Here is a 72,089-nt window from a genome sequence, read left to right as displayed (position 1 = left end):
ATGAAAAGAAGTGAAGGCTCTGTACCTATTCATCATGTTGACACTCCACCTCTGCCTGCTTTGAAATACTTTCTGCCTTGTTTTAGAGGCTATTCAGGCAGCAGAAAGGTCATGGGGCAGCAAGTAATGAGATATGAGCACCCTCAAATTGCTGTGTGATCTTACAAAAGTCACCTACCCTCTCTGAGCCTGCAGAAGTAAAATAAGATGTTGGACAACACTAGGTAATCTCCAGATAACCCCTTCAGTGCATACCTTCTCTGATTTTGGCTTCATTTGTCAATTCTACCCAACTCAACCTGGAAACTCTTGACTCAGGCCTATTAACTCTCTTCTATTTAATAGGCTGTTCACGGTTCTATAATACTCGGTGCTTGCTTCTTGGACTTCAGGTCATCCAATTTTCTATGGAATCAAGAAAAACCCTTCAAAGACAGAAGGATTCATTCTCAGGAGCATAATTCTAGGAGCCAGAAGCAAAGTAAAGCTAACAAAGTCAAAAGGCAGGCAAAATTAACAGATGCTCCCAGTAATGAACAAGGTGTAGAAAGGTTTTTCGTAATGACTGCCTCCGTAGAGCATAAATAGGAATGCATCCATTCCCTCCCGTCTCCCCTCACACCATCTGTTTTTTGTGTCAGGCAGTTGGTAATTGCTCTGTGTGACCCTTGTTGCTGGTAACAGAGACCACACTGTACATTGCAGCTTTCTTTCCTTTCTCCCATCTCCTGGCAGCTGTGGCTATAAGGTTTCTGTCTATCCTGAGATGGTAGATCAGGGTTTCCCTGGCTCTTGTAACTAAATATAAACAAATCACTCACCCTCCCTATTGGGAGATAAGTTATAAATAACAAGTGGGAGCAATCTTTCATCAGAGAAGCTGTGGTTACTAGGAAACGGGCACTGCAGTCAGGCTGTCTATTGTCATTATGTATCCATATGGCATTGAGTATAAGCTCTAGTTCTCTGTCCTTGGTCTTTCAAATGGTTCTTGAGTGCACTCTTCTTGCATATTATTCTACTCTTTGGTAACTTGGGGGTTCTAATTTGGCCTCTGTCATCAAACTTGCTGTGTGACTTCAGGTGAATTAATTCACATCTCTGGTCCTCAGTTTAATTCTCAGTTAAAAGAAATGAGGTTCCAACAAATCTGGTTTGCCATATGTTTATGTGTGGCCAGCAAACTAAGGATGGTTTTTACATTTTAAAATCGTTGAAAATGAATTAAAAGAATAATATTTCATGACAGAAAATATTTTACTATTTAATAGTGTAATTTAATAGTTCAGTTCAGTCGCTCAATCGTGTCCGACTCTTTGCGACCCCATGAATCACAGCATGCCAGGCCTCCCTGTCCATCACCAACTCCCGGAGTTCACTCAAACTCATGTCCATCGAGTCTGTGATACCATCCAGCCATCTCATTCTCTGTCATCCCCGTCTCCTCCCGCCCCCAATCCTTCCCAGCATCAGAGTCTTTTCCAGTGAGTCAACTCGTCGCATGAGGTGGCCAAAGGACTGGAGTTTCAGCTTTAGCATCAGTCCTTCCAATGAACACCCAGGATTGATCTCCTTTAGAATGGACTGGTTGGATCTCCTTGCAGTCCAAGGGACTCTCAAGAGTCGTGTCCAGCACCACAGTTCAAAAGCATCAATTCTCCAGCGATCAGCTTTCTTCACAGTCCAACTCTCACATCCATACATGACCACTGGAAAAACCATAGCCTTGACTAGACGGACCTTGGTTGGCAAATTAATGTCTCTGCTTTTTAATATGCTATCTAGGTTTGTCATAACTTTCCTTCTAAGGAGTAAGCGTCTTTTAATTTCATGGCTGCAATCAGCATCTGCAGTGATTTTGGAGCCCCCAAAAATAAAGTCTGACACTGTTTCCACTGTTTCCCCATCTATTTCCCATGAAGTGATGGGACCATATGCCATGATCTTTGTTTTCTGAATGTTGAGCTTCAAGCCAACCTTTTCACTCTCCTCTTTCACTTTCCTCAAGAGGCTTTTGAGTTCCTCTTCGCTTTCTGCCATAAGGGTGGTGTTATCTGCATATCTGAGGTTATTGATATTTCTCCCAGCAATCTTGATTCCAGCTTGTGCTTCTTCCAGCCTAGCGTGGCTCATGATGTACTCTGCATATAAGTTAAATAAGCAGGGTGACAATATACAACCTTGATGTACATAATTATAATATGTAATATATACAGTCATATTTTGAAAATTATATGAAATTCCAGTTTGTGTCCAGAAATAAAGTTTAATTGGAACACGGACACACTTATTTGTTTATTTGCTGTCTACGGCTGCTTTCAGATTCAACAGCAGAGTTGAATAGTTGTGACAGAGATCATATGGACTTCCAAGCTTAAAATAATTACTATTTGGCCCTTCACAGAAAAAGTTCACTGACCCCTGACCTAGATGGTCTTTTACCAGGGGTCCCGAACCTCTGGGATCTAATGCCTGATGATCTGAGTTTATGTAATAATAACAGAAATTAAGTGCACAATAAATGTAATGCTCTTGAATCATCCTGAAACCTTCCCCACCACCATCCCCCTGGCCATGGAAAAACTGTCTTCCACAAAACTGGTCCCTGGTGCTGAATAGGTTGGGGACTGCTGTGTCTTAGTCACTATACAAATTGACTAAGTCTCAGCATAGAACTTTCTTAACCTGGGAAAGAATTTCAGGCTTTAGGTGAAACAGACTTGGGTTGTCTAGTGCTTCCAACAAGTCCTAATTACTGCCCTGGCTGATGAATGGCCTGATAAGGACTAGAAATATCTCAACCCAAGACAGGATTGGGTGCTGGACTCTGGTCCTGGCCTTGTCTGGGTTGGCCCAGGCCTGGGGACCAGGGTAATGAGCCACATGCCTGCTCTGGGAGCCATGACCTGCAGTGATTCTGGGCTAAAGCCCCTGGAAGTCTAAAGGAGAGATGAAGGTGTTAGGATGTTCTTGCCTTGATAGAGAGACTCCAAGTATGTGGCTTAAACAAGCCAGAAGATCGTTGGTCTTTCCCATAAAACTCCAGGTAACCTATATACTAAAAGAGATATATCAACTGATTGTAATATAAGAAATTTATTTGGATCCTACAAAAAAGTTTATGGAGGAAATTAAATACTATATGTTTTAAAAAGTAAATAAATACTGTATGTTTGATCATAATAACATAGAGTGATATGATCCTGTTTTTTAAGATGAGTCCTTATCCTAAGATATATACTAAAATATTTATGGGTGAAACAATGTGATGTCTGGGATATGCCTCAAAATAACCCACTTGAGGAGGATCTGAAGTGGATGAGTCCATATAGATGAAAGAAATTTGGTCCAGAGTTAGCAGCTGAAGACATGTAATAGGTAAACAAGGCTTCATTATATTACTTTCTTTAATCATGTGTATATTTGAAATTTTCCATAATAAAAAGTTAAAAATATCTGTGTTCATAACCAGTAATTTAAAATTTGTATCTTTAAAGGAATTTAGTCCAAAAAACCTTACGCAAGAGCCAAAAGTATATAATTATAGTTATTGTGTCTTTGATAGAAATTTCTGGTAAAAAGTTTCCCTGTGAGAAAAAAAAATTGAAGAGGAATAACTGTATTAAAACCTGTAAGCATTAAAAAATTTCAATTGCTGAAATATAGTTTATTAATAATTTTGTTATTGATATATAATTATTTAAAATCTTACAGTAAGTAGAAAAAGAAAACATAGAACTTACTACTAATTCCCTAGCCAAATGTACCAGCTTTTATTAAGCTTGCATATTAATCTTATAAATATTTAGCATTTACCAGTGCCTCCTGGATGATGGATGGTCTTATATTATTTTTTCCAATATAACTGTAATAAAATTATTTCTTGGGCTTGAAAACAAGTCTGGGTTGGCAGTGATTGGTATAGTGGCTTCTTAATCATCAGGAACCCAGGCTTTATCCATTTGTATCTCTGTCATCCTCACACTTGGCTTGCACCTCATGGTCCAATATGGCTACTTCACCTACTGCCATTAACTCTGTATTCCAGAGTGTAGAAAGGGGAAGGAAGAAAGGACAGGCCCTTTAAGAGCATGACGTGGGATTTGCACATGTCACTCTTGCTCATGTCCTAAAGGCTAGAATCATCAGGCCACTCCTAGGAAAGGAGATTGGAAATGAAACCCCTAGCTGGGCAACCGTTCATTCTACTAAGAATGTTTTTGCTATATTGTAAGGGGAGAGAGGCCACTGCGGGGGACGGTGAATAGCCTCTTCCATTGATCAGTTCAGTTCAGTTCAGTTCAGTCGCTCAGTCGTGTCCGACTCTCCGCGACCCCATGAATCACAGCACGCCAGGCCTCCCTGTCCATCACCAACTCCCGGAGTTCACTCAAACTCATGTCCACAGAGTCGGTGATGCCATCCAGCCATCTCATTCTCCGTCGTCCCCTTCTCCTCCCGCCCCCAACCTTTCCCAGCATCAGAGTCTTTTCCAGTGAGTCAACTCGTCGCATGAGGTGGCCAAAGTATTGCAGTTTCAGCTTTAGCATCAGTCCCTCCAATGAACATCCAGGATTGATCTCCTTTAGAATGGACTGGTTGGATCTCCTTGCAGTATAAGGGACTCTCAAGAGTCTTCCTGATACCTTGTATTAAAAGATAGATATGTTTATGTGCAGATTCCAGAAGTCTCCCTCTTGATCTGACTCTATTTCTTGCTTTTCTCTTTCCTCCATCTGTCTTCAGGTCCCTCCTCCCCTTTTCCTTGGCATCTTGTAAATGGCTTAGTTTGAGAGTGCAAGCGGCTGCATTCCTTCAGTTCTGGGGCTTCCCATCCAGACACCCCCTCACCTATACTCATGCATTTCTACCCATGTAGTGATTTGTCTCCCCCACACTCACACACGAAGTTTGGTTTCGCAGCTCGAGAAACATAGATTTAGGTCATACTTCCTCTCCTAGTCTGTCTGTGATCTTGGGTTAAGTCCACTAAGCTTTGTAAGCCTTGTTTTCCTCACCTGGAAGAAGGCATCATTGCATCTGAAAGAGTCCCTGCTTAGCCTGCTTATGTGATAACTGTGAGGATGAGAATAGTCGTGGGGAAGTGCTTGGACTTTACAAAGGGTAAAGAGCCACATGGCTGGGAAGTAATGCACGGAGGGAGCCCAGGTATGCTGTACCTTCCCGAAATCCGATCGTCCTGCTCTTCTCATGGAGTGAGCTGCTGGGAGCCATGTGTCTGCACGTGACCTTATCCCAATCATAGGTGGTTCAGCATAGAATCTTGTCCCCAACAGGCTTGACTGTTTATTTGGGGAATATGCATTTGGACTGAAGAGTCATATGATGGTTAGAGAATCCTGTTAGTGGTTGAGGTCTGTAGGAACCAATCACAAACCCTGGGATCCTTGGAATTCAGCAAGTCTTTGTATTCTGTGAGATGCCTTATTCCTTCAACATATTCCATTTCTGTTCTTTGATTTGTTAGAGTGGTTTCTTTTCCTTACAAGAACCTCAACTAAGAAACTCTATTATTGGCAAATTTGGCAGAATGTAACATTTGGTGCTCTCATCTTATAAATCTGTGCCTTTTCACCCTTTCAAAGTGAAAGGTAAATGGTGGTTTTTGTGTTTCCATGACCTTTCCCAATCAAAACTGGGCATTAGAAGAGATTCTGACAACAATTATTAATGCTGTTAAAAATGTGAATTTATGTGTGTGTGTATGTATGTACATATTCTTGCCTGGAAAATTCCATGGACAGAGGAGCCTGGCAGGCTACAGTCCACGGGGTCACAAAGAGTCAGATACGATTGAGCACAACACACACACACACACACACATATACACATACTACTCCTAGGGTGATCAAATGAGCCTTAATTCCACTTATATAATAAAAGAATTTTCTGTGTTAAAACAGAAATGAGAAGGTGGACTTTCTGAAGAAAAAGAAGAGCTTTCAGCCTCTCCACCTCCATTTAACACTAAAGCACTATGCAGAGATGACAGGGTGTGATCCTTCCACCACACCCTCACCCTGTCACAGACTCCGTGCATTCTAGAACCCTAGGGTTACAGAGCATCCCTGGGGAGCACTTCTTTTGCCTTGGGAAAGCAGTCTTCTTACAGAAGCCTCAGAGTCAGGTCGGCTGTGAGCTGCCATGGTGTGAGCTGAGGCAGCAGACTTGATTCTGAGGGAACAGGAGGACTTAGAGACTTTCAGAATGAAGTAAAAGGGACTGTTTCAAACCCTGAAAGATGATGCTGTGAAAGTGCTGCACTCAATACGCCAGCAAATTTGGAAAACTCAGCAGTGGCCACAGGACTGGAGAAGGTCAGTTTTCATTCCAGTCCCAAAGAAAGGCAATGCCAAAGAATGCTCAAACTACCGCACAGTTGCATTCATCTCACACACTAGCAAAGTAATGCTCAAAATTCCCCAAGCCAGGCTTCAACAGGACGTGACCCATGAACTTCCAGATGTTCAAGCTGGATTTAGAAAAGGCAGAGGAACCAGAGATCAAATTGCTAACATCCATTTGATCATCGAAAAAGCAAGAGGCTTCCAGAGAAACATCTACTTCTGCTTTATTAACTATGCCAAAGCCTTTGACTGTGTGGATCACAACAAACTGTGGAAAAGTCTTAAAGAGATGGGAATGCCAGACCACCTGACCTGCCTCCTGAGAAATCTGTATGCAGGTCAAGAAGCAACAGTTAGAACTGGACATGGAACAACAGACTAGTTCCAAATAGGGAAAGGAGTACATCAAAGCTGTATATTGTCACCCTGCTTATTTAACTTATAGGCAAAGTACATCATGCAAAATGCCAGGCTGGATGAAGTACAAGCTGGTATCAAGATTGCCAGGAGAAATATCAATAACCTTAAGATATGCAGATGACACCACCGTTATGGCAGAAAGCGAAGAACTAAAAAGCTTCTTAATGAAAGTGAAAGAGGAGAGTGAAAAAGTTGCCTTAAAAGTCAGCATTCAAAAAACTATGATCATGGCATCCAGTCCCATCACTTCATGGCAAATAGATGGGGAAACAATGGAAACAGAGGTTTTATTTTTGGGGGCTCTAAAATCACTGCAGATGGTGACTGCAGCCATGAAATTAAAAGATAGTTGCTCCTTGGAAGAAAAGCTTTGACCAACCTAGACAGCATATTGAAAAGCAGAGACATTCATTTGTCAACAAAGGTCCATCTAGTCAAAGCTATGGTTTTTCTAGTAGTCATGTATGGATGTGAGAGTTGGACTATAAAGAAAGCTGGGCACCATAGAACTGATGCTTTTGAACTGTGGTGTTGGAAAAGACTCTTGAGAGTCCCTTGGACAGCAAGGGGCCAATGCCTTTTACATCTTGCCTGTAGAGTGTGTTTTTGAAGCTTAATCAATCTCATGAGTCATTTTATTCACTAGAACAGCATCAACATCCTCTCTTTAATGTTGTAGGAAGTTCACTGGCAAAGAATTGGGAAGATGTAGCTAAACAATAGACCTTATATCTAACATTGTCACCCCCTCCAAAATGAAGAAGTGAAAGCCCTGGTAGCTTCATGGTTAGATAGAAACCAAGGGGAAGGGTACATGCAAGATTGTAGGAAGGAGACTGAGTTTAGGGACTTCAGTAAATGTTAGAAGTAGTCAGGTCTCTGGAACAGAAAGAAGAGTTGAAAATTGACCGTCATCATTCAACAGAGATTTATCAAGTGCTTAGCACATATCGGGTATTGTTCTAGGGACCAGGGATTCTGGGGACAACTGCTGAGTGGACAAAACAGAGTTGATTTACAATGAAAGCATTTCAAGGACTGGGTTATATTTTATTTACATCTCTCTTTATGCTCTTGTCATCCACAGATGATGGAAAGACTTGGATTTGTAAAATTTATATCCTCCTTGTTCAAAAAAACTTAAAGCAACTTCTAAAGTAGTATGCAATTAATGATGAGATTATAAAATAGAAGTAGAAGCATTAGGTAAATATATTTCAAAAATTTAAAAATCATTGGAATCTGGACCCAGCCCAGAGTAAGGCTTGTTACTAAGATACATGTATCCTTGAAATGCTAGACACCACAGGTGAGCCACAGATGGGGCTTTAGGCTTTTCAGTGACTAAACAATGGTGGGGGTGGGGGACGATGATACCACCACTGAAACAACCAACCAACCACGGTCTTTGGAAGAATAACAAATCCTAATACCAAGAGGAGGAGAAAATTTAAGAATCCTCCAAAAAAGCAGGTCACTCTGTGAATATGCTAAAGGACTATATCAGAAACCAAACACTACTTGGGTGAGGCTGGGAGAGCTCTCACCTTGAATCCAGTGGCCAGGTCTCTGTGGGTTCACATGGCATCTCCTCCAACAACAGAGGGGAGACATGCTCCTAGTGAGTCAGTCCCTGCAGCTTTCTTTGGCAGACATTAACACACGGGAAAGCATGGCTATTGATCCTGCATGTGTTTCATGAGATAAAGAACTTTAATGTGATTCACAGACTCGCTAGAAGCAAGGCAAGAGGGAGATAAGAAGGCTTGAAGTGAGCTTCCTGCTGAGAAATGTGTGCTTGTAAACACAATCAGAAGCATCTCCACTCGGGCCCTTTCGCTCACCCAGCTTGTTCTGTACAAGTGGGTTTGGCCATAAGCGTGCTGTCAGGTGGGTGAGGAGGCCAGAGAAAGGCTGGAAACAGGCTGCCACGTTTTGTTAGAATAGAAAGCATAAAGCTGAAATGAAACTGCTTTGCCTGTTCCATAGGAATCATCTCGAGTGCCCTCCTGCCCTTTTAAAAAGGAAGTACCCACTGTTCAATCAGCCAGGATATCTGTGAATACGATACACAGAGGAAAGGTGAAGCTGCGTCTCTATGTCTTTCTCTCAATGTAACTGTGTGTCTTTTCTCTCTGATTTTGGATAACAATAGAACGGGTAAGAAATGGTGAAGGAAGTTTGGTCCATCATTAGAAGGCAAGATATGACACTAAAAGACAGTGAGTAGTAAAGATTAATGTGTAGGATACAGAATCATATAACCAACCTGATGGGTAGTTTTGGGGAACTTGCCAAACTGACATCCTCTTCTGGGATGAGCACACGGACAGATACACGCAAGCACGCACATGCACGCACATGCGCGCGCGCGCGCACACACACACACACACACACACACACACTCTGCCCCCAGCCCCTCCCTGTAGCTGTGACTCCTCTCTCTTTGCTTGGGTGGAACACCTGACCAAGGGCATCTGGTCCAGAGGTGCTTCGTTCTGATGTCCGTTCTCTCCCTCTCCCTCCCCCCTCCTTCCCCCACTCCCTCTCACTCATTCGTCCTGGGTCTTAGGGGATAATGTAGATCCTGTAGACAATGTAGAGATGGAGTTTCTCCTCTCATGCTTTGAAAAAACAAAGTGCACACAGCACCCTGGTGTACCAGTGAGATGACGATGCTTCGTGTCTTTCGAGTGAATCTCTCTCCCATGCGCTCTCTCTCACGCCTTTCTCACTTAAGATGTTTTAAGTGGGTCTTTGTTTCTAAACTAAATGTTTTCTGACCAAGATACTAAGTAAAATAGGACGTTTTCTTTCTTTTGAGGTAAGGAATAGAGAATTAATGGATATGGCATAAATATATTTTGTTTTTATATATTTATGAATTTTAAAAAAGGAAACAGCATATTTGTGCAGGTGGAAGGGCGGCTGTGAAATTTGCTAAAAACTGAGAAAAAGGTGAAGCAGGTTCCCAGTGTCATGTTTCTTTTTAATTGATGTATAGTTGATTCACAGTGTTGTATTGGTTTCAGGTGTACAGCACAGTGATTCAGTTGTACATTTTATATATATATATATATATAGTCCCTTGGACTGCAAGGAGATCCAACCAGTCCATTCTAAAGGAGATCAGTCCTGGGTGTTCACTGGAAGGACTGATGCTAAAGCTGAAACTCCAATACTTGGGCCACCTCATGTGAAGTGTTGACTCATTGGAAAAGACCCTGATGCTGGGAGGGATTGGGGGCAGGAGGAGAAGGGGCCAATGGAGGATGAGATGGCTGCATGGCATCACCGACTCGATGGACATGAGTTTGGGTAAACTCCGGGAGTTGGTGATAGACAGGGAGGCCTGGTGTGCTGCGATTCATGGGGTCTCAAAGAGTCGGACACGACTGAGTCTGAACTGAACTGAACAGAGTGACTGAACTGAACTGAACTGATATGTGTATTTTTATGTATATGTATATATATACATACTCTTTTACAGATTCTTTTCCCTTGTAGGTTATTACGAAATACTGTGTATAGTTTCCGGTGCTATATAGTATGTCCTTGTTGGCAGTTTTATGTTAATGTGTGTTTGTAGGGTGGGGGCAATATTTCACTGGTTCTATTTGCTTTTCTGCTCCTCCATGCCTGTTTCACTCCTACACCTGTACTCCAAACACCTCTGCCCAGTCCAGGTAGCTACATATATAATTTGGACAGAAGCTGGTGACTGTGGTGAATGTAAAAAGTGATATTAAATTCAATGGTCACTAATTTTGGAGTGAAACAGAGTCAGATACATTCTTGCAGACGAAGGTTGCTTTTTTTCTCCAGAAAGTGATAGTGTTATTCACTCAGTCATGTCTGCCTCTTTGTGATCCCATGAACTGTAGCCCACCAGGCTCCTCTGTCCATGGGATTCTCCAGGCAAGAATACTGGAGTGGGTTACAATGCAATTCTCCAGAGGAGTCTCCCAACCCAGGGATCGAGCCCAGGTCTCCTGTATTGCAGGCAGATTCTTTACCATCTGAGCCACTGGGGAAGCCCCCTTTTCTCCAAACTAGAAAATCCCTAGGGCCAGGAGGGGCAGGAAAAGGAGAGGAGGTACACTAGATTATACCTAAACTCTCTGCTGGAGTGAGGGTCATCTTTTTCCAGTACCAGAGAACACTGGGGAAACTGAGGCAGTGTCCAGGTGTCATCCTCATTGCAGTCCAGGTGAAGCCCTAGTTGACAGCAGAGAATGAGTGTCCTGTCAGCGGCCTTGCAGGAAGGACACCACTCAAGGCCCCAAGACTTGGCTTAGAACTTGTCTGACCCAGAACTGTGGAAAATTCCTCCTCTAAATGCCATGACCCCTCAGAAGTGGGGAGTGAGGGCAAGTGGGGCTCTGGCAGTGACAGTGGCTGCCTGAGGCACGACCCAGCTGACACCACAAACCTGGGTGGTTATGGAAGGCTCCCCCACCTCTCTCCTGACTCTTTCAGATACATTAAAAAAAAAAACAAAAAACCCTTCACTTTGTCTTATAGAGTTCTTAAAACATCTTGTGAAAATTGGAAATCTAGGATAATTATTGATTGGGGGGGGTGCAGAATTTATGTAGTGAAGGAGTCTCAACTGCTTAGTTGGAGTTTTTACTGCAAATAAGCTCTATTTTTAATAATAAATTGAAACTTTAAAAAGAAATAAGGTATTGAAAGGACTTCCCTGGTGGCTCAGATGGTAAGGAATCTGCCTGTAGGAGACCTGGGTTTGACCCCTGGGTCAGTAAGATCCCCTGGAGAAGGGAATGGCAACACTCTCCAGTATTCTTGCCTGGAGAATTCCATGCACAGAGGAGCCTGGCAGGCTACAGTCCACGGGGTTGCAAAGAGTTAAGACACTACTGAGCGACTAACACTTTCACTTTTTTTCAAGGCAATTGAAAGATATTTCTCTTGGCTCTCAACCAAAGATCAAGAAAAAATGTTTATTAAAAAATGAAAAAACATTTTCCTGACTGTATATTTCCTCCCCCATCTTCAATGCCTCCTTGCACACAGCTAGATCCACTGTAGATGAGAGATTTGAATGAATGAAAAGGGATTTACTAACCAGCATTTGGAAAGCATGCTGAAGGATACCAGCATAAGTTATAGTATTCATTTACTCTTGAGATATTTATGCAGAAAATTCACTCTCTGGTCTTCATTTTGGGGATAAGGGGATGAGTAATGTGGTGCTGGAGAAGACTCTTGAGAGTCCCTTGGACTGCAAGGAGATCCAACCAGTCCATTCTAAAGGAGATCAGTCCTGGGTGTTCATTGGAAGGACTGATGCTAAAGCTGAAACTCCAATACTTTGGCCACTCATGTGACGAGCTGACTCACTGTAAAAGACTCTGATGCTGGGAAGGATTGGGGGCGGGAGGAGAAGGGGACAAAAGAGAATGAGATGGCTGGATGGCATTACCGACTTGATGGACATGAGTCTGAGTGAACTCCGGGAGTTGGTGATGGACAGGGAGGCCTGGCGTGCTGTGATTCATGAGGTCTCAAAGAGTTGGACATGACTGAGAGACTGAACTGAACTGAATGTGGCTAGAGGGCCGGGGCTTCAAGAAAGGCAGTGGTACAGACAGTCACTCAGTGGTTGTGGGGGAAGGTGCCCCTGGCCTGAGGCTGTATCTCAAGGGGCTTAGAGAGTGTCTCGTTGGCGTGAAGCAGAGCTTTCCTGGAGAGCAAGGCTTTGTTGGCGAGGCCTGGGTACTGAAAAATAACCACCCCAACTCAGCGGCTTTACAGAAAGTTTATTTACCACCCTTGTCCCACTCCAAGGCAGGTCACACCTCTGTTTCGTTACCTCACCTCCTGGACCCCATGACTTTCCAGGCTGTACTGCCAGGGAACAGAGGTCGAGGATCGCAAGGGAGGGTCTTCAGGGCCAAGCCCAAGAGTAGCTCAGGTCACTTCAGCCTGCATCCCATCGACACAGACTCATTCCCATGAACCCAGCTGCAAAGGAGCTGGGAACTGTGGCTTAGCTGTGTGCCTGAGAGGACCCTGATGGGGAATGCAAAACATTATCCACTACAGAGGGCCAGTAGGGGAGAGGGGACAACAAATGAGCAGGGCGAAGGGGGCAGTGAAATGTGTGGCAGCCAGTGTGAATCTATGCAGCTTCTGGTGGGCAAGGGTGCGCGTCAGACACTGCCCTTCCTTGTTGCAGGCACTGTCTTCATTTTGCACCGGCCTTGAGGGCACGTAAAGGGATGTGAGAGCAGCGGCTCTGAAGGAGCCAAGGGGACCTCCAGAGCAAAAGACCTTTATAACCGGCACAGCCTGCACGGAGGGAAGGCGCCCTCCGCCGCCGCCTCCTTTCCCGCCGCGTATGCATGTGTTCGGTTCTGCAGCCTCCACCTGCTTCAGGGAGCTTATTGTGTACGTCCACCTGGCTTTCTTTCCCACAGCGTAATAAGCATGGATGCTGATGGTGTGTGTGGACACCGGGAAAGGGGCGCCCTGCTGCGCTCCTGTTTGCTGCCCCGGAGCCAGCAGGGGGCCCCGTGTCCTCGTGAGAATGTGAGACCGAGGCTGCCACCTGGGGCGGGAGGTCAGACACAGAGTGATGACTGTCATCCCTGGGCTGTGATCCTCCCAGAGGGACCCTCCGAGATCGACCCAGCCACATCCTCCTTGGAAAGCTTTACTTGCAGGCCACATGGCACAGAGATTTCTTCTGAGAGAAGAGAGGGAGCCAGCTTACGTGCTGTCCTCTGAGGGCATGGGTGGGATCTTGTATTTTGGGGCGCGACCCACTTTGCAGGAACCGGCAGCTCTGCCTCCACTCCTCAGGGAGTGATCATTCTCATCAGGGAAGATCATTTGTTTGCCTGTTAGGCTGTCACTGGATTTTCAGCTGCTGCTCTGAGTTTTCTCTGTTTATGGAACAGAGAACAACCTGGGAGGTATTTTCTAAAGAAGAAAGCTTGGTGTTAGAAGTGTTTCAAAACTGAGGACAGAGAAAGGAGTCAGACGGGACTGTGGGGCCTCTCGGGATCTCAGGCCAGTTGCCCTGGTCTGTGGAGTTCCTTGTGCTGTCCTGTCCACTCCTAGAGCAGCTGCTCTGAAGCAGCAGGTGGGACCACGAAATGCTTCTGTGTGTAACTGTTTCATGAAGACTTCCAGAACTGGGTGCCCCCAGCCCATTACTGAAATAAGCAGCCTCTTTATCACTAGATGGACTCATGGTCTTCTAGAAATTCTCCAGGTTATCTTTCCTGAATGAAGGTAGAGGGACTAACATCTGGAAACGAAGTGAGTGTTCTGATGTTAGCCTGTGGGCTTCAGATCACCGTCAGAGCAAGTATATAGTCAGGTACACAGTCAGTCATTTGCTTCTTGTAAATTGTTCCCCCCCAAAAAAAGGATTTTTTAAAATGAGCCCTTTCAGAACCTCTTGTGTGGGGACTGAGTACTGGGCAGCTGTGGCAAAGGGCCTGGTGGTCTGCTGTCCGTCATTCCCTGCTTCTTCCTGAGTGCTTTCTCCAGGCAGCCATTGGAAGATAGATGAATGGTCAGTTCTAGGTTCAGCTGTGGCCTCTGGTCAGCAACAGACCAACTTCATGGGTAACTGAGGAAAACAGTCAACTTGGGTCATGCTTTGTGACAGACCACAACCCAAGATGACAGTGGTACCATCATAATTCCAAAACGTAATATGATTCTCGTAAGTGGGACTTAGTGCTTGAAGACACTAAAAAGTTTGAAGCAACAGCTCCAATGAGTCGTTTTGCAACAAATTTACTAGGAAGAATCATTTTAATGATTCCTCAGTGGTCCCAGCAATTATGTCTGTTGAAAGTACTGCGTTTCTTCTTTTTCCCTGTTAGAGGTTTATACACTTTGACTAACAGGCATGGAAATAAGACAGTGCTTTGAATGACTTTTTAAAAAGTACCCGATATACTTAGCATTGCTCAATTAATGCAGTATCATTTTAGGAAAGCGATTCCAGTTCTGTCTTCTGGTATCTGTGGCAACAAATGTGTGAATATTATCAGAAATAGTATTTGTTTGTTTTAAAATGTATTCCTCATACCTCTTGATTTCTTCCTGACAGAGCAGACATTTTGCACTCTAGTGTGGATGTGGAGTAATGGTTTTTTCATTCTAGTCAACTGTCTCAACTAGCCAGCTAAAGCAATTTCCCACCAGGTTAAACAACCTTCTGAAGACTTTCTTCTGCTCCCCTTCATTTCTGGCCTGTGTCCTTAGAACCCAGTTTGTACATAATGTCACACAGGGTATGGTGCTTTAATCTGTGCATCTAAAAGGTTGAGCAAAATTAACCACAGCCAAGTGACCAGAGCTAGTCTGTTCTTTCATTGTGAGACTGACAGACATGTTTGCCTTTCAGTACATTAGGTCTGCAGCTACATTAGTTGTTTCTGTGTCTTTAGATTTCGCAAAAGGGAACTGAAATCCAGCAAGTCGTATTAGAAGCCCATTCAGAAAATGAACAAAAAAGCAAATGAAAACCACCCAGAAGGAGGTGGTATATTTTTCACTTTGTGTTTTGTAGGCGTAAGTCCCTTCCTTATAATTTGCAATTTTTTCTGAGAGGTGGTGGATTTTCACTTCAGAGGCAAACAATATCATGACAAGACAGCCACAGGAGCCTGAAAGAGAAAAAACAAACAACGTGCTGGGGCAAATGTTTCCTGATTGTAAGGGACAAGGAAGAGGGTTTACATGCAAACTAAAGAAAGCCTTTCCCACCATCTCATTTGCATTCTTCTGCATAAACATACTTCAAATTTGTAATCATGAGCCTGATACTCCAACGACGGGTGGTAGAGCCTGGGCTATGGGTCTGAGGGAGAAGACTTGTTGCCAGGTAGAATCGAGCCAGTCTTACAAAGACTAGGAGATGGTCCACTTTGCATGAAGAGAGGCTGAATTGCTGGGCAACTTAAAAGCACAGTGGTGGAATCAGTCTACACAGCAACCAGTGCTATGGTGTGACTTCAAGAGAACGCATTTCTCTGTACTTCACAGGCCATATACGAGAAATGGTTGTCATCAGTCCCCTTGTGAAAGGGCCAAAAGCTTTCTCCTTCCCCTCCTCCAGCTCCCACCTGGCCACAGCTGCCCAGAGATGTCCCTGTGCAAAGGCAGCCAAGTCTCACATGTTGAGGTGGAGAGTATCTATTCTCCTTGTTTGTAACAGAACTCAGGATTTCTACCTAGGTACATGGCTGCCTTGAACAAAGACTACACTGGTTGAGGGAGGTTGGGATGTGGGGCTAGATAAGTTTCCTTGAAGTGTGCAGCATTAGGGGCCTGCACTTTCTTTCCCTGTTGTCCTTCCTGTAGCTGAAATATGTATGCAATGGCTGGAGCACCATTTTGGGCAATGTGGCCTTAGAAATGGAAGCCATGTGTTATGGAAAAATAGGAGAGGAGGAACCTTGAATATCAGATACCAGGAGTCACCAGACCAGCCCAACGTCTAGGTTTTCACATGAGAGAATAATAAGTATTTATTTTGTTTAATCCATTATTATTATTTTCCTCTCATTTATTACTCATTGGTAGCCTAATCTACTTTTTAATGGTGTGACTATGGCCTGGAGCTCTCTGCAGGACAGGGGCACAACATATTGAGTGGTGCCTGAAAACTCAAGCCCTCTCCCCTGAGGATGGAGGAAGGCAGCCCCCCGGAGGGGTAGGTGGCACAGGGGGGCAGAAGCACATGGCAAGGGGGGCAGAGTCAGGGACACCATGGAGAGCCAGGGCTCTGAGGGCTCCCACAGATGCATCCCAGGTCATCATAACAGGTTGCTAGTTAAAAGCAGACTTGCTGAAATGGTTTTCTGACTTTGATTAAAACAATTTGGTTTCACACTCTGAATCTCCCTTTTGTTATGTGAAAGTAGACCATTTTAAATTTTATTTATTTGGTCACTCTGTGCCGTATGTGGGATCTTAGTTCCCTGACCAGGGACCAAACCTGCACCCCTGCGTGGAAGTTCAGAGTCTTAACCACTGGACCACCAGAGAAGTCCCAAAAGTCAGTTTTAACCTCCCAGTCTTCACTTCCTTGTCTATAATATGTGGATAAGAAAGATGATTCAAGATTAACATTTGGTATTAGAATTGTCGTAGAGAAATGCTTACTAATTGGTCACTATTCCTTTGGAGTTTATGCGTTCTTTTTGCCTTGCAAGCTTATCCATCATCCCTTACTGCACTCTACCACACGCCACAAAACCCCTGACTCCATCAGTTAGGCTACCCTGCCTTCTTCCTCCACACGCTCTCCCATTAGATTTGTGACTCTTGGAAGAGGAGTAAGTGCTTTTGCCTTCATGACAGTTAATTCAGATGTCCTGGGAGCAGCAACATAGTGGCTTAATTTCCCATTCATTAATTCACTCAACCCTTTATTCAGTGAGACTTATTGATGGGCCAAGTATGGGAATAGTGGTGGCGCTTTCAACATGAAAGCAAAGGCATATGGTGGTTTCTGCTCTAACAGAGAGTATAACTGGGCAGGGAACTCAGATAAAACAGTTATAAACCTATCACAGTGAGCGTCATAGTAGGGGAGGTGTGGGTGGCTATACCTGTGAGGGTGGGCAGCCTCCTAGAAGGTTCTTTGGGAGCAGCTGTAGGAAAAGTTAGCAAAGGGACGCTGGACTGTGTGGGGAGAACATTCCAGACATGAAGTGCTAACATGCAAATGTTGCGCCCATTCCTTTTCCAAAGGCTGGGTTTGGGTTGGTAGAGTGGGGATGGGGGCAGGAGTGAATAGGAAAAGTGAAATTCCATTTCTTCTATTAGAATTTCACTGAGGACTGGCCCCACCAGCTTCCTCCTCATCATCATACACCCCCAAATAATCAAATGATATAATTTTCTAGAAACTTCACTTCCCACCAGCCTCGGGGAATATTCCTTTGTAAAAATTGTCAGCCTATTTTTGTATTCTGAGCTTAAAACCAGAGCTCTCCCCTGGCAAAACAGTATTATTCCTTTATTGTTCAAGCTAACAAAGAGGCTTCGATGCTGTTTTCTCTTTATCTTTTATTTGAAAATTGTGGAGAAAATGCCATTGCTTTTACCATGAGAACCTTCTTTGTGTGAGGAGATGGTGAATTTCAGACAGAAGTGAAACACTGTATATTCTTGGTGCTTGAAAGAAAAATTCAAGCTCGGTTTCCTTTTTCAAGTTGTTAAATATTTTAAAGGTACTACTTTGTTAAGGAGACTGCATCATAGTGAGACCACATTTCAAATTCTTAAAGTCAAGGTTGCTGGGGTATCTTAAAACCAATAGCCCTTTGCTGGAGCTAATACTGGAAGCCTGAAAGCTCCCAAAACACGATGTAGTTGTTATGAGGGTGGTCTATGATTTCGCTCTGGATTTAGGAGTTATCCATGAAGTAGACTTGGTCACTTCAGAGTCAGAGCATGGAAACCCAGCCTGAGTCTCTGCCAACCCCCGAGTGATGCTAAGACACATGGAGGGAAACAACTCTGTGTGAACTTGGGGCATTTTTGCTTCTCTTTCCCTGGCTCTAAAAGAAATATGGGGCCACTGATACCTATTTATGGCTTATGAAACAAAAGATACCCAAGAAGTGTTTCTCTTTTTGGCGTGACTGCTGGGGACATGGAGAGAGGGGTGTAAGGGACAAGAATAGGTGTGAGTGATGATAAGAACAGGGTTCAGCATGTTTCCAGTTTGGCCCTTAGACTCCAACGAGGGGGTTCCTGCTATGGGCGCCATATTTAAAGGGTCCTGCTCTCTCTGTCCTGTTGATACCTCTCTCCCATAAGGTGCGGAATTCTTGATGTCAATGGAATGGGTCCACCTAGAGCCCTTGACTGCGTTCTCTTGCTGTTGTTCAATCACTAAGTCGTGTCCGACTCTGCGACACTATGGACTGCAGCATGCTAGGCTTTCCTGTCCTTCACTATTTCCCAGAGTTTGCTCAAACTCATGTCCGTTGAGTTGATGATGCCATCCAATCATCTCATCCTCTGTCAGCCCCTTTTCTTCCTGCCTCCAGTCTTTCCCAGCATCAGGGTCTTTTCTAATAAGCTGGCTCTTTGCATCAGGTGGCCCAAGTATTGGAGCTTCAGCATCAGTCCTTCCAATGAATATTCAAGGCTAATTTCCTTTAGGATTAACTGGTTTGATCTCCTTGCAGTCCAAGGGACTCTCAAGAATCGTCTCCAACACCACAGTTCAAAAGCATCAATTCTCCGGTGCTCAGCCTTCTTGATGGTCCAACTCTCATGTCCATACGTGACTGTGGAAAAAGCATAGCTTTTATATGTATCTTTATTGGCAAAGTGATATCTTTGCTTTTTAATATGCTGTCTAGGTTGGTCATAGCTTTCCTTCCAAGGAGCAAGCGTCTTTTCATTTCATGGCTGCAGTGTACCATCTGCAGTGATTTTGGAGCCCAAGAAAATAAAATCTGTCACTTTCCATTGTTTCCACATCTATTTGCCTTGAAGACTGTACTCTTGGGACTCAGGAATTTTCTCTGCACACAGCCCTGAGCACTCTTCCTGAACTGGCATGAGTATCTTTCCAGGGTCCTTCTCCCCAGAGGTGGATTTTGTGGCAGGTGCTGTACAGCCCCGAGGCTGTGAGTGGCCAAGGAAAAGAACAGCTGTTTGGCAGGCATGGTCAGAGGTTGGATACACAGCGGAGTGTTCATATGTGCTTGCTTGAGGCCCTTTACAGTGTGGATGGAACCAGGCATGGGAAGAGAAGCAAAGAGACAGGGGATGGTACTCCGCCCTTCACTACATTCAGATGCAGAATTTCCAGAGCTCGAGAATTCTAAATTTGGAACTTCTCTGGTGGTCCAGTGGCTAAGACTCCACACTCCCGATGCAGGGAGCCTGGGTTCAATCCCCGGTGAGGGAACTGGATCCCATATGCTGCAACTAAGACCTGGCACAGCCAAATAAATACATAAATATAAATATTTTTTTTAATTATAAGAGAATATTATTTTTTTAAGTATTCTAATTTGAATCTTGCTTCCAGGACCTTATTTGTCAAGGGAGAAGGATGGAATATGTTTCATTGAATAGTTTAGCTTATAGCTTTGAACTGTTTAGACATGTGGTATGTGGACTTTCATTCATGCTCTTGCCCACAGCCTCTCAGAGGTTAGGATCATGCCTGCATGCTTCCTTCCTTCTTTGCCCAGTTACTTGTGTGTCCCCCAGGAGCCCAAACTCAGCTGGGGCCATTTCAGTCCCCACCCCCCAGGTCTGTCTATCTGACCAACACTGCTCCAGCTCACAAGAAAGATTAGCGTACAACAGATGCAGGAAAACCTGACAAGCTTTGCTCAAGCTAGGATTTAGACTATAACCAGGCATATGACAGGTTTTTCTGCCGGTGTCTTACTCAAAGACGAGCCATTTTCCTTTCACATGTTTGATTTCCCCACCATCTGCCTGGTACCATAGTAGTTATTTTTTCCCCTTCTCTTTTTAATGACTTTGATTACTCAGTTAATTTCTGACTGAATAGGATAGCCAAGTTATAAGGCCGTCACACCACGAATTATCAATCAATTAATAACCGTGTCATGTACTAGGCACTGCACACTCAGGGCTCCCCTCTGGCAGCTGTCTGGGGCTGCAGGATTGGACATCTCTCTCTCCTCCAGTCCTTACAATATAGGGAATGAAGGTCACAGCCAACAAGAACACTGCTTCTTCATCCCTTGGTGACCCCTGAGGTTGACTGCTCTCAGGGGTGGGAACATCCTGCCAGGATCCATGGGAGTCTGGTGGAAATGTTCCCTCAAAGGTGAGAAAATAAAACAAAATCCCAACTCTGAAGCATTCTATTATCGCTAAGATTGCATTTGGGAAATAGTAAATTAGAATTTCAATTCATTTAAAACAATGGCCAAGATTTCCAAAAAGCTAACATGTCATCTTTAAAACTCTTTTAGAGATGATAATCGGGGTCAGGATTTGCCACTCTAAATTATCCCACTTCAACATATTGATTATTTTGAATTTAAGTTACATAAGAAACAGCTAGTACAAGAAGGACATTCTGACCCTCCTCTGTCTCCCTGAAATCAGGAAATAAATTGCCCACTTGAAGGGTACCGTCTCTGCACCTGGAGGGTGGAAGACATCCTTATCACCAGAGATAGAGAATTCAGGGCCAAGATGGCTGTCTAAACAAAACTTGTAAGTTCTTCACCAATTTACTACCCCAAGCCCCAGCCAGTTTTTCTTGTTAATTTTTCACAAACTTATTGTTTCTTTGTCTGAAAGGTGTAAAAGCTGCCTGCTTGGGTCAGTTCTTTGAGTCTCATATTTTATGAGCTTCAGTACAAAATTAAATTTTGCCTTCTCTTGTTAATCTGCCTTTATCAATTTAATTATGAGACCAGGCAAAGAACCTGGAAGGGAAGGGAGAAAAGTTTTCCGTCCCTGCAATGGCAACTCTTAGAGGCATTCCATTTCCTCTACAGCATGGTAAATTGAAAATTTCCTTCTTTAAGGAGACTTAAGTGATGATACCAGAGAAGGCAATGGCAAGCCACTCCAGTACTCTTGCCTGGAAAATCCCATGGACAGAGGAGCCTGGTGGGCTACAGTCCATGGGCTCACTACTAGTCGGAGAAGACTGAGCGACTTCACTTTCACTTTTCACTTTCACACATTGGAGAAGGAAATGGCAACCCACTTCAGTGTTCTTGCTTGGAGAATCCCAGGGATGGCGGAGCCTGGTGGGCTGCCATCTATGGGGTCGCACAGAGTCGGACACGACTGAAGCGACTTAGCAGCAGCAGCAACAGCAAGAGATGATACACAGTGGTAAGAAAATCACAACTTTTCAGGTGTAAGTGCTAATTTTCTGTGAAATTATGTAATTTCACCAGAAAATCAGTTTTATTGGTGAGATCTCTGGCCATGATTTCTTCCCCAAAAGGAAACTGCTCCAGTTCCAGACTAATTTAGAGACCAGCGGCTACCATCTAGACTAGTAAGGCATGCTAATCCCTAAGAATAGATTGAGGTTATCATGAGAGCCATTTGGTCATGTGTTTCTAAATATGATGTGGATGAAGTTATAATACCAGTTGCCATTGTTCTGTTGCTCAGTCTTGTCCGACTCTTTGTGACCCCATGGACTGAAGCCCACTAGGCTTCTCTGTCCTTCACTATCTCCCAAAGTTTGCTCAAACTCACATCCATTGAGTCAGTGATGCCATGCAACCATATCATCCTCTGTTACCCCCTTCTCCTCCTACCTTCAATCTTTCCCAGCATCAGGGTCTTTTCCAATGGCTCTTCACAATAGATGGCCAAAGTATTGGGGCTTCAGCCTCAGCATCAGTCCTTCCAATGAGTATTCAGAGTTGATTTCCTTTAGGATTGACTGGTTTGATCTCCTTACATTCCAAGAGACTCTCAAGAGTCTTCCCTAGCTCCACGGTTCACAAGCATCAGTTCTTCAGCACTCATAACACCAGTTAGGTTCAGCTTTCCCCCTTCTTCTGTAATGTATGTCTTCTGTCATAGAGAGTTGCAGAGCCCATATCTAACTTAAGTTTTATAAATGTCACGTGAGTGAGAATGATTCATGCAAAGAAAAAATGGTCTTAAAACACCATGTTTGTCTAATCTAAATCAATTTTCAGAAAAGGAGATGGTCATTTGTTACTAGAAAATGTTTAGAGCTGCTTCTGTTTTATTCATTTATTCACCAAATACTTACTGGATGCTTACTGAACTATTCTAGGTACTGGGGATACAGCACTGAAAAAGCAGATGAGGGACTTCCCTGATGGTCCAGTGGTTAAGACTCTGCACTTCCAATGCAGGGGACATGGGTTTGGTCCTTGGTCATAGAACGAAGATCCCACATGCCACGTGGCATGACCAAAAAATAAATAAGATACTGTCTTCTATATCATAGTATCCCGACTCCCGCAGAAGCAGATGAAAATTTGTATCTTGATGGGATACCTGTCTTAGTGGTGCTGAGAATGGAGAGAGAGGCAATAACAAAATAAGTCCATTCTATAGTTTATCAGAGTGTGATGTGTACTAAGGAGAATAAAATAAAGCAGGGAAGAGAGATGGCCAGGGGAGGTCTCAGAGAGAAGGTGACATTTCAGTGCCCCTTGATGAAGTCGGGGAGTGACAAGACAGGTATCTGAGGGAAGGAGCATTTCAAACAGAAGGAACAGTGAGTGTGCAAAGGAGCCGGGTGGTTTTAGAAGCGAAGCAGGCAAAGAGGAGTAAGACATGAGGCATTTGTGTGGTTTTTGTGGTGGGCAGAGCAAGTGCTGCTTTGAAAGTCGTAGAAAGGACTTAGGTTTTGACTCTAAATGAAAGAGAGGGTGGGACTTCCCTGGTGGTCCAGTGGTTAAGAATCTGCCTTCCAATGCAGTGGACGCGGGTTCGAGCTGTAATCAGGGAACTAAGATCTCACATGCCGTGGGACAACTAAGTCCATATGCCACAATAACCTCTGTACTGCAATGAAGAGCCCATACTGCAGTGAAGATCCAGTGCAGCCAAAATAAAAAAATAAATAAATGAAACAGAGGGAAGACATAAGTGACCATTCTGAACAGACAGGAGTCTTTTTGCAATTGTGTTAGGACAAGATTGAGGGTCTCCTTGCAGGAGATTACACACAGCCAGGCCCTGTGCTAAGTGATCCGAACAGTCCTTCTACTGCATCCTTACCATGAATGACCTAGAACGCAGTCCCCTCACTATGATTCTGGCCCTTCGGATGGTACCCTGCACATCTAAACAAAACTCCTTGTCCATTGCCATGACAGGCTGGCTATTATTACTTCTTTCCCTCCTGTGGTCTCCTTCCAAAGTTTATGCTGAGAAACTAGTAGAGTATTTTTGTTGCTGACTTTTCTTACAACCAATCCTACCCTCCTCAGCCTCTTTAGCTTTGATGCCTGGACATCCTTGATTTCTTTCTCAGAACCTGAACAACAGCTCCTCCATAAGGATTGATGTGGAAATAAGTTGCAGTTGGTTTTTCAGCTAACAGTTGCAGAATAATATGCCCTAGACTTATTACAGGGCTTCCCATGTGGCACCAGTGGTAAAGAAACCGCCTGCCAATGCAGGAGTTGCAGGAGATTTGAGTTCAATCCCTGAATCGGAAAGATCCCCCGGAGTGGGAAATGACAACCCACACCAGTATTCTTGCCTGGAAAATTCCATGAAAAGAGGAGCCTGACAGACTACAGTCCACAGGGTCACAAAGAGTCAGACACAACTGAGCGACTGAGCTGGCACACACACACACAAACACACACACATATGCACACACAGACTTGTTAGGCCAGGATATTATTAATCCTGAAACTGATCTATGACATAAGCATCTTTCTGTTTCTGTACTGTTCTTTATTTTCCTGTCTTCATATTTTATATATGACTGTGCTTATTAATGTTCCATGCCATGGTTACAATTATCCTAATTAATTACTCCCATATTAGAAACCTCCCCTTTTAAAAGAAAAGCAGTATTTTCATTGTTTACCTTGATTGATGTAACTCAAACATGATGCTGCATATAAGAGAAGATACAGTAAGTACAATTTGCAGTAAGTCCACATTTTGGTGGTTTTCATCACCTCTAAAAGGCATGAATCAATGCATTTTATAGTATCCTCAGAAAATGTTCACTGAACTGCCTAGGATATTCTACCATGGGTCCTTGGCAAGTCTTCCATGTAACCTGCTTTCTTACATGCACATGGGAGTTAGACTCTCTATCATCAATTGGAAAATTTCTTGAATGGAATGTAGAAAAGGCATACATTTATATAGTCAGTTCTCCAGTGTGAAGCTATGGGTCTAGTTGCTTCCATACTCCACTCCTTCTGTTTGGGTTCCCTCTATCTCTCTATCTCCTTTATTTGAGTACATTTATCTCTCTCCTACTATATTATGAACCTTGAAGGAAGTTTTTTTTTCACCTTGTTTTCCCCATTCTGCCTTCCCTGGCCACATTCATCTCCCTCTCATTGACTCTTGTAGGTGGCCTCCTTTTCACAAAGCTCACTGGTGACCTGTACTGTTGTTTTTTTTTTTTAACTTTTAATTAAAGTATAGTTGATTTACAATGTTGTATTAGTTCCTGTCTGTGCTTAGTCACTCAGTTGTGTACAACTCTTTGTGATGCATGGACTGTAGCCCTCCAGGCTCCTTTGTCCATGGGGATTCTCCAGGCAAGAATACCGGAGTGGGTTCTCCTCCAGGGAATCTTCCCAACCCAAGGGTCAAACCCAGGTCTCCCACATTGCAGGCCTATTCTTTACTGTCTGAGCCCGTGTTAGTTCCTAGTGTACAGCCAAGTAATTCAGTTATGTATATATATTTATATATAGTCTTTTTCATATTCTTCTCCATTATGATTTATTACAGGATTTTGACTATAGTTCCCTGTACTATACAGTAGGACCTTGCTGTTTATCTATTTTATATATGGTTTTATATATATATGGAGAAGGAAATGGCAACCCGCTCCAGTACTCTTGCCTGGAAAATCCCATGGACGGAGGAGCATAGTAGGCTACAGTCCATGCGATCACAGAGTCGGATACGACCGAGTGACTTCACTTCACTTTATATATATATAGTTTTATATTTATTAAATATAGTTTATCTATTTTATATATAGTTAGTATCTGCTAATCGCAACTCCTAATTTATCCCTCACCCCACCTTCCGTCTCTGGTAACTATGAGTTGGTTTTCTATTGTTGACCTGTACTCTTGAAACTTTCCCATCTTTTAGCCTCCAGGATACCGCATCTCCTGATTTTCCTTCTTCATCTCCAGACAGGCGTGGTCAGTGTTCTTTCCTGGCTCCTCCTCCTTCTCAACCCCAGAACCAACTGATGGGATTGGCCCCAGGCCAATTTTTCTGTATCTACATTCTCTTTCTAGATGATCTCATCCATTTTCATTGCTTTGAATAATATGTATATCCTGACAACTCCTAAATTTATGTCTTTTGTCTAGACCTCTTCTCTGAGTTCCAAACTCATATATCTGACTGTCTACTTGACATGTCCTCATAGGAACTCAAACTTGACGGGCCCTAAATAGAATTCTTGATTTCTAATGCTAAGCTCCTCTTCCCACCACTTCTTTGCCCTGAACTCTAAGCCTGTTCCTCCCCCAACTTATTTATCTTGGTTAATGCCACCACTGTCTACTAATTGCTTAAGCTGCCTGCAAAACATTTTGGATCTACTTTCAAAATGTGTTTAGAATCCATTCATCTCTCTCCATCTCCAATGCAATAGCCTATTCTTTCACCAGATATTTCTTAAAAGGTAAATCAGCTATCAGACAGCTTCTTAAGGCCTTTCAAAAAAGCTTCTCTGTGCAATTAGAATCAATTCTAAAAGACTTACGGTGGCTTTTGAGGTCTGATATTAACTGATGTTAGCTGATCTCTCTAATTTCTTTCTTTTTTTTTTGGCCATTTTCCCCTCACTGCCTACCCTCTAGCTACATGGGCCTTTTTTCAGTGCCTACAACAAGCTGGCCTCTTTCCCTAGCATTTCCTCATATGTGCTTTTTCCTCTCCTTGGGAAATTCTCTGCGGGTTCTCAGCTTTGTATCTTTAGAACTCAGCTACCTGCAGAAGCCTTCACCAACCGCTGTATTAAGACTTGATCTCCCCTCCCCTTCATTCTCCATCATGGCAGTCTGTTTATCATCTTTATTGTGATTATTGTGACCTTTAATTCTCTGTGTACACGTCTGTTGAACCTCCCACTAGATGGTTGGCCCCACGAGGGCAGGACGGTATGCCTGTGAATTGTGGTAACACCAGCACCCTCTCATAATGGCCGGTTTGTGGTGGCACCCAGTCAGGGTTTGTTGAATAAACGAAACACATGCACCTCTATCAGTGGTTCTTGACACTGGTCACACATTAGAATCACCTGTTCAGTTCAGTTGTTCAGTCATGTTCAACTCTTTTCAGCCCCATGGACTGCAGTACACCAGGCTTCCCTGTCCACTCAAACTCATGTCCATCGAGTCAGTAATGCCATCTAACCATTTCATCTTCTGTCATCTCCTTCTCCTCCTGCCCTCAATCTTTCCCAGCATCAGGGTCTTTTCCAGTGAATCAGTTCTTTGCATCAGGTGGCCAAAGTATTGGAGTTTCAGGTTTAGCATCATATATTCAGGACTGATTTCTTTTACGATTGACTGGTTGGATCTCCTTGCAGTCCAAGGGACTCTCAAGGGTCTTTGCCAACACCACAGTTCAAAAGCATCAATTCTTTAGTGCTCAGCTTTCTTTATAGTCCAATTCTCACATCCATACATGACTACTAGAAAAACCATAGCTTTGACTAGATGGACCTTTATTGTAAAGTAATGTCTCTGCTTTAGAAACCTTTAAAAAGATCAGTGCCCAGGCTCCACCCCCAGAGATTCCAATTTAATTAGTGTGGTGTTGGAACCAGCATCCATATATTTAAAACTTTAAAAAAATTTTTTTGGCTGCTCTGAGTCTTCACTGTGGCATGCAGACTTTCTCTAGTTGTGGTGAAAGGGCTTCTCATTGCCATGTGTGGGCTTCTCTTGTTGCGGAGTATGGGTGTACAGGTTCAGTAGTTGCAGGATATGGGCTTCTCTTGTTGGCCCTGAGGCATGTGGGTTCTTAGTTGCCAAACAGCGATCGAACCTGCATCCCCATTATTGGAAGGTGGAGTCTTAACCGCTGGACCACCAGGGAAATACCAGTATGTTTAGAACTTTCTTCTGGTGATTCTAATACACCATCCAGGAAGAGAATCACTGTCCAAAATGCACTGTGCATGTGTGTTAAATTGCTTCAGTCATGTCCGACCCTTTGTGACCCTATGGACTGTAGCCTGCCAGGCTTCTCTGTCCATGAGAGTCTCCAGGCAAGAATACTGGAGTGGGTTGCCATGCCGTCCTCCAGGGAATCTTCCCAACCCAGGGATCTAACCTGTGTCTCTTCCATCTCCTGCAATGACAGGTTGGTTCTTTACCACTGGCCCTTCCTGGGAAGCCCCAAAATGCACCATGGGAGACCATTAGGAAATCTAGTGTTATATCTCAGATCTAGGTTATAATTGACAAGATGAGAAAAAGCAAATTAACTGACTTGGGTGGTTCCATGAGAGAATGATAATAGGAGACTGAGGATCGTGAACAGGACTGGAGGCCATGAGAAGTGGGAGGCACTTCTGGTCCAGGATGGCACCAGGATTCTGTACTGTAAAGATAAGCAAGCTGTGGTGACTGCACCATTGCTGGCCTCACCCAGAGCTTGGCTCCCTTTCCTTCTCTCCCCAGAGGGGCTGGCATGCAGCACATCAGAACACACCAGGAGATGCTCACAACATTGTTACTCCAGGCAGCGTGCAAGGTCCCAGACAGACAAGCAGGAAGAGCTCTCTTCCATCCCCTTCTCCTGTCTTCACACCTCGGGATGCCAAGTCTGGGGCTCCCTCTCAGCAGGGAGGTGGACAGCTGAAGAAATAGCCCTGGCATGACATAGCACAGGTAAGCTGGGATCCTGGGGAAGCCAGGATGAGTGAGAGGAGAAGAAAAAAAGGAAGGAGTTTTTCTCTGCTGGCTGTGAGGGAGGCCACTCAGCAGAAGGGAGCTGCCCCAGGGGAGGGGTCTCTAGTGCTGTGTGACCACCACCGCCCCACCCCCACCCCTGCACCCTAGGGCACTAAGGGACTCCTCTCCTAGTATAGGCTCCAACCTCTGAGTGTATGCTCCATTGGCTCAGATTCTGAGTGTCTGTGATAAGGGTTATGAAATCCCCATCTTTCCACAAGTGGGGGTTAAACCTGGGAGTCACTGTGACTGTTATAGCTTTAGAGAAACTTTTCCATACCTCCAGGGACTTCCGGGTACTATGGGTAGACCAAACAGAACAGAGTAGTTAGTCTGTGATTCAAGAATGGCCTGTTACCTTTAGCGGTCACAAAATGTCAGTCCATCTGACCGTCACACATGTTTTGTTGTCATGCACAGTTTTTTAAAAATTGTTGAAAATTTTGGCATTTCAAAATAAGAAATTGGGGATGTCCCTGGTGGTCCAGTGATTAATAAGACTCTGCATTTCCAATGCAAGGGGCATGGCTTCGATCCCTGTTCTGGGAACTAAGATCCCACATGCCTCATGGTTGGGCCAAAACGTAAATAAATAAATAAATAAATCCCATTGAACAATAAGAATTTGGGACTTTAAGAAAACAGATAATCTGGCAACACAGGGCCTTTATCCTCTGCCAGAGGCCGGGTTGTAGCCGGTTCATTCCTTTCTCCTCCTCTTCCTTCCCTCATCTACAAAACTTCTTTGAGCACCTGCTTTTGCAATAAGTTCAAGGATAAATCCAATACAGTGTACACAGGGCCTGTGTTCCCACATATATTTCTGTGCTCAGGCTTTCTTTGGATAGGACTTGGCCAAAAGCCGAGATAAGAACTGGGACTTAGATTAAATTCTGCATCCTTCTGAGTCATCCTGCTTTCCAAATACCGTTAGTTTGGTCGTCCATTAGAACTGTCAAATAATTTGTTTTCCGAATGGGCTGTTCTCAGTTTTCATTCAGAAGCTGGAGTGTAAGATAGCTATGCCACTTAATAAGCTGTTGTGTCTCGGCGTCAGACCAACTCATCTTTCCTCTACCCTGCGATGCTGGGTCCAGACTCCCCACACTCAGGTTTTGCCCTGTTGGCTGCCTCCTGTTCTGCCCACAGGGAGGGCAGCAGGCAGGGAAGTGAGGTCTGGCTGGTCTTGTCATGGGCTAGCACTTTTCCAGGCAGCAGCTGGGGAGTTCCCAAGCTCTTTCCACGCTCCCAGAGTTGCCCCCTGGTGTCACGTGAGAGTGCCGTCTCCTCAAGGGACAGTGCCACCTCCTCAGAGGGCTGAGACCCAGTGCCCTGGGGCCTCTCCTCCAGCCCCAAGGTTCTGGTAACCCTAAACTCTTCCCTGGGTTCTCTAAGCCCTAGGGATGGCCACTGCTTTCTGACATTGCCATCTCTGAGTTACCTCTGTGTCTCCTTTTTTTCAGTCCTCCAACGTCTGCGTAATCAAGTCCCTATAGCCCTGGTTCTCAAACCTGAGCTGTCAGCAGAGTCACCTGGCACGCATGCTCAGTTCAGTTCAGTCGTGTCCCACTCTTTGGGATTCTGTGGACTGTGGCCCGCCAGGCTCCTCTGTCCATGGCAAGAATACTGGCGCAGGTTGCCGTCTCTACATCCAGGGGATCTTCCCGACTCAGGGATCGAACCCAGGCTTTTGTGCCTCCTGCACTAATGGGCAGATTCTTTACTACTGTGCCGCCTGGGAAGTAGCGAGTCACCTGGAGGGCTAGCTAAAACAGATTGTTGCGCTCCACTCCAGAGTGTCTGATTCAGGAGGTCTGGGGTGAAGTCAGAGAATTTGCTTTTCTAGCAAGTTCCCAGGTGATGCAAATGGTGCTGGTCTGGGGCTTCCACTTGAACCACTGCCGAACATTATTTTCCCTCTGATAAGTTAGTATGTTTCCTGTGGTCTAGTTGGCCCTTGGCTGAGGCAAGGAGCTCCACTAAAATAGCACACCATCCAGATCCGCCAGTTTGGTTTGTTGTGTTGGATGGGGGTGAAGTAACCCCAATATCCACTTTTAACCTGGCCTTCCCCTGGGATTGAATCATTTTCTTTGTCTGTGTGCACCTTGTACCTATGCTCTTGCTCCTCAGCCCTGATTGCAAAGGCCTTGGCCTCCCTTTACATTGTTCTATCCTATCTCTCTGGAGCCTGTCCCGCCACCTCTACGGGCCTCCTCTGCTAATTCTGTCGCATTCGAATTCTGATTTCTCAGACCTGTGCTGTTTATGTGACCAGCTTCACATCTCGTGCTGGACTTGCTTTTGCCAGGTCAGTGGATATGTACTGAATTGTTTACTGTGTGCAGAGCCCCGTGCTGGAGGCTTTTGTGAGGGCACCAAAGATGGGGAGGACTTAGACACAGCTGTCATAGGGAGGTCACTGCTGCACAATTGAAACTGCATTGTTTACTTGTGAAAAAATCTGCAAACTATCTCAGCAGAACCCTCACTAGAGAGAGAACTACTTCAGTTGGGTAAATAATTTGATCAGCAAGATGTAGAGGGGGTAAAGGGCTTCCCAGGTGGCTCAGTGGTAAAGAATGCCTGTGGTGCAAGGGACCTGAGTTCAATCCCTGGATTGGGAAGATTCCCCTGGCAACCCACTCTAGTGTTCTTGACTGAGAAACGTATACGCATGCATGTTGAAAGCGGGTAAGATCCCAAGAAGTTGAGACAGGCTGAGACCTAGGACATTTTACTAGAGTGTTTGCACCTGGACAAAGATCTCTTTGAGAGACAGGATGTGAAGAAACTCTAAGGGACTAAAAATCACTGCATGCATGGGCAGTTGGGGCAAATTATGAGCAGTAAAATACAAAAAGGCCAAAGCTCAGTTGCCACTTCTGAGTTTCAGGGAAAAAAAGCAAGGTACTCCTCATGACCCCTGCACACAGCACCCCCAGGGGGTGGGAAGATCACTTAGGCCACCTCTCCAGCCTGACCCACAGATCCGCCTCCCCACCAATCCTCATCCCATTTAAGGAACCAGCTCCCCGTAAACTCAGGGAGCAAGCAAGGACACCTGTTACTTCTCTTTACTCCCTTATCCTTCAGCACTGCTGCTGCTGCTGCTAAGTCACTTCAGTCGTGTCCAACTCTGCGTGACCCCATAGACGGAAGCCCACCAGGCTCCCCCGTCCCTGGGATTCTCCAGGCAAGAACACTGGAGTGGGTTGCCATTTCCTTCTCCAATGTGTGAAAGTGAAAAGTGAAAGTGAAGTCGCTCAGCCACGTCAGACTCGTAGCGACCCCATGGACTGCAACCCACCAGGCTCCCCCGTACATGGGATTTTCTAGGCAAGAGTACTGGAGTGGCTTGCCATTGCCTTCTCCAATCCTTCAGCACAAGTCCCCTTAAAACCTTGCCTGGATGCCTCCTCTGGCCTCTGAGCAATTTCTATTGATTAAAAAGCCCAAGAGTCCAGGGCAGTAACAAACTGTGCTCAGGTTATCATGGATAAAGGCTGGTGTACTGCTTGCTAAGATGAGTGAGCATCTGTTAAATGCACGGGTTTGTTTGATAGAGAAGGAGCTGTGCAAGTTGGTGACCACAGTTGAATTATGCAGGGAGAAGGGAGTGGTGTCAAGAGAGAGAAGGGGGCTGGGGGCTGGAGGCTGGGAGGGGGAGCTGGCAGCCAAAGGGCAAACTGCAGAGGAGAAGGAAAGAGTCTAATATGGATCTTCAATACAGCGTTTGCTAGTGTGAGCTGTATTCTGTCTTGTCTCTCTGTGAAATCACTAATAAAATTACTCGCTTCCTGGGGACAGGACAAACACTGAGTCTCTGCGAGTTTGGAGTGGGGTAAAATCAGAGACGTGAGCTAGACTCTTGATTTTCTCATCTGTATCTTTCTCTTCCTTGTAAATATATTGGAAACACCCTGTGGCATGAACTGGGTTTTATATTGTTTCCCATCAGCCTTGGTTATTGAGTAGGATGTTTATTGATGAACTAATTTCTGGGTTTAGAGTTTTACTTGTTCAGATACACCTACTTAGGCTACACAAAGTCCCTATAGGCCTGACTATGGCAACTCATGTGTGGGGGTACACTGGCTCTTTACTCTTTTCTGATGGTTTGTATTTATTTTTCTGATGATGAATAGATACATGCACATTACTGAACATTTGGAAATATTAAAAAGTATGAGAAAAATGAAAACCACTCATAATTTTACTGCTCAGAGATTACCACCAACAGGATAGATTGTCTCTCTCTCTCTCTCTCTCTATATATATATATGGGAGGGGCGGGGCTATATATATGGAGAGTGTATATATAATATATGTATACATTCTCTGTATTTATATAGGAGATCAAATTAAGTTTATCTTTATAAAATCTTATATACTGCTTTTTCCACTTTTTGATATGAGCATTTATTCTTTTGATTACATCTCCTTCAAAACAATTTAATGCCAGCTAGTTGGATAGACTACCGTAAGGAATTTGTTGCCTCCCCTCTTGTTGGATAATTACATTTTCTCCAGCTTTTGCTCTCATAAATACTGCCACAGTGAACATCCACGTGTATGTACTGTCATTTTACATTTGGGTAGGTGTATCTTTTGTACACTGACAAGCCCATTTGTCTTCAGAGGTAGAATTTTGTACTCACCTGAAATGAAGCTCAAGAGATACAACCCCAGTGGACCGTGCAGAGTTTCAAAGGGCTTGCCAAAAGCATTGTACATGAAGAAGGCTGTCCCCACCAGGGTTAAAACGATAAGGATCGCGGAGAAGAGAATGACATTGACGTGAATACTGACTGGGATAGCTTTGAGCAAATCTGGGAAAACTGAAGACAAAACAAAGATTGGGAAAAATTTCATCAGTGGTCATCTGCAAGTGTAATTTAAAAGATTAAATCCCTTTTTTCACTTCAACAGTCACTAAAATCCTTCAGATGAATACATTCTCACTTACTCATTTACAAAGGATTTACAAAAAGGTTTAAACATGGTATTATTTTATAGAACTTACCAGTAAGAACTAGCAGTGGGGAAAATTTGAGGGATTTTTTTTGCCCTTGGTCATATGTAATTACTTAAATAAACAAGTGCTAGTCTTATAACCAAAAGCTATACATTTTGATGACCAAACTTTTAAGGACATTTTTCAGTAACCTTTTTGTTTTTCAATCTATCTTAACTTGTAATGACATTTTCAGAACTGGGAGAGTTCAACCATCAGGAGATTTTTATACTTCCTTTGCTACAAAAAAAAAAAAAAAAAATCTAGTCCGTACCAAGATTAAAGAATGGGGTATTTTCAGTCGACTTCAATATTTTGATGTAGCACAAACTGTGGGAAAATAATTTCTGGTGATACAAGAAATATTTTCCATTTAGAAAACATGCCAAATCTATTTCTAGATTTTGTGTTCAGGGCAAGTTTTTCTTGTTTGCAGAGGAAATGAAATACTTTATAAATGCAGCATTTCTCTTATCTGGTAAGGCATCAGCTTGCTTAGCATCAGCAAACCACGCAAAACCAATCTGGATAAATTTAGTTTAGTCCACAAACTTGATTTATTGAACACCTACTGTGTGCCAAACATTGTTCTAGGTGCTGGAAATAGAGCCATAAAATAAGACAAGGTCCCTGTTGTCTTGTGGAGTATATAACCTAACAGGAATTGATAACCTAATGGGAGTTGATAGATAAATAACAGATAAATAAATGAATGTGATAGTTTATTGCCAAAGAAGGCCCCCATCAATTCCTTGCCTCTTTTTACATATATGTTGCTGCTGCTAAGTCGCTTCAGTCGTGTTTGACTCTGTGTGACCCCATAGACAGCAGCCCACCAGGCTCCCCCGTCCCTACTTCCCCTATAAGAGGTAGAATTTATTCCTCAGTCCCCTTGAACCTGGGCTGGTCTATGACTGCTCTACGACCATTTGAATATGGCAGAGCTTCCTAGGTGGCACTAGTGGTAAAATACCCGCCTGCCAATGCAGGAGACATAAGAGACATGGGTTCAGTCTCTGGGTCAGGAAGATTTCCTGCAGAAGGAAATGGCAACCTACTCCAGTATTCTTGCCTGGAGAATTCCACGGACAGAAGAGCCTGGTGGGCTATAGTCCATGGGGTCGCACAGTCAGACACAACTCAAGTGACTTAGCATACACCCAGAAGTACATCATGCCACGTTCAGGCCTGGTCTATAAGAGGACCAGCCATTTCCACTTCTTTTCTTTTGGAGGCTTGAACTTCTGTCCAGGAAGTCCAGTTCTCTGCTGGGAAAAGGGCACCAGACACAGGAGGAAAGAATCTTACACATCCAGCCCAGAAAGGCCTCCAGTGACTCCAACATCAGCTGCTGTTCAACTGCAGCAGGGAGAGACCCAATCAAGAACTGTCCCAGCTGAACTGGTACATTTTTGTTTTAAGCCCCTGAGCTTTGAGCATCTATTATGCACTGGGAACAAGACACTTTCAGATAGTGATAATGCTATGGAGAAATAAAAGAGGGTGATGGGATTTTGAGTGACGGATGAGTGGATGGGGGTGGTCCAGAAAGTGACACCAGAGATGACACCTGAATGTTGAGAGGGAGATGGCTATATAGAGATCTGGAGAAGAGCATTCCAGGGGAAAGGAACACAGCTGAAGCGGGAGGGAGCCAGTGCAGGTATCTGGTGAATGAGGTTCAGGCAGAAATGGGGTTCCTAGGCTGGGATCAGATCGTTACACCTGCTAGATCCTGGTCTGTTGCCCATGGTAAGGGGCGGGGGGTGGTCTGCCGTTATGCTAAATTCATTTGGAAGCCACTGGAGGGTTTTAAGTAGGAGAATGACATAATCTACTCCAGGATGTAAAATGATAGCTCTGGGGCTTCCCTGGTGGTCCCCTGCAATACAGGGGCCACCAGTTCATTCCCTGGCATGGGGAGACCCCATATGCTGTGGAGCAATTAAGCCCGTGTGCCACAATGACTGAGTCTGAGCTCTAGAGCCTGGGAGCCACAAGTAATGAAGCCCCTGCACCTAGAGCCCATGCTCTGCAACATGAAAAGCCACTGCAATGAGAAGCCCAAGCAGTGCAACTAGAGAATAGCCCCTGCTTGCCAAAATTAGAGAAAAGCCCACCTGCAGCAAGCAAGACCCAGCACAGCCAAAACTTAAAAAACAAATCGTTTTAAAAAAGATTGCTCTGGCTTGCAAAGTCATGAGTCTAAAGGGGAGAGGGAAAGGGGGAGGGTACATGTGGAAGCTGGGATCCTGAGGATGGATTTAGGGGGATGGGTGTTTACAGTGATAAGAGATGGAGGCCTGGCCCAAGGCATAGTGGCAGAGGCTGTGAGAGGTTGTCAGATTTGTATTGTATTTTGGAGATGGAAGATAGAATGTGTTGAAAGAAAGAAATTGAGGATAACTCCTGCTGCTGCTGCTGCTAAGTCGCTTCAGTCGTGTCTGACTCTGTGCGACCCAATAGACGGAAACCCACCAGGCTCCCCCGTCCCTGGGATTCTCCAGGCAAGAACAGTGGAGTGGGTTGCCATTTCCGTCTCCAATGCATGAAAGTGAAAAGTGAAAGTGAAGGCGCTCAGTCGTGTCCGACTCTTCGCGACCCCATGGACTGCAGCCCACCAGGCTCCTCCGTCCATGGGTTTTTCCAGGCAAGAGCACTGGAGCCGGGTGCCATTGCCCTCTCCGGGATAACTCCTAGAGTAACTGAATAAATGGTGATGCTATTAAGTGGGACAGACAAGTAGAAGGAGCAGGTTTGGCCATGGGTGGTGATGCAAGAGTTCTATTTTAAATATTTGAAGTTTGAGTTGCATTTAAGCTATCCTAAGTAGAGGTGACAAATAGGCTGTATGTATCTGGAGGTCTAGGAAGCAGACAGAGATATTGAAGGAGGTGAAACTAGGGTGAGGAAAGCAAGGTGTCTACAGCAAAAAGGAAAGCTTAAGGAGATAGTGACAATCTGGGGCCAACCCTGTACTTGCACAAACCCAGGGTAGATGTCTTTTAACTTCTATGACCAAGGTGTCTCAATGGCCTCACCCTAGTCCTGGACCTGGTCATTAAAGCCAGGGGAATGGCTGTCACTTGTGGAGAAGCTATAGCTAGAGGAAAGATGGGCTCAGGAGAGGAAGAGGGCTTATGAGTTAGGAGCAAATTCACAGATTGAACAGCAGGGAAGCCAAGGGAAGAAAATGTCTCAAGGAGGAAGTGGTCAGCTGTGCAAATACATGTCCTGTGGCCACAGCACTGTGCTTCTGATCATGTGTTCGAAAGCGACGAGGAGAAGGAGGTGAATTGTTTCAGAACAAACCCTTCACCACTTGCAAGATATAACTCACAACATATGGACAGGCATGAAACATGCTTAGTGCTATCAGAGAGGGATCATCTTCTTCATGAGTACAGACAAGGTCATTCTTTTAAGTATAAAAATCTACCTTTTATTTATGGGCTTCCTTGGTTGTTCAGGTGGTAAAGAATCTGCCTGCAATGCAGGAGACCTGGGTTCCATCCCTGGATTGGAAAGATCCCCTGAAGAAGGAAATAGCAACTCACTCTAGTATTCTTGCCTGGAAAATTCCATGGACAGAGAAGCCTGGAGGGCTACAGTCCATGGGGTCACAGTCAGACATGACTGAGTGACTTAACACTACTACTGCCTTTTATGGAAAATGAAGCCTATTCTGAAATGCCATAATGTAAAACCCCAAGAACAAACTGACCCATAAACATTGCTTTACCATGAAATTTAAGTAATTGCTCTGTAACTGAAAAACAGACACACAAAAAGGAGAGGATACTTATACTTAAAGATATTCATGTTCATTTGTCACTCTAAACAAAAAAAAGGTCATGTTTTTAAATATCATTTTGGAAATTCAGTCACTGTGAACCAACCCTTCAGTGTATCAATAAAAATAAATGTATCTGGGGAAAGTAGGTGAAGGATACCCGAAATGATAGTTCATTCTGCACCATCATTGCAACTTCCTATGAGTCTAAAATTGTACCCTTCCAGTGTTCTCTCAGAGTCCTCACTCAGGAGTGATGGGCAGGTCATTTGAACTGAGGTTTACTTACACAATATTTCCTTTACAATCTCATAATAAGAGGGGGAAAAAAGTGAAAGTGTTAGTTGCTTAGTCATGTCTGACTTTTTGCAATCCCATGGACTATTAAGCCCACCAGGCTCCTCTATTCATGGGCTATCCCAGGCAAGAACAATGGAGCCATTCCCTTCTCCAGAGTATTTTCCTGATCAAGGGATCAAACCTGGGTCTTCTGTATCACAGGCAGATTCTTTACCATCTGAGCCACCCAGGAAGCCCCATAAAAAGAGAAATGCATATTAAATCTGTGAGATACCATTTTCCACAAATCATATTTACAAAGATGAAAACATATAGTGATAGCCTGTGTTAGTTAAGGCGTAGGGAAATGGAGACCTTTCTGTACTTTTCTTAGGAGTATAAATTGATACGACTTCCTTTGGGGTTTTATATGACTGTAAAGCATTAAAATGCATGTATCCTTCACTCAGCACTTTACTTCCAGGAATTTATCCTATGGATGCTTTGCGCATGAATTCAATAGAATATCACAAGGATATTCATGGTAGCATTTTTAAAATTTATTAATTTTTTAATCTAAGGATAATTGCTTTACAGAATTTTGTTGTTCTTTTTCAAACATTAACATGAATCAGCCATAGGTGTACATATCATGGCAGCATTTTTTTGTAAAAACAAAAGGTGGGAAATTATTTACATGTCTATCGGTGTGGCGTCCATACAAAAGAATGTAAGTCAATGATTTCAAACAATGAAGCGAATCTTTAAGAACACTTATGGACTTATCATTAAAATGTGATGTGTGATGAAAAAAACACACCAAAGGAGAAAGTGCCTGGGAAAAAGCCAAAGGAGGATGCATATAGAAACAAGTAATAATTTAAGTATTTCACATATCTGATTTAATTCTCTCAACAATGCCATGATATAGGTACCATTATTAGTTTTTTTCCCTCTGGCAAATAGTTTCCTCTATTTACCAGAGGAAACATCTGGGACTCAGATGTAACGTGCCCAAGATTTTTATTTAGTGAGTTGCAGAGACTTGAACTCATGTCCGCTCTTATTCACCAGGCTAGAGCCTTGGGGACAGGCATGATTGTCTAGGCAGAGACTATTTCTAAAAGATTACACATGAAACTGGTAGCATTGCTTCTGGGAAGAAGACTGAGGGCTTTTTCATTATGTACCTTTTAAAAACATAATTTTTTTTTACTTATTTATTTTTGGCTGGGATGGGTCTTTGTTGCTGTGTGGGCTTTTCTCTGGTTGCAGAGAGTGGGGGCTACTCTTTAGTTGCGGTGTGTGGGCTTCTCATTGCAATGGCTTCTCTTGTTGGGGAGCATGGGCTGTAGGGTAAGCAAGCTTCAGTAGTGGTGGCGCATGAGCTCAGTAGTTGTGGTTCTCAGGCTCTCGAGCACAAGCTCACTAGTGTGTCACACCAGCTTAGTTGCTCCATGGCATGTGGATCTTCCCAGTTCAGGGATCAGACCCATGTCTCCTGAATTGGCAGGTAGATTCTTTACTACTGAATCACCTGAGAAGTCCCCATTATATTCCTTTTAGTTCAGTTTGGAAAAAAAAATTACCATTCTGCATGCACATTTATCTATTCAATAAATACATGAATAATAAAAACAATACAAAAGGATAAATGAAGACAAAAAGTTCCCATGACTGTTATAGTTTAAAAGAGACTTTGGGAGATATACTAACCAAATGCAATGTGTGGGTATTTTTTGCAATTTGAACAAAACTTTCAGTTCAGTTCAGTTCAGTTCAGTCACTCAGTCGTGTCCGACTCTCTGCGACCCCATGAACCACAGCACGCCAGGCCTCCCTGTCCATCACCAACTCCTGGAGTTCACCCAAACTAATGTCCATTGAGTCAGTGATGCCATCCAGCCATCTCATTCTCTGTCGTCCCCGTCTCCTCCTACCCCCAATCCCCCCTAGCATCAGACTCTTTTCCAGTGAGTCAACTTGTTGCATGAGGTGGCCAAAGTATTGGAGTTTCAGCTTTAGCATAAGTCCTTCCAATGAACACCCAGGATTGATCTCCTTTAGAATGGACTGGTTGGATTTCCTTGCAGTCCAAGGGACTCTCAAGAGTATAGAAGACATTTTTGAAATAACCAAGGAAAATTGACAGCAGACTGAGTTTTAGATATTACAGAACTGTTATTGATGTTGTTGGTTATGTTAAAGGTGTTATGATTGTGTTTTGAAAAGTCCTTATAAATTAGAAATTGGATGGATGGATAGATAGATAAAAATAAAATAAGAAAATGCGTCTGCTTTGTTTGGAAGATGGAGGCACACGGGGTGTTGAAATGCTGAGCCTGGGTTGTTAGTGATTGTATTGGTCCATGCTGCCCTGTGTTCTGAGGGTACAGAGTAAACCAGCTGGTCTGTGATCACTTGCCCTCCAAAAATTCCAACTTCTGAGACATCTCCATCAATCTGACCTGCTATTCTTACACTTGGTCAGCTGTTGCTTTAGTTTTGACTTAGTTCAGTTCAGTCACTCAGTCATGTCCGACTCTTTGCGACCCCATGAATCACAGCACGCCAGGCCTCCCTGTCCATCACCAACTCCCGGAGTTCACTCAAACTTATGTCCATCGAGTCAGTGACGCCATCCAGCCATCTCATTCTCTGTCATCCCCTTCTCTTCCTGCCCCCAATCCCTCCCAGCATCAGAGTCTTTTCCAGTGAGTCAACTCTTCACATGAGGTGGCCAAAGTACTGGAGTTTCAGCTTTAGCATCAGTCCCTCCAATGAACACCCAGGATTGATCTCCTTTAGAATGAACTGGTTGGATCTCCTTGCAGTCCAAGGGACTCTGAAGAGTCTTCTCCAGCACCACAGTTCAAAAGCATCAATTCTTTGGCAATCAGCTTTCTTCACAGTCCAACTCTCACATCCATACATGACCACGGGAAAAACCATAGCCTTGACTAGACGGACCTTTGTTGGCAAAGTAATGTCTCTGCTTTTTAATATGCTGTCTAGGTTGGTCATAACTTTCCTTCCAAGGAGTAAGCGTCTTTTAATTTCATGGCTGCAATCAGCATCTGAAACGATTTTGGAGCCCCAAAAAATAAAGTCTGACACTGTTTCCACTGTTTCCCCATCTATTTCTCATGAAGTGATGGGACCAGATGCCATGATCTTTGTTTTCTGAATGTTGAGCTTCAAGCCAACCTTTTCACTCTCCTCTTTCACTTTCATCAAGAGGTTTTTGATTTCCTCTTCACTCTCTGCCATAAGGGTGGTGTCATCTGCAAATCTGAGGTTATTGATATTTCTCCCGGCAATCTTGATTCTGGCTTGTGCTTCTTCCAGCCCAGCATTCCTCATGATGTCCTCTGCATAGAAGTTAAGTAAGCAGGGTGACAATATGCAACCTTGAGAGCGTTTGGTTTTGACTAGCAGTTATCAAAAACCTTGGTTCCTTCTATCTCTGCACCTGTAGAACAGGTAGCAACCTCTTCATGTCTGATGGTGCAGGTAGGTGAAACCTGTTTGAAAATGGAGGGTTGTTACCAAATTGAAACAAAGGCAGAAGAAATTGTACTGATTCGCCTCCTGGAAAGAAAAGCCAGAAGCTAAAGTCAATATCACGTGGAGCACATTAATTCTTCTCTTAAAATTCCTACAGTTGTGAGAAAGTTACCCAGGAGAGCACTAATCCCTGCTTATTATGTTTACATCTTATCAAGTTTCTTTGATTAAAATTCCCTGAGGTCTATAATGACCAATCAGAACTCTGATAACAACCCTCCATTTTCCAACCAACACTAATCTGACTTTTCCTTTGCTGAAGATGAGAGCAGACCATTCAAATAAAAATTGGAAGTTGTCACTTTAATTATATTGGATATTTTGTGTCTAGGAGGTAGATTTGTTCCTCTTTCCATTCTTTGAGGTATAGGATTACAACACAGAAGAAGGATTTGAATATGTTGATCTCCGGAGGGGCTGTCATTAATCCAGCAAGTCACTTCTGGCCTCGAGAAATTACTTGATTAGCTGTTGACAAGTGAAAGGGAGTTATTTATGAAAATGGGCAGCCGATGCCATATTAATAGCACAGGCTTGGTCTGTGCATTCAGCATTACTCTCCCTCTCTTTCATTTCCTTACCACTGATTTCCTCCATCTGTCTATGACTCCGTGTGTCTAGGTCTCCTCATCCTCAACCACTCAGACCCCTAATTACCCTTCTTTTTTTCACCAGACTTCTTCAAAGAGAAATATGTGAGTAATAAAAATACGAATAAAAATAACAGTCAAATAATTATATGGCATTTGCTGGGTGCCACATGCTTTAGGTATATTGCATAAATCAGCATGCTTAATACAACAATATAAAGAAAGTACTATTATATGCTCAGTGTATAGATTGAAAAAAAAAGAAGGCACAGAGAAGTAAGTTGTATAAAGTCACACAGTGGTCTCACTGCCTTTGCTTTTACTTTGCCCTCTATTGTCAAGATTAAAGTAAAATTAATACAGTAAAAAATTCTCTTTTTAATGTAATTTTGTGCATTTTGACAAATGCTTGCAATCATGTAACCACCACCACAATCAATTTATCTTATTAGAACTATTCCACATTTCCCCAAACTTCCCGTTTCCCCTTTGTAGTCAACCTATGCTCCATACAAAGCTCCTGAATGTGTGACTTTATAAGAAACTGCCAAGTGTTTTCCACAGTGGCTGTACCATTTCACTTCCCTACCTACCATGTGTAAGAGTCCCAGTTGTTCTCCTTTCTTGCTGACACTTGGCAGGTTTTTAAAAATTGTAGTCACTTAATAGAAGTGTAGTTTATCTTGTAGCTTTAATTAGCATTTGCCAAATGACTGATGATGTTGAACATCCTTTTGTGAGTTTATTTGCCTTCCATATATCTTTTTTGTTGTTGTTGAAGTGTCTGTTCATATCTTTTGTGCATTTTTTACTGAATTGTTTATTACTATTATTATTGAGCTTCAAGAATTCTTTCTGTGTGCTGGATACAAGGCACTTATCAGATAAGTAATTCACAAATATTTTCTCTGAGTTTGTGGTTTGTCTTTGCATTCTCTTATCAGTGTCTTTTGAAGAGCAGTCCTTATTTTTAAGAATTCCAATGTATCATTTTTTTTCTTTTATATATCATGTTTTAGATGCCAGATCTAAGAAGTCTTTACCCAGTACAAGGTCACAAATAATTTCCCCTATATTTTCCTTCTAAAAATTATTTAGTTTTAGGTTTGCAGTTAAGTCTATGATCCATTTTGAGTTATTTTTTGTGTTTGGCCAAGGTTAAATTTTTTTTACATATGAATACCTAGTGTTTCAAGACTTTAAAAGATGACCATAGACTTAACATATGACCCAGCAATCCTATTCCTAAATGTTTACAATGGCTTTATTTATATTTGCTAAAAACTGGAAACATTTTAATATCCATCAACTGGTGAATGGACAAACAAGCTGTGGCCTGTCCATAAAATAAGTGACCCCATGGACTACAGCCTGCCAGGATCCTCTGTCCATGGGATTTCCCAGGCAAGAATAATGGAGTGGGTTGCCATTTACTTCTCCATAGTAATACAAGGGAATGGATTATTGGTGTACATGATAGCATGGGTGGATCTGAAATGCATTATACTAACTGAAAGTAAGCGAATTTAAAAGGCTGCATATTGTATGATTCCATATAGATGACATTCTGGAAAAAGCAAAATGATAAGGACTGAAATGATAGGGATCATTGGTTACCCATGGTTAGGGGTAGGGGAGGAGACTGACCACAAAGGGGCATAAAGGAAACTTGGGGGGTAATGGAAATGTTGTATATCTTGATTGTGGTGCTATTAACGTGCCTCTATGCATCAGTCAGAATTCATAGACCTGTACACCTAAAAAGGATGAAATGTACAGTATGTAGTTATACCTGAGACGGTTAGATAACATCACTGACTCAGTGGACATGAGTTTGAGCAAACTCCAGGAGATAGTGAAGGACAGGCCAGCCTGGCGTGCTGCAATCCATGGGGTTGCAGAGTCAGACACGACTGAGCAACTGAATAACAATGACAGTAAACCTCACCAAAAGCAAAGAAAAGCAGGAGGAAGAAGGTATAAAGTGAGTACTGCCTTCCAGATGTGAGTGATAGCCTCGGCTAAGGTGACCATTTGGCATGGAGGAAGGAAGAACTTGGTTAGAGATGAGAAAAGGAGCCCTGGGCCAGGAGTCAGGCACTCAGGTTCGGGTCCACTCTGGGACTGTGAGCAGGTTAATGGATCCCTCTTTCTCTCTGTGAAATAAGGGTCTCCATGGGGCAGCTTGGGAATGGACTAGGCATTTGAAATTAGACAAAAGAAATTCAGTTTCAGCCTCTTTTCTAACTCTCTGAACTCTCTAAACCTTGATTTCTTTGAAAAAAATAAGACTAAGGGGATTCCCTGATGGTCCAGTGGTTAGGACTCGGCACTTGCACTGTGGGGACATTTATTGGATCCCTGGTCAGGGAACTAGGATCCCACAAGCTGCATGGCACGGCCAATCAAAAACAACAATAAGACTAATCCCATCTTTCGCTCACATCTGTGAGGATTTGATGACATCATGGAAGGAGAACCTAGTGTGTGGTCGGTGCTCAGGAGAGGTCTGCTACGGTGAACCCCTGTCTCAGGCCAATTTCCCCACCGTCCATCCTTTCCCACCGCCTCAAAGACACTGGTCTCCTCTCTGTGCCGCAGTATCAGTTTCCCTGTCTGTTGGATCAGTCCCATCAGCATACAAACATGCTCTCATCTTAAAAAGAAAATCTCACTTAAGTCCTCCTCCAGCTCTTACCCCCTTTCTCTGCTTCCCTTACAGCACAAGCTCTCAGGGAGTTGCCTACCTTCTCAGCGTCTCCTCCTCTCCACCTTCTCTCTTGAACCCACTGCGCTAATACTATTAATACATTTCCCAGGGCACCAAAGAGCTTCAAGCTGTCAAACCCAGCGGTCCATCTTTCTTCTCATCTTTCCCAGTCCACGTTTGGCACAGCGGCTCACTCCCCCCTGCTCCTGGAGACACTTTCTTCTCTTGGCTTCCAGACGCTGCCGTCTCCTGGGTGTGTCACCTCCCTGGCCACCATCTTGATCTACTTTGTTGGCTCATCTTCATCTCCTGAGTCAGCCAGAGGACAGCTCAGTTCTTTGGCCTCTTCTCCTCTCCCTCTCACTCTCTCCCCTGGTGCTGTCCACAGTATCATAGCTTTGACCAGAAATACTCTCAAACAGTTGTTTCGAGCCCAGATTTCTTCTTGAATCCCCAACTTGTATGTCCTTCAATTACCTACTGAATATCTTGACTGGGATATTGAGTAGGCATGTCAGTGTGTCCCAAAGTGAGCTCAGAATCTCCTCTTCTCACTCTTGCTTCCTTTAGCGATCTTCATTTCGGTTGCTGGCAGTCCCATTCTTCCTTGTCCTCATCCTCGATTCCTCCCTTACTCTCACACTTCATGCGAACCCATCAGGAAAACCTGCTGGTTCTGCCTTCAGAGTCGGACTGCGTCTCCCTGTCTCCACTGCTCCTCCTGGTCTAAGCCACCAGTATCTCTCACTTGGAGGATTGCAAGGGCTTCCTAACCGGTCTCCCTGCCACCACCCCTCCATCCCGCACTCTACTCTCAACCCAGTGGCCAGTGGGATCTTTCAAAAGTGAATCGGGTTATTTCAGAAGGTTAAGCCCTTCTGGTGGATTCTCATCTTGCTGAGTATAAGCCAAGTCATTACAATGGCCTAATAGGTCACACGCACACAAGATTGGACTTCTTGTCAAACCTCTAACTTCATCTGCTACCTATTTCCTTGCTTGGTGTGCTTCAGCCACTGGTCTCATTCCTGTACTTCAAATGTGCCAGAAACACTTCCACCTCCGGGCCTTTGCTTGTATTGTTCCTTCTGCCTGTATATCCCCTAGATATCCTCACAGCCTGTTCCTTCAGTTCCATGTTTTACTTAGATGTCAACTTTCTCAGGGAGACCTTCTTTTTTAAAAATTTTATTTATGTTTAATTGAAGAATAATTGCCTTACAATATTATGTTCGTTCCTGCCATACATCAACATGAATCTTAAAGTTGCAAGAGTTTGCAATCTTAAGTTGCAGTCTTAAAGTTGACTGCACTCCCTGCCCAGTCACCCACCCCCCGAACTGCCAACTCCTTTCCTTGCTTTTATTTTTCTTCACAGCAATTATCACCATCTGATAAATTGTATATTTTTACTTGTTTGTTTGTTTCCCACATAACATGAGGACAAGTGCCTTGGTCTATTTTATCCACTGCTGTCTTCCTGGCATCTAAGGATGCTGGCAGAACAGTATTTCCCAACATTTTTTTTTCACTATTGCCTCTCACCCCAGGAGTCTTTTTAGACATTTCTCCTAATCGCCCTCCACTCATGAAATTTTAATACCACAGATATACTATGTATTGGTTTCGGTATTATATTTGTATGTGTACTGCATACCATATAATATACACTTTTTGAAGGAGTAGGGGTTTTTGCTTGCCCTGAAAAATTAATTTTCACCTCCTTAGGGGGTTTCTGCTGCTGTGGAGAATGCACGATGTAGCTGCTGGACACATGTGTGTTGGATGGATATGTCTCACTCTGAGGAGGATGTAGGGGCAGAGCCTGGTTAGCAGGTCTGGGCTTTCTTGGTGGAAAACAGGGATTCTGATGGGAGGACATTAGTGCAGCATCTGTGACAAGGGAAGCAAGGAGGAGAGAGGTCAGTCCAGCCAGAGACCCCAGGGCCAAAGGAGATGAAGAAGCAGGTTGGCAGTTTTAAGGGTGTTGGGAGTTTCTGGTTGAGAACCAGAATTTGTCCTTTGAGTCAGGCAGTCACTGGTGACCTTAATAGAAGCTGTTTCTGGGGTTGGTGGTAATCGAAGCTGAATTGAAAGAGATTTTGGAGAGAATCTGGGACAATGTGAAATAGAATAGTTGCCAAAGGGATGAGAGGAGCTAGTGTGGGTCTTTTTTTTTTTTTTTAAGAAGTTGAAAGACCTGGCTGGCAACTAGAATGGAATTTCAAATCTCTTTATTAAAAGAAAAATTTTAATCCAACATACTTGGGGGATTGTCAACATGTTAGATGGAAACTGATGGCTGTTTAATAATAAGGTTTAAAGTTTGGAATTTGTGAAAGAATCCACCTCAAATGTGAACATGACACAGCTCTTTTTTGCTGCCAGGGTGGGAGAATGGGGGAAAACGGACTTGCTCTCTCTGTGTTTCTGTTAGTTTGTCCAATATTCCTGCTGTTTATGGAGGGACCCTAGAACTGAAAAATGTTATAACATTGAAATGGAAATTAAGATATGAATTTCACCTGCAACCCCATCAACATAAAAAGCAAGCCTTTCCTTTGTTTTCTTTTTTTCCTTTCAAATATATTACTGTAATCGTAATGAAGTTCTGAGGTCACATTCTGTTCTTTTTATTCAGGATATAAGCACTCTCCATGTCACACAGATTGCCTTTATAGCTACCATTTAGATAACTGCATGGATTTTCCATCAGACTGATGCCCTGCTGCCCATTAGGTTGACTTCCATTATTTCAGCATTATGGTTACTGCTTCCCATGAACATTTTCAAGTATATACCTTTTTCTTTCTCATTATAGGGGTGGGTGATGTGCAGGAATAACCTTTTTGGAGGGATTCCCAGGAATAGAATGACTTGGGCCGGAATACTAAGAGAATGCCATCTAGATATGTAGATACAAGGGAATCTAAAGACGGTGAGTTATATTCTATAACACTCATGTTAAACTCCTGGTTCAAAGCTCAGTTCCTCTTTGGGAAGTCTGGAAAGCAGAGACTTCAGACAAGATATCAAGTTAGAAACAGGGCTAGAAGAAACTAGACGTTGGGCTGACTCTCCTAATAGAACAGAAGGTGTCCAGGAGGGCTTCCAGGCGTCAGGCATCATAAGAGGGCTTCCCTGGTGCCTCAGACGATAAAGAATCTTCCTGTAATGCAGGAGACCAGAGTTTGATCTCTGGGTTGGGAAGATCCCCTGGAGAAGGGAATGGCTTCAACCACTCTAGCATTCTTACGTGGAGAATTACATGAACAGAGAAGCCTGGCAGACTACAGTCCATGGGGTTGCACAGAGTCAGACATGACTGAGCGACTAACACGTACATACATGCATATACAAGTCATAGGAAGGAAAGGGAACCCACATGGCTGAGCACACCGAGAAAGGCTGTGGGACCCTTGTGACTACAGTCTGCTCTCATGAAACAGCCGAGTAAGTCATCAGTTAACGGCTGGGAGTGAAAACGCAGTCACAGTGACGCTCTCTGGAGGAAGTTCACCCTCATGCTGTCATTCGGTGGGAGGCTCCATTCCTCAAGCTGTATGTCTTGTCTCTGGACCCCCACTCTCCTTGTGCCTCTGAACTGTGGTCCCCCCAATTCTGCAAAGCCTTTCCCAGCCTTTCCCCCTTCTGTCCCTCTTTGGATATTCCAGATTCCCCAGCGCTTAAGCACCCGCCACGCTCCAGCTCTGTTTCCCCTAGTCTTATCTGGCTTACAAAAGGCTCAAAGATATCTAGTGAACCGAACTCTTCCATTTCAGAGAGAAAACAGAGGCCATCAGAAGATTTCCCAAGTCTAGGCCTACTCCTGGTGATCTCAGACCCTTTCCCACACTGTCCTTTCTGAATCCATTAATCATCTACCTGTCCCATCCGTCTACAGCCTTTTCCTCCTACAGCCGTATCCCCTCAGCATAGACTTGGACTCAATATCCTCCCATTATATGTACGTACGTATACACACACACACACACACACACACACCCTAGCCTGGCCTTAGGACTCCTCTCGCCACTCCCTTCCCTCCTTAGCTCCCACAAGGTCCTTACCTCCCCCTTCCTACAGGAGGACCACTCCAACAAGACTGCTTTAGCAAAGGTCCCCCGTGACCTTCCGGTATAAGATTCAAAGGACTATTTTCATTATCTCTCATGTGACACCTCTGTGGTGGTCAGGACTGTTGCTCCCTGGTTGAACATGGCTCCTCCCATGGTTCCCCCTCAGCCAGTTCCCTCCCAGTTCACTGACCGTCTCCTCTCCTCCCCTTTGCATGTCCCTCCTCTTCTACCTGGAAATATTAGTGCTTTCTAGAACACATCTTCTTTTGCCTTCTCATTTGATTCCCTCCTCGAGAAGCCTCCTCTTCAGTTGTAGCTCCAACTACCACCTCCAATCTGCTGGGTCCCACCTCTCCGCCTTCGCCCCAGCCTTGCTCATGACCTCCATATCTGTATAACTGATGGACGTCTCTTGTTGCTAACCCATACGTGAACTCATTAAACATGACCAAAAGTCATTCCACCTCCACTCTAAACTGTCCCCTTCTGTATTTATCTTGGCAAGTGATCCCAACCATCTATCCAGTGGAAGTCTGGGGTTCATCCTTTATCACCAAGTTCTGTTGATATTTGCTTCTGATTATTTTGGGAATATTTGCCCCCCCTTTCCAGCCTTCTGACAATGCTTTGGTTTGGACCTCCAAATCTTGGAGGAACCTTCTGACTATCCTCCTTGCCTCTCTTTCAGTCTTCTAATCTGTCTTCTGTCCTGACCCAAACCTACTTAACATCCCTAAATGGTATCCCAATGCCTACAAGATAAAGTTAACCAGTGAAGTCCCTCACATTCTATTCTCTTCTTTCTCTCCAGCCTTACCTTCCTCCTCCTTTTGTCTCTCATGCATCCTCTGAGCTCTGGCCACAGTAGGCTCTTCCTACCTTGGTTCATGCTATTCCTTTGCTCAGAATGGCTTGTTCAGTGCCATCTAGTGATATCTAACTCTAATCCTTACTTTCCTCTGATCTCTCTGTACCTTGCCCTGACAGACAGTAGTTCTGTGTCTTGAAACTTTGTAAACAAAAATGATTATGTTGATGATAATGATAATGGGCACGATTACACCGTCCATAGTTCTGGTTCTTCCCCATTCTGGGCGCATGGGGACTTTTTGGCTCCTTTGAGGGCCCCGTCATGTAACATCCTTGGTGTGTGTCAGTTCCAGGTCAGAGAATTTAGTTGCCTGGGTGAGAGCTCTTTGTTACAATAACTGGTAATATTACAGACGGTGACTGAATCCTGGAATGGAACGACAGCTAATCTCTGATGAATATGTACTGTGAGCAAGAAATCAATCTTTGTTAATTTTTTTTTTTGGCTGCCCTGCGCGGCTTGCAAGATCTCAGTTCCCCAACCAGAAATTGAACTTGATCCACAGCAGTGAAGACCCAGAATCCTAGGCCATCATGGAATTCTAAGTCTTTTGTTGATTTAAACCTATAATATTTGAACTTTATTATTAAAAAATAGCCTCGCCCGTCTTGACTGAGAAAACTGTACATACAGCTCTTACACATGGTCAGTTATTTAAAAACACTTCTGCTAGGTTCTTAGGTGTTTAGGAACAAGTACTCTCTCATTCCCCTGTGTCCTCAGAGTCTAGAAGAACACTGGAGCAAATAAGCAGCGATGATCTTTTAGGGGGTTGTGAGGGCACACATGCTCTAACTTACAAAGAATTTGTATTTTACATATGAAGTGACATTGTTTTCAATAGATCACTGGAAAGTAATAAGATTTTTTTAAAAAAGCTGTTTTTACTAACTGCTAAGTATGTTCTTTTATTACTTGCCATTAATCCATGTTTTATTTGATCTCTCCAAATGTATGGCTTTCATTTCAGTTGCTTTAAAATTTATTTCATTTCTGTCTCCTGGGTTCTTCTGCTATATTTTATCCCCCCCCGAAACCTTGTTCTCTGTTTATCTCTTACTGATTACATCTTTCACCCTTCAATTCTTAAAACAGGACTCAGTAAATCTGGTCTAAGCCTATGTTTAGGCACTAATCAAGAGTATGAGGTGGTTAGCATATCACACATGACCAAAGGAAGAAGAACGGGGAACTGGTGAGAAGAGAGAAAAGTAGTTAGACATTAATCAAAAGATGACAGGCTGGGAAAAGAGTAGCTTTTGGAATCACAAAAGTGAAAGTGTTAGTTGCTCAGTTGTGTCTGACTCTTTGCGACCCCACGGACTGTAGCCTGCCTGGCTCCTCTCTATGTCCATGGAATTCTCTAGGCAAGAATATTGGAGAGGACTGCCATGCCTTCCTGCAGGGGATCTTCCCAACCCAGGGATTGAACCCGGGTTTCCTGCATTTTAGGCAGATTCTTTACCGTCTGAGGCACTAGGGAAGCCCAAGTTTGAGATTAAATCTGGTTTTGCCATTTACCACTCATGATGCTTCAGCTCCTTGTCTGTAAATGTGGATGGTAATAGAAATAAGTTGCAGAACTTTTGAGCAACACAATGAGATCATTTATATGGAAGTTCTATAAATTTTACATAATCACTTAAGCATTTTTTTTTAACATAACGAAAATGGCAGAAGAGTTTTATTTTCACCAAGAGTGAAATATTTAAGGGACTTCCCTCATGGTCCAGCAGCTAAGACTCTGCTCTCCCAATGCAGGGCACGCGGGTTAGATCCCTGGTCAAGAAAATAAATCCCACATGTAGAAACTAAAAAAAAAAAAAAGATCCTGAATGCCACAGCAAAGATCGAAGATCCCGTATGCCACAACAGAGATCCCGTGCACCCAATAAATAAATATTTTTTGGAAAAAGAGTGGGAGATTCAAGAGCCCAGTGCAGTGCGAGAGCACCAGCATTTTCAAGTCTCTGGATTGATCCCTGGGACTGGTGGGAGTTATCCAGCCCATCAGTCAGTTCAGTTCAGTCACTCAGTCGTGTCCAACTCTTTGCAACCCCATGAATCACAGCACGCCAGGCCTCCCTGTCCATCACCAACTCCCGGAGTTCACTCAGACTCATGTCCATCGAGTCGGTGATGCCATCCAGCCACCTCATTCTCTGTTGTCCCCTTCTCCTCCTGCCCCCAATCCTTCCCAGCATCAGAGTCTTTTCCAGTGAGTCAACTCGTCGCATGAGGTGGCCAAAGTATTGGAGTTTCAGCTTTAGCATCAGTCCCTCCAATGAACACCCAGGAGTGATCTCCTTTAGAATGGACTGGTTGGATCTCCTTGCAGTCCAAGGGACTCTCAAGAGTCTTCTCCAGCACCACAGTTCAAAAGCATCCATTCTTCGGCGATCAGCTTTCTTCACAGTCCAACTCTCACATCCATACATGACCACGGGAAAAACCATAGCCTTGACTAGATGGACCTTTGTTGGCAAAGTAATGTCTCTGCTTTTTAATATACTATCAAGGTTGGTCGTAACTTTCCTTCCAAGGAGTAAGTGTCTTTTAATTTCCTGGCTGCAATCAGCATCCGCAGTGATTTTGGAGCCCCCAAAAATAAAGTCTGACACTGTTTCCCCATCTATTTCCCATGAAGTGATGGGACCAGATGCCATGATCTTCATTTTCTGAATGTTGAGCTTCAAGCCAACCTTTTCACTCTCCTCTTTCACTTTCATCAAGAGGCTTTTGAGTTCCTCTTCACTTTCTGCCATAAGGGTGGTGTCATCTGCATATCTGAAATTATCGATATTTCTCCCAGCAATCTTGATTCCAGCTTGTGCTTCTTCCAGCCCAGCATTCCTCATGATGTACTCTACATATAAGTTAAATAAGCAAGGTGACAATATACAGCCTTGACGTTCTCCTTTTCCTATTTGGAACCAGTCTGTTGTTCCATGTCCAGTTCTGACTGTTGCTTCCTGACCTGCATACAGGTTTCTCAAGAGGCAGGTCAGGTGATCTGGTATTCCCATCTCTTTCAGAATGTTCCACAGTTTATTGTGATCCACACAGTCAAAGGCTTTGGCATAGTCAATGAAGCAGAAATAGATGTTTTTCTGGAACTCTCTTGCTTTCTCCATGATCCAGCCCATAGGTGGAGCCATATCTGTACATTAGGACCTAATATCCTCCCAGAGAAGCCCTGAGATTACATGGCATTCAGATGATCTGTCTTGCAGCTCAGGGTTTTTTGTTTGTTTGATTGTTTTGCTTTGTTTTGTTTTTTCCCCTGAGCTGACAGGTGACTATTGCTGTACATAATCCAAGAACTTCAGATTTGATCACTTATTTGCTCCTTGTCACACACTCCCCTCAGTACTTGATCTACTGGCCCCATTCTCCCTTCTATTTCCCTTGTGCAATTCCTTGCACATTCTCTGGTGGCACACCTCTAAAGAGGGGCCCTGATAGTCTTCAGGAGACAGGGAGATGGAGGCCAGGATACTAGCTTTATCTTGATAAAGTGCTGGAGAAGGTGGTTTAGATTGTCCACCTGGTTCCATTGAATTGGTTGGCCTCACACTCCCAACCCCCTCAGTCCGTCAGCCCTCACCTGTCAGCGAAAGTCCTCCTTCCCCCGGGCAGGTGGCACCCTGACTCTGGCCAGGAAAAGAGCAGACTCCTGTAACTGGTGGGCAGATTTGGAAAGACGGAATGCCTTTGAAGCCACTGAGGCTGGGAGCCAAGCTTGCTCAATTTCTTACTGTAAACCCACCATTCAGATCTGTTGTTCCCTCCGAGCCTAGGTGGGTGTGGATGAAGTGTGAGGCTCTTCCTAGAAATACGCCTACTAAAGGAATGGAAGGCAAGCATTCCAACTTGAACTTGACCAGAAAATCTCCCAACTGTTTGGAAACAACACTAACATGACTTCTCCCCCTGCCCTCCTTCTGGTGACTTTGCCCAGCCCTAACACAGAGGGCTCATGACTCTTCAGCCTCACCCGATTCTGCCAGTCTTGGCTGTCATCTGCCACACTACTTCTCAACCTTGGCTACACATTAGACTCACTTCGGGAGCTTCTAAGCCATCCAGTGCTCAGGCCCTGCCTCCAGAGATCCTGATCCAGCTGCTCGGGGATGGGGCCTTGGCATCAGTAGTTTTAAGGACTCCCTGGGTGATTCTAAAGCACAGCAGGGTTACAGACCACTGATCTAATGGTTTAGGTCTCATCGACCCTATCTGTCTTCATCTGGCCAGATGTAAATCGCAGGTGACACCATCTGTGAAGCTCTCAAAACGAAGGCAGCCTCTGACAATGATGTTAGCAATGGTGCCACCTCTTCTTCCTAGATTAAAGCCATGGTGGTAGCTTCAGAGGTCCTGTTTTTCTTCTCGACTTGTCCTTCACATGAAAGGGATGTTTCAAAAAGAAGTTGTATTTGGCCCCTTGGTGCTCAGCTATTCATTTTCTTGAAAGGGACTAAGGGGGAAGATTTCTTTCTTCTTACAGAAATGCTCTTTATCTGACTTTTCCCCTCAACCTGTCTGCAGCCTGTCATTATGAAAATCCAGTAAAAGACATTCCCTGACATAAACTCAATGCATTCATCTCCTTTAATATCACCCCGAATCTTACACCCAGGTATCGAGCCAGGCTTCTGATGGTCAGAGAGAATGAAATCCATGACCCTAGCACTTAAAAGGAAGAGACTCAATGATATGATAGAACCACTTAAAATGCAGTTTTCTCAGTACCTCGCCTGAATTTCTCTCAGCTGAACTCTACCTATTTGACTCCAGCCTATGGGAAGCAGCCCCATCAGTGAGTCTTAATCACCCACAGCGGCTGAGGGACGGCAGATGCTTTGGTGCATATGTGTCTCCGATAACAGAACCCATTTAACTGCTCCAAATCCACAGGGTATGATTATGTTGGGGTAATAACTCCCAAGAATGGCTTTGCCACAGTTATAACATGCTGAGAGGGAGCGAAATACGAATCCTGCATAAATTAGTCTGCCAGGTACCGTTAGCTATTAGTCAGTGCTATCAGACCTGTAATAAAAGGGTATCACACCACAGCTACTCTGGCTGTTTAGCTACATGACTGGATGAAAAGCAAATCTGACATTGTTTCATTTAAATGAGTTTTTTTTTAATCTACCTGCTTTTAGCTTTATGAAATCCTTAACACAGTTCAGAGATTAAAATGAGCTTTTATTTTTCATCTTTTGAGAAAAGAGATCTTGATTTGGACTCTAATTCTATCCCATTGACTCTTCATATCAGTTTTTGTAGTGAATCAAATGTACCTGCATTTTTTTTTTTTAATTCCTGCTTCTGTTTTGAAACCTGTTCTTGTCATCTGAGGAAGGAGCCCGCCATTTTCATTATTGCTGGGTTGGATAATTATTGTAGTGCAAGTAACTAAGTGGGGCTTCCCAGGTGGCATGGGTTTGACCCCTGTGTCGGGAAGATCCCTTGAAGAAGGAAATGTCAACCCATTCCAGTATTTTTGCGTGGAAAATTCCATGGATAGAGGAGCCTGGAGAGCTATACTCCATGGAGTCACAAAGGGTTGGACACGACTGAGAACATGTACTCACATAAGTAACTAACTTTGAAGATCTTACCATGAAGGTTTTCATTGGCAGAGATTTTTAAATGAGCTAACCACAGTTGAAATCAGGTATCTCTGCCTTCAGCGTTAACTATCAACATCAAGGTAATATAATTACATAATCCAAAGATTAGCCACAAGCATGTGACTTGCTCAACCTAGATTCTTAAATAGGCTTGGTTTAACTATTTTATTTTCTAAAGGCCAAAACTGGGGCTGAAATATCAGGGCCACTGAAACGTGAAATAAAGAAGCAATGAATTCAAATCTTAAGGCCAACTACCATCACTTGGTTATATAAGAACTAGGTCTTGTGAAGTACTAACATAGTGGTTTTTCATCTGTGAGTTTTTTTTCTTCTAAAATAAACTGAAGTAAAGTTGACTTACAATATTATATTAGTTTTAAATGTACAGCATAGTAGTTTTGTCTTTTTATAGATTATACTTCATGCAAAGTTATTATAAAATATTGACTACATTTCCTGTGTTGTTTCTTACTGGTAGTGGGTAACGCTTAATCCTCTTAGCCTACTTTGCCTCCACCATCCATCTCCCCTCTGATAACTATGAGTTTGTTCTCTGTATCTGTGAGCCTTTTTCGGTTTTATTTGTTCACTTTTTATTTCAGATCCCACATATAATTGAAGACATATGGTATTTGTCTTTCTCTGTGTGACTTATTTTACTAGGTATAACACCCTCCAGGTCAACCCAGATTGTCACAAGTGGCAAGATTTCATTCTTTTTATGACTAATATCCCATTGTATATGTAAAACATATGTTTTTTTTATCTGTTCGTTTGTTGATGGACACAGTTTCTATGTCTTGGCTATCCTAAATGATGCCGCTAAGAACATAGGCTTACGTATATCTTTTTTAATTAATGTTTTTGCTTTCTTTGGATAAATATCTAGGTATGGAATTGCCAGGTTGTGTGGTCATTCTATTTTTAATTTTTTGAGGAACCTCCATATGGTTTTCCATAGTGGTTCCCAATTTACATTCCCACAACAGTACACAATGTTTCCGTTTCCTCCACGTCCTCAGCAGCCCAAGATAGTATTTTAAATAGGGGATGAAACTAAGTCCTGCTTGTACATTTTCCTCATCTCTTTGCATAACGTATGGAGACAGAAGGTGGTAGAGGAATGAGTTGATCAAGAATTTCAGTCCTAGGTCTGCTACTTACTAGGTCTGTGACTTTGGGAAATTTTTGTGACCTCTCTGGGTTTCCACTTCTTCCACTTCTATTTGTTCAAGAGAAGCAAGATCATAACGCCTCCATCTAAAGGTTGGAGATCATATATGCAAAATGCCTGGCACCCGTGAGACACCCAGTAAATGGGCAGCTGAAACTAGTATTTTTTCTTCTGGATTATCTGAAAGTCCTTGGGGAAGATGAGTCACCCTCAGAGATTAGAAAAGAAAGCAGGATGGGGGTGGGATGGGAGGGAGATTCTAGAGGGAGGGGATATATGTATAATTATAGCTGATTCAATTTGCTGTACAGCATAAACTAGCACAACGTTGTAAAGCAATTATACTCCAGTTTTTTAAACAAGCTTTCTTCTAAGGATGAAAAGAATAAACGAGAAAGCAGAGCAGCAAATTAAAAGAACAATTTAGGGGACATCCTCCAACAGATAAAGTTCACACACCAGGGTTAAGTTCCAAAATTTCCGCTGAGAACCTGCCACACAGAGTTTCAGAAGCAGCCCGGTCCACCTCTACTTCCTTTCCCAGGAAAGCACAGGTCAGTGACATTACTCGCTGTCAGGATGGAGGGTAATTTAAAGGGAAGGCAGGTGTGTGTGTGTGTGTGTTTATACATATTTTGTTGCTGTTGTTCAGTCACTAAGTTGGGTCTGACTATTTTGCGACTCCTCGGACTATAGCCCACCAGGCTCCTGTGTCAGTGGGATTCTCCAGGCAAGAGCACTGGAGTGGGTTACCATTTCTTCCTCCAGAAGATCTTCCCGACCCAGGGATTAAACCTGTGTTTTCTGCGTTGGCAGTGGATTATTTACCACTGAGCCAACAGGGAAGCCTGTTTATACATATAAGCAAGACTATAATTGTCAAACAAGGCTGATTTTGTGGATTATTTTTTCCAATAAGGATATTAGATGTAGTTGTTAGGAAGGAGGCAGAGATAAATGTTCTTGTTCTGGACTAGCCGAGGAGGACCAGAAGTTCCTTCTCTCAAAATCACCTTTTCTGTATTTCTCACTAATTTGAGGATGATTTCTGCTTAAGTTCTGCCCTTGGGTAAAGAACACCCTTGGAGTGTTAAATATACTAGTCATTCTTCATTTCTTGACATTACCAGTTAATAAAATCAGATTCAGGAAAGAGGAGTTTTTCAGTGAGGATGGAAGAGGAGTTTCTAGGGAAAATGAAGAGGAAAAAATAGAAGGAGTTTGGCCAGCCTCTCCCTGCCTTTAGATCTCCCTTTTTTGCTTTCTCAATAATTCTCTCTTAATTCCTTGAGGGTTTATGGCTGCTCCTGCTCTTTGGAACCCACTAACCCCTTTCCCTAGAATTCCAAAACATTCAATTTTTCATTTTCTCCTTCTTTAACCTGCAATTTTCTACACAAAAAGTGAAAGGTTATGACAGGGAAAAAAAGAAGCACTGACTTTGATAATGAAATTCGTCTGGGTCCTAATAAATGGTAGGTATTTCAGAATACTTCAAAAATCAGGTGCTTTAAGCATGAGAGAGCAAAGGCACATAAAACTTGCCACTTCTAATGATGGTGGCTAACATCTGTCAGTGGAAGCTGTGAGCATTCGAAACTAGAAGGGTCATGCAAATTTAAAGCTGGAGGGACCTTGTCTAGAACAGCCAGCCTCTTGTTATACAGATCATAGAGTGTTTGAACTGAAAGAGATGTTAGAAATCACCTAGTTTCACCTCCCATTTGATAGATGCAAGAACTGAAAACCAATGAAGTGACATAATTTGCTTAAAGTCTAATCTCCAGCGAGTGGCAGGGTGCTGCCCCCATCCCAAATTGTTTATTCTTGATAGTGTCGGTTTACCAAACACTGATTAAGCACCCCTTTGTAACATGCACTGTACTAGCTCCTGGTATGAGGGAGCACCAGGATGCATAATAGCCTCTGCCTTCTTAGGGCTCAGGATCTCCTTGCAGAGAAATACACTTCTCAACAAATTTTAATACGGGTGATGAGAAATAACAGTGAGCATTCTGGGAAGGAGAGAAGAGGAAACAGTTATTTGGCCGTGAGAATTTCCCCTCCGCATTAGTGAAGACAGAACATTCAGTTCAGTTCACTATCTTCTAATCACTTTTTTCCTCAATGGGAGGAAAACAACCTCTCTATTGGCTGAACTGTTCTAATGGGTGAGTGAGGCTACACAATAGGGCTGCTGCTGCTGAGTCACTTCAGTCGTGTGCGACCCCCTAGACGGAAGCCCACCAGGCTCCCCCGTCCCTGGGATTCTCCAGGCAAGAACACTGGAGTGGGTTGCCATTTCCTTCTCCAATGTGTGAAAGTGAAGTCGCTCAGTCATGTCCGACTCTTAGCGACCCCACGGACTGCAGCCTACCAGGCTCCTCCATCCATGGGATTTTCTAGGCAAGAGTACTGGAGTGGCTTGCCATTGCCTTCTCCGACACAATAGGGCACCTAAGCTAAAATGCCAGAGGAGCCCTGAAGGCTGAGCGAAACAGTCCAAGCGTTTCCTACCCACCTCCCTCCCACCAGATAGTCTTCCCTGAACACAATAGGTGTCCCTCCTACCCGCACTGTGCCTGCTTCCACATAGCAGTACACTAAGGAAGAGGGGAGAGACAGGCAGAGTTACCAGAAGGAGTAATGTCAAAGACGTTTGCAGCCCCACCATGTGTAGGCAGAGGGAGGGGAAAGATGCAGGACAGATAGAATGGTGACCAGTAGGTCACCTGGAACAGCTGGGATCAGCAGGAGACCACGGGGACAGAGTGCCAACTCTCTGTGATAGTCACAGAAATCCAGAATCCCAACTGTTCTACCCCAAAATATGTTGGAGAAGCCACCTTCTTGCTCACAGAAGTAGTTTCAATGCTCCCTCTGCAATCTGGGTCATAGGCCTCAATTGGTCAAGAAACTCTACTTCTCTAAAGTATTAAGTAAGCTAAACCTCTGTTAAGCTTTTTACAAATTTTCAATCATAAGGTCCAAATTAAGATGCTTTAAAAAGCATGACTCAAGTTGCAAGCTACGAAGTACTGTGTGTGATTGGTTAAATTTTGTTTTACTGATTTAAAAAAATAAATTATCCCATATGTTTTCCCCAGCTCATTGAACTGTCTTGGCAATGAAGAGATCAGCACATCTAGGAATGATTAATGCCATATGATTCTTGAAGATCATATTTTGATAATGCTCTGCAGTGTTTCAAACCAAAACAGAAACCCACCCACACAACCTGAGTTCAAAACTGATACTTTTTGTCTTGATGGCTACATTTAAAGTTTAAACACCATTATTAAAATTTTACAGGTGACATATCAGGGAAAATTAAGCCGACCAGTTGTGCTGCCTTGAAAGGAAAACAGTCCTTCATTATAATGAATGAAATTGTGTGCTACGTATGAATGCTAGTGATCTCGAGAAGATGAACCGCTGACCCATAAATGGATGAGAATCAGCCAGAGTAAACGAGGCAGAAGTTTTCCCAGCATAATTGTGCAGGCTCACAGGGGAGATTTTTGTTATAATTAAAAGAGACAGAGTGGTCAATAGGGAATATTTAATAGGAGTAAACATGACAACATGGCCTAACTATTTTTCTGGTTCATTCTTCATCCTCATGTTATACTGTATATCTGGGTTTTAAAAGTGACACATATGTTGCACATAAAATATACATAAACTTGTATAGCAGAACCAAGCAAAAACTCATTTAGAATATGGACACTGACAATGTCCAATTTATTCAGAATAAATCTCCAACTAAATTTGTCCAATGCAAAATTTTCTTCATTAGGCCTGGGAAAACATTCAGAGAGTCACAGGGACTAATGCAATGGTGTGAGGTAGGCAGGGGTATTGTTTAAGCCTCACCAGCTCCGAAACTTCACAGAAAGCAAAGGGACCCCCAATTAGAACAACTTCATTACAGATAGAGCTGGCATAGGACACAGCCATAAAAATTTGCTTCACTGAACTTCAGAGGAATGTGGACCTAGGAGGATTAAATGAAACAAAATATGCATAGTGCTTACTGTCAAGTACGTATTTAGAAAACATATGATTGTTTTGGAACATATCCTGTGCTATGAGTAAAGTTTATCTTCATTTCGCTGTGGAAAATACAGAGACTCCAGAAAACCCCTGTAGGCTCTCTGCTTTTGTCTAAATTCATTTATGAGAAGCTTTACTCACACTTTAGCTTGCCAATGACTCATGGTTAAATCATTTCATTCATCTTTTTTCCTTTTTTGTCTTTTAATACAGTTGCAATTCATGTGACATTCTGCTTTGTTCTTACCCCACACCGCTTGGGAAGCTAAGTAACTCTAACAGCCCCTTACCTTAATGAAATAAAGCCATTCAATAAAAAGGGTGGGGATTCACTTCATCCAATCTAGTCAATGGTGATTTCTTAAAAAGCCGAAGACTAATTCTTGGGGATTTTCTGGAGCCCTGTGCAAATTTCTGTCACTTAATAGACTATGTGAGTTGAAAGTTGGTGTCCAATGGTGCTAAGAAGTGGTAAGGAATGTTGTAGAAATATAAATAGGACAGCACTGAAATTTAATTAGACACTGCATATGTTAATAATAAATTCAATTAATTTAGCTTTCTACCTATGCTAGAAAAAAAAAATACCCAGGCAAAATAATAATTCATTTTAAATGCCTCAATTGGTAACCTCCTTTCCTGAAGACTGATTTATGCAGTAATTTACTGGCTGTGTCTTCATAAGATTGTTCCAAACCAGCCCTTTTGAAATAATAATAATTTCTGAATGTGTGCTTGGAGAGATATAACAAATGACTTCTTATTAATTTTCATTTAATAAGTTGCCTATTCACATGGTAATTTTTTAAAAATTCTCTTCTTAAGACACACAGGTAGTAAATAGTATGGGTAACACTACCATTTCACAAATATCGCAATAGGAAAATCTGTCTCTTATGCTCCATGTAATTCAAAGGTCAGTCAGTGGCAAATTTTCCTAAATAGGTATCTAATTCTTTCTCAGGTAGCATGGCACATTATTTTACATTTCTATAGTCAGGTGATTCAAATTAGGAAAAAAGAAAGAATATCAACTGTAAAGTTCCTAGCAGGGAAAATGGGGGTATAGACAGGAAACAAACTTATGTGCAAGGAGTAAAAACAGCTGGAGTTGGTTAAGGAGCCCATGACACTGGTTCTTTTTTTTTTTTCTTTTAAACTTTTTATTTTGTATTGGGAAATAGTCGATTAACAATGTTGTGATAGTTTTAGCGAAGGGACTCAGCCCACACATATACATGACACTGGTTCTTTTTTAAAGAACAAAACAAAGATCTTCTGTTATAACTTTCCTATTTCTCCAAGCTCCCCTCTTTTAAAAAAGAACCCATAATTTCTTACATAAATATTAATATTTAAGAATGTTTATGTTTACCAAAAGTTCAATTCCCCGGTAACTCATTAACTGTAAGTTGTCATAAGAAAAATAGAAAGAATAAAATAATAAAAATCAGAAAGAAACTGCTCAGAAGAGATCTATATATTTCAGATGGTTCATACCTCTTCAACAAGTCCTGCAATAGACAGGGCAAGGTTCTTAAAAATAATTTTTAAGATATTAAAAATAACCTTGGAAGAGCTTGTCTGCACTATTAAATAATTCAAATGGAATAGTTACTTACATGAGAACCGAAAGGGCCTCTTTCCCAGGCCACACTGCCTCATGCCTTCTCCATGGAAAAGCCCGTACTGCATCTCACCCATGAACTTGTCCAGCTCCTGCCCTGAGGCGTTGACGAGCAGAGCCCCAGTTTTGCAGAGAAAGGTGGCTTTGATCCATAAAGGTGTCCCCAGGGCTGTCACCACTCCAAGGGCACACACGAAGCTTAACACCCCAGCCATGCAAAAAATGACTTTCTTCTGTTGGCTTGGCATGATGAGAAATGGCTCTTATGAGGGTGAGGTTCAGAACCCAGACCTTTGTGACCAAGGAGAAATGACTACCCCTTTGACTGTATTTATTATAGAAGCTGAACAGACAGATCCCAACTGAAACGGAAACTTCACTACTGACGGCGTCTCTTGCCAGGTTAAATGTCAGAATCCCAGGGTGGAGGCGGCTTCATCATGCTTGCTTGTTTTTTTTCCTCCTTTTCTCTGCTTCTAATTTGAAATCTTAGGACTAAGAACCTAGAGAATAAAACTCTTTCAAAGTGCCTGCAAGTATCTGCTCTTCTATCCCCTGGTAACAAAGGTCTAAGATAACAGATGGAGTCCTCTGTGTAACCTGATAAATGCCTCCCCTTTCCTCTGCTTATTGTCTGATTGGGTGAGTTGAAACTTTCAGAAACAGGCTTGGCTCCCTTGGTAAATGACCAGCTACTTGAGAAGTTCATTTACTGATGTGTTTTTATTTTTGTTTTTGTTTTAGGTGGGAGGAGAAGAGGAGTTTCATTAGAGGTAGGAAGAATATATATATATATATATTCTTATACATATATATGTATATATACATATAAATATACACATGTACACACACAAATATACTGGCAATTAATTGATTTTGAAAAATGTTCATTGTAGCAGGATGAAATATTGGACTGAATTGGTATCTGCATGGATCTAAAGCACCATAGACGGACCACTGGGACTCCTAACTCCTTTTCTCCTTGATCAGTGATTTAGAACCAGTGTGTCAATGGAGAATTTGATTCGTTTTTTTTTTCTTGGCACACAGAAATATGGAGATGCAGATGCAAATATCTAGATTTCTAAATGTTTTCCTTTAAAAAGTTGACTGCTTTGGGATGATGACAAGGGAGTGTAGTTCTGGATCTGAAAAATATCAGAATCTGAAAGAAGACAGAGGCATTGTCGTGGAAATAATAGATTGTGGTCAGATGGAAGGAACTGAGAATTCATCACGGAAAAGCAAAGGTCCCAGCAGAGGTAATTGGTCAGGGAGACAGGAGGCAAAGGGATGAGCAAGATTAAGTCACAAAGTGAGTTTGGTTAAATTGTCAAGATCTGAAAACTAAAGTTCAGAATTCAGTGACAAATTTTTAACTCTGCATTTCCAGTGAGATTCCTCTTTCTGCAAACAGATACAGTACTCATGTGTGTGTGTGTGTTTAATGAATGTCTATTTATGCTACATTAGTGTGCTAGGCTCTAACTTACAAAGTGAACTTTGAGTTAGAACTTAGTGTGTTCATTGGAAGGACTGATGCTAAAGCTGAAACTCCAATACTTTGGCCACCTCATGCAAAGAGTTGACTTACTGGAGAAGACTCTGATGCTGGGAGGGATTGGGGGCAGGAGGAGAAGGGGATGACAGAGAATGAGATGGCTGGATGGCATCACCGACTCGATGGACATGAGTCTGAGTGAACTCTGGGAGTTGGTGATGGACAGGGAGGCCTGGCGTGCTATGATTCATGGGGTCGCAAAGAGTCGGACACGACTGAGCAACTGAACTGAACTGAACTAGTATGTCCGATACCTTGCCAAGTGTCTTACCTAAATTACCTAATTCTCATGATTACCACATAAAGTGATAAGGAAGATCACAATGATATGCCCACTTCATAGATAAGGAAACTGAGGCTCAGAATCAGCAGACAACTTGCCCAGGAGAGTTGTGGAGCTGGATTCAAATCCAGCCCTTGTCCTGGAAGAGATGAGCAGCTCTTGATAACAGGGTAGAGTATCCTATCATCTGTTATACATCTTAGGTGCTTGGGGAACACAGACATCTGCAGATAGAATTTTCCCACTTAGTCAAAAACACCTGTTTATGCTAGCTTCTAGTCTCTCTATCCACGTTTAAGCATGATAGCTTAGAAGAAATTAATCAGTGAAGATTCTACACCTAGAGACATAATGAGTCTCTAGGTTAATAGAACTTTGAGGGGAACTTTGAAGTACTTGGCATAGCAACCCATTTTTAGTAGTTGCCAGAGGCTGTCTTGTTGAAGGTTGAGAGCTAGGCATAGAACCAGTTCAAGAATACCAGTGTCCTTTCAGGGAAGGAGGTAGGCACATAAACCCTGGTCACAGGACCGGGCACACACGAGATTCCAAAGAGGGGCTCAAAATTAGGTTTACAACATAATTCTTTTTATTTCACGGAATGTGACACAACTGAATAAAAACTCATCACCAGCTCTTTGGCTTCCTGATAATTCTTCACTGGATTTAGAGCAATTGCCATCATTGTCCACTAGCAAAACAAGGGGGTACTGCGTAACTGTCCCCAGTAAGCCATTATGTGGGAGGGTACATGTGCCATACCCATTCCAGAAGATTTAAGGTGTCTAAGCAGAGCTAAGTTAATTAAATCAACATATTCTGTAATTGGAAGAGAGAGAACATTTTCAAGCCTCGAAGCAGAACTTACACAAAACTTAATCATTATAGTTAATAGTTCCTCAGAAAGGACATGGTGAGAGATGGGTAGCCAGTGTAGAATTTTGGTCAATGAACAAAACCAGTCAAAAGTACCTAAATCTGCCCATGAAGAAAAGCCCTGACTGTGTGCATGGACAGTAGTCAGATCGTATCAGTGCTTAAGTTTGCATCAGTCTGTAGTGGTTTTCTCTGATCTACAGAAGCATGAGAAAAATAAATATAGTGAACTCTCCTTTTATTCTTAAATTTGTGTCCTTCCTAATTTTTGTTAAGATTTCTTCTCCTTAATGAAATAATAGTAGTTGAATCTTTAGGGTCTTAACTTGACAAGTTAAAAAATTGGCAAACCTATGTCTGTTCCCAGTGCTAAAAATATTATCTGCTGGTCTATGACATACAACTCATGGATCCTTGAGTGGAAACAAGGAGACCTAAAGCTTCACAGTGTCCTGGATGATCTCTTTGTCTTAACCTCCAGCTGCTCGATGGATCACTTGAGATTTTTTTTTAAAAACCTGCTAATGTCTGGGTCATAATCCCTGAGATTCAGATTTGTTTGATTTTTTTTTAAACTTTTTTAAACACAACATCATTTTAGTGTCATTCTTTTATTTTTTTATTTATATGAGAAAGTCTTTATTTCTTTTTTAAAAATTAATTAATTTCTTTATTTTAATTTTAATTGGAGGCTAATTACTTTACAATATTGTATTGGTTTTGCCATACATTGACATGAATCTGCCCCAGGTGTACATGTGTTTCCTGTCTTGAACCTCCCTCCCACCTCCCTTCCCATATCATCCCTCTGGGTCATCCCAGTGCACCAGCCCCAAGCATCTGTAGGGCCTTCATGTTGAATTGGGCTTCCCTGATGGCTCAATGAGTAAAGAACCTGCCTAAAAATGCAGGAGACATAAGAGATGCAGGTTCGGTCCCTGAGGTGGGAAGATCCCCTGGAGGAGGAAATGGCAACCTACTCCAGTGTTCTTGCATGGGAAATACCATGGACAGAGGAGCCTGACAGTCCAAAGAGTAGCAGAGTCAGACACAACTGAGAACTAAGCATGCATTGATGTTGAATCACTCCAGGTGATTGCATTGTGTAATCAGGGCTGGGAATCAGGGCTCGGACCCCATTCTACACAGATACCTTCTGATGACTGACTGGGCTTTACAGGTGTGTCAGCGCTGGAATGCAGGAAGCATGACCATTTGGTCACCGGAGAGGAAGGTTCCCATTGCAAATTAGTAAACGGGCACTGCCATTGATAGCTCAGACTTCCCTTAATTCTATTCAGCGCCAAGAGCATGATCTTGTCAAATTGCCCTGCTGAGGCCAAGTTCTGGTATATCTGAGATGAAAGACCAGGTCATGGGTCATAGCTTTACCCCAAGTCACCATGTGAACATCCACAGCAATGTCTCCTGATTGTGAAGGACCCCCTTGGGTCCTACGCCCACCTGCCCTTCTCTCTGTTCAGCTCCCTTTCAGACTTCAATACCAACCACCCACAGGCTGCATAGTAGTGTGTGTGATCCACCCTCTGAGAATGATATAATAGAACCTGGCAGTCATTATGCCTGACAGCCTTCTTTTGAAATTTCATTTTAAGTGTCTTGAATGACAGTGATGACACCATTTTCCTTGCAGTCTCTCTGAGAATTTGAGTCATTAATGTCAGCAAGTTTTCACCAAGTATCCTACTGAAATCTTTACTTCTCTCAATCTTAATAGCAATACACTTGGTGACATAAGGAAAGGAAACTAAGCCTTGTCACCCTCCCCACCATGACCCCTTTCTGGGTCTGGATAATGATATAATTCCTCAGTGTGGTTGGAATCAGTATCTAGAAAGGAGTACAATTGCAGGCGATTTTGTTACTTCCAATGTAGTATTTATGTCTCTTCTTGTACTAATCTGGGTTCATTGGTTTTTACCCATACGGTCATTTTCTTAAAAAAAGAAAAGGCTCCAATCCAAAGCCATAGGGGTTTTCACCTGATTTGCTCCCTGAGAGTAAGAGGAAACAAGATTTGGTGGGTTGTGGAAAGAGTGCTGGGGAGAAAGATGGGCTCTAGGGTTTGGCTCCAGGTCCGTCACTAAATTAAAAATTCTTTAATTTTTCTGGCATTTGTTTTAGTCAGTTAGACATAGTGTTCTCAACTACACATATAGGCAGTTCTCAAATTATTTTTAACCAGAGAAATCATTTCCTCAACTAAACTCTTGCGTATAATAAGAGATAAAAATTGAGCTTTTACACTGGGAGAGATGGGGATCCAGGAGCTTTGTCACTGGGCCCCCTTTACTCCTTATTCCCTAAGACCCCCCCCGATCCGAACCCTAACATCAGCTCTGACAAGCACAATTATAAACTTGGACCACATGATCCTTTAATTCCCTTCTAAACTAAAAACCTTTTTTTTTCACAAGTTAGAGCATTAAAATTTGTCCATTTGCTAGATTATTTCTCTTTTTCTTTGCTGTACTAACCTGTTAGGTACAATAGAACATTGCACTGCCAAGAAACACTAGATGGATGATTATTCAAATTATTAATTTTTAGATTAGTTAGTGAGCATTTCTAGGTTTTGTCTGACTTGTCACTAGTAATAGTGATTTCGATTTTTTTCCAAATGGATCATTATATGCCAAGGCGTCGCTAAGAGAGCTTCAACAAGGGTTTATCAAGCTTCCTATTCTAAGACGAGAGGCCTTTGTGAATCTATCCCATTTTTCTCATCTTTAAAGCAAAATCTGGCAAATTTGATTGACGTTCCTTGACTAAATCAAGTTGCTTGTGATCCTGAAGTAGCATTGTCATTCTCTAATGACGGTAAGGGGGAAAAAACACTCCACAGAAAGAATTGATTGATTTATTAGGGGGAAAATTACCACATGTGCTAGACCTTGATTGCAGCTAATATTTGTAAAGCTAATTGCTTGAACTAGAGGATTAAAAGGGTTTGAGGGAAGGGAAGAAAAGGAAAAAAAGTTCTTTTGGAATACAGATGAAGCCTCTGTGGATTTGGACTGGGAGGGAGAGTTCAGTGTGGGATTTTCAGGGTTGGTGATGACTGTGGGGACATTTAAAGTATAAGTACAAGAGTTGGGCTTGTTATACAAAATAGAGAGCCGGAAGTGGAGGAAAGTTGTTGCCTGTGTCAAACAAGATGTGTGATACCCCCGATTTTTCTGGGTTTCTTGTTGGTATCTCATTACAAGGCTTGTTGATACTTAAATCTCTACCCAGCAGGATGCCTGAGCTATTACAGAAGGAAGAAAGTCTGCGCTACCTCCTTTAATAAGAATAGATGAACCAGATTCCTAGTACCGGGAAATAGTGATAATTCTCCTTGTTGTTATAACCCAGGGTATGTGTGTTGAGATGGTAAACTTTGGAGTAGTTTGAGCCTATCATTACTAGCTATTATTATTGTATAAATGTTTTCCTTTGTGTGGGTGTGCGACACCTAAAATACTGACAATTTCCTTGATGATTTGCATCAAAATAATAGAAGCAATATTAACAAAAATGTAATACATAGGGAGGCTTACTCTGTTTCAGCACTTTTTCTACATATTAACTCATTTCTTTTCAGACACAATGGCGCAATTATTAGGTTTCTTATCTCTTTTCTGGTTAAGATATTCCAGGTAGTAGAATAGCTTAATTTTCAGTCAGAGAGATCACAAAGTCTCCTAAAATAGTCTCAAGGTGAAGAACTGAATTGTAGTACAATTAGGTAGATTTTGTATCCTGTCAATTCTCTAGAAACAAGGGGTATTGACTTCTGGAGCTATGTGAGCTAGAGAGAGCTTTAAACTAATCCTAGATTTATGTTTTGTTGTTATTATATTTTATTTCTAAGTTTGTTACAAACTCCATAATAAATTATTATATACATTATTTTGTTTAAAAGCAAAATTAAGCATTGCTTATTAGAAATGAGTGCTTTTTTTCCCACATATTTACCATTTTCTCTTTAATGTATTTATTTTTATTGAAGTGTAGTTGATTAACATTGTGTTAATTTCAGGTGTACAGCAAAATGATTCAGTTATACGGGTAGACGTATCTATACTTTTTCAAATTCTTTGCCCGTCTCAGTTACTGCAGAGTACTGAACAGAGTTCCCTGTGGTATATAGTAGGTCCTTGTTGGTGATTTATTTTAAACATAGCAGTGTGTACATAGATTTACTATTTTTTCAGTGACTTGCATCAAAACAAAGACTAGTCTCTTATACAAAATGTTAAGGTTTGATATGTCAAACCTTTATTTGAGCACTGACTATGGGCAGAGGGAGCTAAAAATAATAGATGACCAAATGGAGACTTGAGATAGTCTTAATAGTTCTAAGCATAGGACCAAAGCAACAAGATGTCTTTAGGTTTGAAAATGTAATTGCCTGGGGAAATCTGGGTTGGTGGGACTTCATATGAAAAGACAATTAACCAGACAATGAGCCCAACAGGAGCCAACTGTGTGAAATGACAACTGCAGGTGCTACTACCATATAACACACACACCTTTGGGTTGTCTGCTCAGCCCCCAGCACTTTCTTTGAAAAATTTCTTCAGTACCCACAGATACCAAGTCTGTGTGACCCACCCTTTCTCCCTGGTATTGATTAAGAATAGTCATCTGGACCAGTCAGAATCCGTCTCCTGGAAACTTAGAGCTATGTTGAGAGGCATAAGGTCAAAGCGTTGGAGGCCAGTCTGCAGAAAGAGAGAAGGAAGCAATCTTGGCCAACAAAGAAGGCCTTGAATTGCCCTATCCTGCTCTAGCTGACTGCTTCATTTTTCTACCAGCTGTCATCCTTTTCCTTCCCGGAAGTCAAATGTAGGTCTCTGCCGGCAAAGTTTTCTTAGTCATTTACCTGTTTGTTTGCTTTCCTGGGAAGCACTGATTTCAGCAGCTCTTCCCACTGTCTGGTTCTTGGTTCGTTGTACCACGTGAAACAACGAGGGGTTCCTGAGTGAAGGGTGTGTGGTGCCAGCCATGTGTGGGATGTGAGCACCTGTGTGTCAGTGCCAGAACACGGCCCCTGTGTCCCGCTCTGCCCCACTCTGCCCCACCTCATGGGAACTTTCACTCAGGCTGGTCTCATCTGGTCCTCCCTTCATCAGGCGCGAACTCTTCCCTTTCATGTTGTCTCTATCCCTGTAGGTGTCCAGGGCCCCACCCTCCATCCTGGAAGAACCACAAGAATCCTGGCCCACTACTGCCTGGGACTGACTTTATGGAGAGGAGCAGAAAGGGGTAGGGAGGGCCGAGCTAAGCCCTGGGATGCAGACAGACCACCCTGCTCTTGGTCCACCGCTGGCAATGTGCTGGCTGCTGGCCAGCAGGAAGGGCCTCATTAGATAACAGTGCAATTAGGTCAGACTTAGAAAGACAAATATCATATTATTTCACTAATGTGTGAAATGTAAAGGAAGATACAAACATATTTATTTATAAAACAGAAATGTACTCACAGACATATAAAACAAACTTATGGTTACCAAAGGGGATGATGTGGGGGCAGGGGGGTGGAGAGGGGAGAGATAAATTAGGAGTTTGGGATTAACATATACACACTGGTGGTGGTAGTTGCTAAGTCATGTCCGACTCTTTGTGAACCCATGGACTATAGCCTGCCAGTCTCCTCTGTCCATGGATTCTCCAGACAAATACACTGGAGTGGGTTGCCACTTCCTTCTCCAGGAAATCTTCCCAACCCAAGAATCTAACCCTGGTCTCCTGCATTGCAGGCAGGTTCTTTACTGACTGAGCTACAAGGGAAGCCAAAACATATACATACTATTATATATAAAATAGATAAACAACTAAGACCTAATATATAGCATATATATGTGTGTGTATATGTGTGTGTGTGTATAAAACTGAATCACTTTGCTCTATACCTGAAACTAAAACAACTTTGTAAATTAACTCTGCTGCTAAGTCGCTTCAGTCGTGTCCGACTCCCCCGTCCCTGGGATTATCCAGGCAAGAACCCTGGAGTGGGTTGCCATTTCCTTCTCCAATGTGTGAAAGTGAAAAGTGAAAGTGAAGTCGCTCAGTCGTGTCTGACCCTTAGCGACCCCATGGACTGCAGCCTACCAGGTTCCTCCATCCATGGGATTTTCTAGACAAGAGTACTGGAGTGGCTTGCCATTGCCTTCTCTACTTCAGTTTAAACAATGGTTAATAATAAGTGCGGTTAGGTATAGTGATCTGGGACTTGACTTCCACTGACCTCAAACCCAGTCTCCCTTTACGCCCCATCCTGAATGATGGTTCACTTCTTCTTTTGCTTCCCAGACTGCAATGACCTTTAGCAAATCTGCAAGCAGCACGGTATGCCCTACTCAGCTCTGATCCTTTCTGCCTACCCTAAGGTGGATCACACTTGAATTAATCTCTCACATATCTTTCCTTCTACCATAACCATTCTCTCCCCACCTCCCTAGCCCTCTTTTTCTCAACTTAATTAGAAAAGTAAATATTTTATCCACCCAGGAGAAAATCTTGCCCGAGTGCATATTGGTTTGTGTTTATAAAACAGTACTGTCCCCTTGGATGGTAAAACATAGCTAGTTACTAGGACATTAAAGTGTTAAAATGAATACTTCAGACCTGGTGACCAACACAGTTTCATCAAGCTCCTGTAAAGTAAGGGAAATGTTCTAGGTTAAGAGTCTCTTTCCAGGAAATTCAAACTGAAATGAATGTAAGATCTTTATTAGTTTTCTGACTTCTCTGTGCATGGTCCTTATTTGAAAAAAAAAAAAAAAGTCATGGCAGGTTGTCAAAAAAGCAACCTAGAAGGCTGCAAATGCCTTATTTTTTTAGACTCTTTTCAAGAAAAGCACCCAGAGATAGAAAAAGGGGTGGTGAGTGGTAGGCAGGCTGGTCACGGTGGAGAGTTCTGACAAAACATGGTCCACTAGAGAAGTGAATGGCAAACCACTTCAGTATTCTTGCCTTGAGAACCCCGTGAACAGTAAGAAAAGGCAAAAAGATAGGACACTGAAAGATGAACTCCCCAGGTCAGTAGGTGCCCAATATGCTACTGGAGATCAACAGATAAATAACTCCAGAAAGAATGAAGAGATGGAGCCAAAGCAAAAACCACACCCCGTTGTGGATATGACTGGTGATAGAAGTAAAGTCTGATGCTGTAAAGAGCAATATTGCATAGGAACCTGGAATGTTAGGTCCATGAATCAAGGCAAATTGGAAGTAGTCAGACAGGAGATGGAAAGAGTGAACATTGACATTTTAGGAATCAGTGAACTAAAATGGACTGGAATGGGTGAATTTAACTCAGATGACCATTATATCTACTACTGTGGGCAGGAATCCCTTAGAAGAAATGGAGTAGCCATCATGGTCAACAAAAGAGTCCGAAATGCAGGACCTGGATGCATTCTCAAAAACAACAGAATGATCTCTGTTCGTTTTCAAGGCAAACCATTCAATATCACTGTAATCCAAGTCTATTCCCTGATCAGTAATGCTGAAGAAGC

The 72,089-nt window shown here is 42.9% G+C and overlaps 1 protein-coding gene across 2 annotated transcripts; it reads right to left on the bottom strand.

The window, feature by feature from the left end:
- Window positions 1-15,176: 15,176 nt before the first annotated feature.
- Window positions 15,177-62,138, bottom strand: CLRN1 (clarin 1). 2 transcript variants are annotated; one of them, XM_088844405.1, is made up of 5 exons: window positions 61,836-62,138; window positions 33,094-33,273; window positions 21,638-21,656; window positions 18,644-18,663; window positions 15,177-15,442 (listed from the first exon to the last, which is right to left on the bottom strand). In XM_088844405.1, exons 1-5 carry the CDS (start codon window positions 62,086-62,088, stop codon window positions 15,177-15,179), a joined length of 738 nt encoding a protein of 245 aa, XP_088700531.1. In that variant the 5' UTR covers window positions 62,089-62,138. The 2 variants fall into 2 exon arrangements, with proteins under 2 accessions (XP_088700531.1, XP_055267684.2); XM_055411709.2 differs by lacking the exons at window positions 18,644-18,663; window positions 21,638-21,656.
- Window positions 62,139-72,089: the final 9,951 nt, after the last annotated feature.

Source organism: Moschus berezovskii, chromosome 1 (genome assembly GCF_049115385.1).
Source record: "Moschus berezovskii isolate FMDL1 chromosome 1, NW_MosBer_1.0, whole genome shotgun sequence".
Taxonomy (NCBI): domain Eukaryota; kingdom Metazoa; phylum Chordata; class Mammalia; order Artiodactyla; family Moschidae; genus Moschus; species Moschus berezovskii.
The sequence above is the reverse complement of the archived record's forward strand: the minus strand, read 5'-3'. Positions and strand labels throughout refer to the sequence as shown.

What these genes read in the sequence shown, in the direction of transcription:
- CLRN1 (XM_088844405.1), bottom strand. Translation starts at nt 62,088, where the DNA reads ATGCCAAGCCAACAGAAGAAAGTCATTTTTTGCATGGCTGGGGTGTTA. An exon ending in GAGGCCCTTTCGGTTCTCAT is followed by an intron (nt 33,274 to 61,835) that starts GTAAGTAACTAT and finishes TTTTGTCTTCAG; the next exon opens with TTTTCCCAGATTTGCTCAAA. An exon ending in AACGCAGTCAAGGGCTCTAG is followed by an intron (nt 15,443 to 18,643) that starts GTGGACCCATTC and finishes TTTCTCTTTCAG; the next exon opens with GCTCCTGTGGCTGTCTTGTC.